Source organism: Lotus japonicus, chromosome 5 (genome assembly GCF_012489685.1).
Source record: "Lotus japonicus ecotype B-129 chromosome 5, LjGifu_v1.2".
Taxonomy (NCBI): domain Eukaryota; kingdom Viridiplantae; phylum Streptophyta; class Magnoliopsida; order Fabales; family Fabaceae; genus Lotus; species Lotus japonicus.
The window spans coordinates 47,496,951-47,554,593 of NC_080045.1; the positions used below are offsets into that span (position 1 = coordinate 47,496,951).

At 37.4% G+C, this 57,643-nt stretch overlaps 6 protein-coding genes across 7 annotated transcripts; 2 read left to right on the forward strand and 4 right to left on the reverse strand.

The window, feature by feature from the left end:
- Window positions 1-1,660: 1,660 nt before the first annotated feature.
- Window positions 1,661-2,285, forward strand: LOC130721432 (transcriptional regulator SUPERMAN-like). Its single transcript, XM_057572232.1, has one exon. It carries the CDS (start codon window positions 1,717-1,719, stop codon window positions 2,263-2,265), a length of 549 nt encoding a protein of 182 aa, XP_057428215.1. The 5' UTR covers window positions 1,661-1,716; the 3' UTR covers window positions 2,266-2,285.
- Window positions 2,286-10,871: 8,586 nt separating this feature from the next.
- On the reverse strand, window positions 10,872-12,434 carry LOC130719669 (uncharacterized). Its single transcript, XM_057570279.1, has one exon. The coding sequence runs from the start codon at window positions 12,432-12,434 to the stop codon at window positions 10,872-10,874; it is 1,563 nt and encodes a 520-aa protein (XP_057426262.1).
- A 237-nt stretch (window positions 12,435-12,671) lies between these two features.
- On the reverse strand, window positions 12,672-17,300 carry LOC130718700 (protein PIN-LIKES 3-like). Of its 2 annotated transcripts, none has more exons than XM_057569330.1 (11): window positions 16,965-17,300; window positions 16,691-16,865; window positions 15,885-15,964; window positions 15,643-15,767; window positions 15,238-15,359; window positions 14,834-15,079; window positions 14,308-14,412; window positions 13,921-14,021; window positions 13,647-13,699; window positions 13,347-13,532; window positions 12,672-13,011 (listed from the first exon to the last, which is right to left on the reverse strand). In XM_057569330.1, the coding sequence occupies exons 2-11, from the start codon at window positions 16,823-16,825 to the stop codon at window positions 12,887-12,889; spliced, it is 1,278 nt and encodes a 425-aa protein (XP_057425313.1). In that variant the 5' UTR covers window positions 16,826-16,865; window positions 16,965-17,300; the 3' UTR covers window positions 12,672-12,886. The 2 variants fall into 2 exon arrangements, with proteins under 2 accessions (XP_057425313.1, XP_057425312.1); XM_057569329.1 differs by having other exon boundaries at window positions 16,691-16,869.
- A 743-nt stretch (window positions 17,301-18,043) lies between these two features.
- Window positions 18,044-28,618, reverse strand: LOC130717859 (protein NRT1/ PTR FAMILY 5.2-like). The gene is made up of 4 exons (XM_057568238.1): window positions 28,365-28,618; window positions 22,963-23,180; window positions 20,019-20,584; window positions 18,044-19,388 (listed from the first exon to the last, which is right to left on the reverse strand). Exons 1-4 carry the CDS (start codon window positions 28,477-28,479, stop codon window positions 18,515-18,517), a joined length of 1,773 nt encoding a protein of 590 aa, XP_057424221.1. The 5' UTR covers window positions 28,480-28,618; the 3' UTR covers window positions 18,044-18,514.
- Window positions 28,619-39,309: 10,691 nt separating this feature from the next.
- On the reverse strand, window positions 39,310-42,565 carry LOC130717930 (protein MAIN-LIKE 2-like). Its single transcript, XM_057568342.1, has 4 exons — window positions 42,250-42,565; window positions 40,692-41,717; window positions 39,846-40,606; window positions 39,310-39,757 (listed from the first exon to the last, which is right to left on the reverse strand). Exons 2-4 carry the CDS (start codon window positions 41,710-41,712, stop codon window positions 39,416-39,418), a joined length of 2,124 nt encoding a protein of 707 aa, XP_057424325.1. The 5' UTR covers window positions 41,713-41,717; window positions 42,250-42,565; the 3' UTR covers window positions 39,310-39,415.
- Window positions 42,566-42,589: 24 nt separating this feature from the next.
- LOC130719670 (multiple organellar RNA editing factor 5, chloroplastic/mitochondrial-like) lies at window positions 42,590-43,412 on the forward strand. Its single transcript, XM_057570281.1, has 3 exons — window positions 42,590-42,885; window positions 43,125-43,222; window positions 43,324-43,412. Exons 1-3 carry the CDS (start codon window positions 42,590-42,592, stop codon window positions 43,410-43,412), a joined length of 483 nt encoding a protein of 160 aa, XP_057426264.1.
- The last annotated feature ends 14,231 nt before the right edge of the window (window positions 43,413-57,643 follow it).

The window sequence follows — 57,643 nt, forward strand, 5'->3', positions numbered from 1 at the left end:
CGTAAAGTACCAATATATTCCGGTATCATAAGTTCAATGTTAAGTTATTTTGATAGAAATACAATATGAAATCATTTTTGTGGATCTTATCCTCTAATTACATAAATTTTTGAGATAACTAATTATTTGATATGATATCAGAGTCTCTATGATCAAAATATTTAGAGTACGATCATTATCGCCTCACATTTCTAATAAAATGTTGAATTTCAATATATGGTAGGTGGACATCTTCATTATTCATATTTCAAGCTCAAGTGAACTCTTGCGTGAGAAGACGTATTCGAAATATAATATAAAACTATTTAAAGAGAACAATGGTGCAACACTTGTGAAAAAAGATGATAAACTCATTTTTATGGTTTGAGCATAATAAAGGAGGGATCCTAGCATACATTAGTGAAACAAAAAATATTGATAAACATACATTCTTTTATAACATTTTTTAGATATATCACTTTGTGGCGAAGTACTTTTAACTACAACAAATTAGTGTTGCGAAGGTTGAAAATCGTTGTAAAATTGTATGTCTAAATTAAAGATCTCTGACAAAGTGTATATTAATGTATCATCACTCAGTTTATTGAAGGAGCTGATAATTAAAGAAAATTACATGTGAAACTATTAAGAATGATTTAGATTTAAATTATTTGATTTTAGAATGATTTTATGCTCAGATATCATCATGATGTCATTTGGTCCATATATCACTAGCTAACTCCACCTAATGAGAAAAATGTTTAGGTATTGTTGATTTTTACTTAAGGATGTGAATTATTGCCATTTGTTAAACAAGGAATATTGAAGTTAAACAACCATATACTATACCGTGTGCCTTCTGTTTGCCATTGTACACTCCAATCAAGCCCCAAATATACTTTCTTTTGACAGCTAGGATACAAGAATGAAAAATGTGAAAGCACTCGAAAACATTAAGCCAGATTAAGAGTTTAGATTTGTTTAACTGCATTTGTTTTTCGATGATTAAAAGTTTGAATTTATTCCCCTCCAGACAGCACCATAAGTTAAAACATTTTTCTTAAATTCTAGGCTACAGTAGAATTACTTATAAATTGTCCATCAAGACAGTTGCTACATTGAGAATTAAACATGCAATCTTTTAAAAAGATATAGTCGATCCTACCAAATGAGGTTAATTATATTTGTAAGTATACGTTAATTATTCTCTTATCGATCATTCACTAACACCACTCTTGCAAAAATTGAAAACACAATTTTCTAAGAAGAATTGGTATGTCGTTCCTGATTAAACATACTTGATTGCATTTGTAAGTACTAGACAAGAATCAGTCACATTGATTAACGCGGTAATCAAAGAAAGAAGTAGATAAACAAAAGAGAAAGACTAAAGAGAAAAAGTTGCACCACGTCATGAAAGGAACATGAGCAAAAATGGTAACAAATCAAATTCAAGAGATACACAGAGCCGGCTAATTGGAAAATCAGAAAACGCCAAAAATGTAACTCTCACTTTGACAGAAAACTGCTTCTGACACCCTACACTGAAACTTCATCATTCTCTTCTCTTCTGCTTGTCCCTATTTCAACACTTTTCTTGCATGTCATGTGCTAGATATAAAGCCTCTGCCATCTTCCACATTCTTCTTTAACAACATCACAGAGAGAAATTCAGAAATTTCATTCAGCTTTTTTACTTTTTCTTTTTCTGCTGTGAATTCTGAGAAACCTGTCATCATGAGCTCTGAGGTTTCAGGTGAAGATCATCATGGTGATCATCAAAATGAAGACACTGCAGGAACAAAACGCTCTTATGATTGTACATTCTGCAAGAGAGGCTTCACAAATGCTCAGGCTTTAGGGGGTCACATGAATATTCATAGGAAGGACAGAGCCAAGGGAAAACAAGAACAAACCCCAAACCCTTTTTCTTCCATTCAAGGAAAATTCACCAACTATGAACAATCCTATTCCTCTATGACCCTTCCTTTTACTTCTGAATTTCAAAACAAACCCTTAAGCCATTACTCCATTCGGGAGCCTCAGAGGAATCGTGACATGTATTTTCATCCTCCACCAACCCAACTTGCACCTCTTCATCTGTGTGAGTTTCAGAACAAAAAGTCTGATCAGCCTGTGCATTTCAACCAAGGGTTTTGGGGTGCTGATTTGAGTCTCCAAACTGGTTCAAATCATGTGGGTCATAATGCTAGTCAAGTTAGGAGAGGAAATCAGAAAGATAGTGAAGTGGACTTGGAGCTCAGGCTTGGCCATGATCCATACTGAAAAAAGCTATGTCATCCTTTAATTAAGGTATATTCACATTTCTTTTCATGATTTAGATGGAAGTTTAATTGAGAAAATTAATTAATTACCCTGAAGCATATATCAATTTCTTGAATTTAGGGCAAGTTTTTTTTCCCTAACCCATGTATAAGAATTATATTTGATTAATACTGAGCTCAAATTGTTCATGTGACAGGATAAGAATGGTGCATATGTAAACATCAGAACTAACACTGAGGTACATAAATTTCATTACTAATGTAAGAAGCTGTATAGTTAGGGCCTCGGGGGAAAAGTCATCTTGAGAATGCTAAAGCATTTGACAGTGAATAGTTATGGAAAAGACTAGGTTTTCTTCTTTTGCTTGTTAATTAGTGTATATACATGTTTCTTCAGATACTCATTATGAGATGCAATTAATAGTACTGGTTATAATGATCCTTCACTTGCCTTCCTTAGTTTCTGAACTTTGCAGTGGGAATGCCTTTTTTATGCCTCCAAATCATGATTCTTCTTACAATACTGATCGATTTTGATACCTGGATATATATGATAGTTTTATCAGCTGATCATTTTGATTGAGTATATGAATCATATTGCACATGCTATATGGCTGTCATTTTTCTAGACTGAGATCACATGCTATCACCTCATTGTACGGTACCTCAAGAATTTTAATTTGTCAATATTTAAGAATTACACATAATTAGAAAGGCTGAGGTCAGAGGTTTTCTTAGCCCAAATATGCATGACAGTACTGCATCCTGCTAACCCTCCAATCATCAATGTCAAGCTAATTTCATATGTAATATTGAGGCACTTTTAAGGTAGAATTTACCTTATGTTTTCTCAAGGATGCTTTTGAAGTCAATATTGCATGTATTTAAATAATCACTGAAATTTACTTTTTGCCAGCAAAAATTGAATTATCACCTTAAATTGCTATTATTTTTAAGAAATTGGTATTATAGCAAATTCTTTAGTAAATGTTATGAAAGTAAATATAGGGTTCATTAACATTTTATTTTGAATGTGTTTGTGTAAACAACTTAATTAAGCGCTTATAACAATAAACGTTTATCACATAATCTTATCCATAGGTTAATTTGAAAAGAAAAAAAACTTACTAAGAAAAGCTCAAAACAAGTTATAAATAAGCATAAACTTGGATTTCAAAAAAAAAAAGCATAAACTTGAATTTCAAAAAAAAGAAGCATAAACTTACTCCTAAGCTAACTAAAAACAGCTTGTAAATTAGCTATAAACTTTCTGAAGAACTTTCAAAAATGTTTATATTATTATAAAATTAGTTCAAATAGTTCTTTCAAAGGGCCTTTCTAGATGAGAGGTATTGCTTATGTAAATTATATTGTACTGTAATAAATTTTTGGCTTAAATACTCTGGAGGTCCCTGAAATTGTACCCCATATGAAAATAAGTCCCTGAAATTTTTTTTTCCGATTCCGGGTCCCTAGAAAAATTTGTTTGATCAAAATAAGTCCCTGAGCATGTATACGCCGGAGAAGACGGTGGTTGCCTCCTCATTGTTTCCACAAACCATGAAATAACATGTTTAAAACACTCCTAGACCTTCATATATCTGATCTGGGCAAAGAAATCGCAAGAAACAAAGCTAAAATGAAGAAACCGAGAAGCTCCATAAATTCCGGCGAGAAGAAATCAACTTGTTACTGGCTTTTTCTCTTCAACTGTGACGACCCAGCCCACGAGACCACCACCACTGAGTTCCTGAGGACGAGACGAAGCCGGCCCAACACCTCGGTCGCAGCGCCGCCATGACCGCCATCGTCAACCACCGTCTTCTCCGGCGTATACACGCTCAGGGACTTATTTTGATCAAACAAATTTTTCTAGGGACCGGGAATCGGGAAAAAAAATTCAGGGACTTATTTTCATACGGGGTACAATTTCAGGGGCCTATGGAGCTATTAAGCCTAAATTTTTTGATAGGCATTTTACTATAATGAAATACTTATTCAGAGTTCTTTTCGCTTTATAAGAGGCACTTTGCTGACCAAAATTTGTTTTTATGCCAAAAGGAAACAAAAGAGGATAGGTAGGACAAAGATTAAAGTCATTAATACAACTCAGTAAATCAAAATGTGATCAGGATCACGTGGGTTTCTTTGTCTTGCTACCAATTCCTGGGGTAAAATTAGAAAGACAAATTAGCAAGCGACTGGGTAAAAAAAGGAAGAATAAAAAAATTTACCCTTTTAAATCGTTGGTACTATCCAAAGATAAGGATCTCTTTCAAAAAAAATAAAAAAAAATAAATCCAAAGATAAGGATCGGATAATGTAATTGGGTGCTTTACAATATTCAAAAATTATCAATATTTTGTTTGCATGTCTCAACCCTAATCGACATTATTTTCGAAAGCGATATTGTGATAGTTAGCAACGACATTACTTTCATATAAAATGAAAATTATTTAGTTTTCTTATTTTCCTTCCATCGGCTATTAATTATATTAAAGACTTGAGTATCAAATGAATATGCTTCTTTCTAGGGTCAGTTGAGAAGTTTGATAATAGACACATAATTCTAACCTTTTGCTGTTGAAAATAATCTAAGTACACTTCTAACCAAGGTTTATTTTTAGGTTTCCAAAGGTGTTACATTGAAGCAGTGGCGGAACTAGGAAAAATAATATGAGGGGGCCAAAATCATATATATAAAAAATTAAACTAATTAATATAATCATTGAAAAATTTATCATAAATAATGTTGGAAATTTGTTTTTTCGAATTTTTTATTCTCAAGTTATTTTTTGCATTTAATTAGCTTTTTTATTTTTGATTCTCAAAGTTGTTTCTCTTGAAAAAAAAAAGACTTTTTTATTATTTTTATTATTAGTTTTTTTGAGAGAAATTTATATATTTAATGTTTTACTCTAAGACTATTAACTTTCCTCTTGTAAAAAACAATTATTCTAAGACTATTATATTTGTAACACTCATTTTTTCTATGAAAGAAAAAAGTCAAGATATCATTGTAATTATTTTTAATTCCTACACTAATTAATAGTATAAAAGATTAAAAGTTATTAAGTAATAATAAGTAAAATAATATACATCAAAATAGGAGAAAATATGAAAATTTGACAGCGTAATGCTTAATGTAATAACTGTGACAAAATTGAAATTGTGTTAAATATAAAATAAGAAATCTTGACAACGAAATGCTTAATGTAAAACCTGACAAAAGTGAAATAATGTAAAAATAAAATATTACTCAAAAACAAGCTGAAGAGGGATCGAACCCTTTACAGGTAGGAAAAAGAAGAGAGCTTCTCCCACTGTGGCAATTCTTTCTGTTTGTTAGACTTTGTACCTTTACATATATATAGAAAGCATGAATACAAAAAATTTATAAGTACTCTTTATTGTTTAAGAATTTTCTAGAAACTTGGGGGGCCATGGCCCTCCCCTGTCTCCATGTAGTTCCGCCCCTGCATTGAAGAGAGAAGCATGAAGCTCTCAAATTTTTATGCTGCAAATCATGTTTTTTTTTTTTTGAACGAGCAATCATGTATCTAAAATAAGGTAAATTGATATAAAAATTTTAAATTAAATAATTAATTATAAAATAGGGTTGTCTATGTTATGAAAGTTATTTAACCTCATTCTTTTTTTGTTTAACCATATTTAACCTCATATTAGTAGACTAATAAGATTATTTTTTTTATTTTTTTGTGTATAAACATTAATTTCACTAGCTAAATATTAATTCGAACGGATAAAAAATATTTGACTTTTTTTATTTTAAAATAAATAAAAGTAGTAAAAGAAGACGATAAAAGAAATTTGCAAAGATAACGCGGGGGGAAACGTATTCAAGAATGTGTTCACCTGATCCATTGATATTTTCAACTCAAACGCTTATGTAAATGTTGATTTATTCATTTAGAATATATAGAGTTATTAACCTAACTAATTTCTCATCAAGTGCATCGATCCATAGGAATTCCTAGTCTTGACTCCTTAAGTTCTAGAAATCCAAAAGGCAAAAGGAACATTAAATCACACACTTTCTCTCAATAAGACATTCCAAATGACCAATCTATCTTTATACGAGGTATCCCAAGTGTATTAAATATCAATCTCCGATTTCACCCGAAACTCTTGTTAGAACTCATAACCTCAATTGCCACATGGAAAACCACTAATGTTCCTTCCTAACATATTCACATCCTGAAGACAACTGATGCATTGAGTGGTTTTTCTTGTGAACCAAACTCACACAAACCTTTCGATTAATGCTCGTCCATAACAATCTAATATGGATCAAATTTATACTTGAAGCGCTGAACGCAATTATTAAAATTGCAGAAATGTCTTTTATTTTTGTTCCGGTTTGAAACAAAAAGCAGTTATTATTGAAAATTATAATTTAAAAGATAAAGGTTATTATAATATTAATATTTTACATTAATATCACTTTTTTTTTTGGTACATAGGAAAATTAAAAACAAGAACTACAAAGCAACTAAATCCTTCTGGAGAAGAGGCACTACTTCCTCAGGAGGAGAATCTAAATCCATTACAGCACACTGAAGCCTGGCACCAATTCCCGCTAGACAGTCTGCTGGAGCATTTCCCTCTCGCTGAACATGACCAATTTTAACATCCCAATTCCTAGAGAGAAGCAAAAGGATATCCATTAACACAGAACTATACCGATGAAACTCCGCGCCACGCTTCTCGATTGCACGAACCATCTCCAAACAATCTGATCCACAAACCACTTTCCGCCAATTCTTCTACCAAACATATCGCAATCCCGTTGCCAGTGCTTGCATTTCTGCATACAGAGAGTCTCCTCCATTCCTCCCAACATAAAAACCTCCTAGCCACAAGCCTGCAGAATCACGCACAAGGCCTCCCACTCCCATACAACCACTAACCGCACTATAGGAGCCATCCACCATGAGCGAAACACACCCCCCTGGCGGCGGTGTCCAAGTCCCCATCCCCGGTTGCAATGACAGGGGTGTCTCCGCACCGTTCAACCATTTCTCATAATCATCCAAATCCCTCCTAATTTCATCACACACGAAGGTAGCTGTCCAGCGCTTATGTCCCAGAGTCATTTCATTCCTCCAACGCCACTGGCGCCATAAAACCGCAAGGAATAACAAAGAGTGCTTACCTCGAAGATTCACCTCCACCCACCGCTGAACTGATGACGCACGAAAGCCCGGCCAACCCAGCGCATTAAAACGGCTCCAAACTTCCCTCGCATGGGGACAATCTCGTAACGCATGGAGATTATCCTCGTGTCCAAAGGAGCAACGCCCACAGGATGGAGAAGCAGACATATGACATCGAAATCGCTGTGCATTTACCGGCGTCGCTTCATGCAGTAAAAGCCAAACGAAAATCTTGATTTTTTCCGGCACACGCAATTTCCAAATTAACTTCCAATCACTCACCTGATGAGGGCCGTAAGATGGCTGCTGGAGCCATTGATACGCCGACGAAGCTGTGTACACCCCTGAAGCACACGACCTCCAAACCCACACATCCCGCATTCGCTCATCTATCGTGGGAGCAATATCACGCAAACAATCTTGGAAGAAGGGAGGGATCGGGGTAAACAAACCCGAGCAATCCCAGTGTCCCACCGTAATCAAATTCTTCAACTGAATAGCAGTATCTGAAATATGAACCACAGGTACTACTTTGCCCAGCATGCCATACCCTGACCAATCCGCAAACCATAGAGACGTCTCGCCATTACCCAATTTATAAGAGAATCCTTCCTTGAGCTGGTCACTGGCTTTTAAAATTCCTTTCCAGAGAGGTGATGCAGTAGTAGTTGCAGGTACAGAGAGAATATTCTGCTGTTTGAGATACTTGTGGTGCAACACGTTCACCCATAATTTATTTGGCTGCTGCAGCAGTGTCCATACCAACTTCCCTAGCATCGCCGTATTTGCCACCCCTGCGTCTTTCACACCAAGACCTCCCTCCTGCTTCTCTTTAACCACAGTTTCCCAATTTACCATGTGCCATCCCCGCTCAGAATTTGATGAAGACCAAATAAATCTTCTGGTAGTGCGATTTATCAACTGAGTTGTCTTCCGCGGGAGCCAAACTGCTTGTGTAACATAAGTCGGAATAGACGTAACCACAGCCTTGGCCAAACAAATTCTTCCAGCCCTATTAAGAACGCGAGATTTCCAAGCTGATAATCGCCGATGAATCTGATCAAGAATACATTGAAACCTATCATGTGTAACTCTCCCTGCGTTTAGAGGAAAGCCCAGATACCTCCCCAAGTTGCTCACAAGCGGAATTGGACTTGCAGTGCGCAAACGTTGACGATCTCCCCAAGATACCCCTTTCGAGCACATTGCCTTAGATTTCTGGACATTAACCATCAAACCTGAGCTACGCCCGAAGCCTTGGAGAATTTGAGCAATACACTGGAGCTGGCTATCCTTGGCCTTACAGAAAAGAAGAACGTCATCCGCAAAAAGGATATGAGAAAGTGGAGGACCTCCCCGTGAAATTGAGATAGGGCTCCAAACTTTCTCCTCCACCGCTCTCTGGATCCGAATTGACAACTTCTCCATACATAACACAAAAAGGTATGGGGACATTGGGTCCCCTTGGCGAAGTCCTCTATCAGTTTTGAAACTAGGGAGACGATCACCATTCCAAGGAATAGAAACAGTAGAAGATCTCACACAACACAGAACAAGATTAATAATCACCTCGGGAAAATCAAAGTCTCTAAGAGTATCCTCCAAGAAATCCCACTCTAATTTATCGTAAGCCTTCTCCAAGTCAATCTTCATTGCCAAAGACCCATTCTTAGCCTTAGATTTCTCCATAAAATGTACTACCTCCTGTGCCAATATTGCATTATCTGTTGTCCCTCTGCCAGGAATAAAACTAGATTGCAAGGGACCTATAATATGCTCCAGAAAAGGTCGTAGCCGACCCACAAAGACTTTGGTAATGAGTTTATAAATAACATTACATAAACCTATGGGACGGTACTCCTTCATTTGCGTTGGTATGTCCACCTTGGGAATAATCACCAGCAAAGCTTCTGCAAGGGAAGGATCAATTGTTCCAGACAAAAAAGCATCCTGCACAATACGCCACACATCATCTCCCACTATGTCCCAGTAAGTTTTAAAGAACACTGGTTGAAATCCATCTGGACCCGGCGCTTTAAAGGACTTCATAGACATTAGCGCAGCACGAACCTCCGCTTTCGTCACTGGAGCTACAAGCGCCCTCCTACACTCAGCAGGAATTTTAGGAACATTCCCAGCATAGAAGGATTCATACTGGGCATGCCCAGACCTGCAAAACAAAGAACGGTAAAAATCAATTGCCTCTTGCCGGAGCTGCACATCGTCCGTGCACCAGTTGCCATTAATCATAAGCCGATGTATTTTATTCCGCTTCCTACGAATGATAGTCTGAGTATGGAAGAAAGTTGTATTTCGGTCACCAAACTTCACCCATTGCTCTCTAGATTTCTGATACCAAAGTAATTCCTCTTGTCTCAGCACTTCACCATATTCTTCCTGCAACCTACGTTCTAGTTGAACCAGGCTGGAAGTGGTAAATGAATCCTGCTCGCGTTGAACTCCCTTCAAACGACCCTCCACAAGTCTTTTGCGGCGAAAAATATTCCCAAAAACCTGCTCATTAAATGATAAAGAATCAACCTGCACTCGGTAAAGCTTTGCCTGGATATTGCCCCCTGGAGACCTCCAAGCATTCGACACAACTTCCTTGTACTGGTCATGAGCTGTCCACGCTGCGAGAAACCGAAATGGACGCTCATGGGGTATTGACGAACATGCATCACAGTGAACAAGAATCGGATTGTGATCTGAGTACATCCGAGTGAGTACCTCAACATAACCCTCCGGGAAAGCATGTCGCCACTCAATGTCACCCACAGCTCTATCCAAACGCTTGGAGATTTTTAGATACCCATGCTCTTTTCTATGCCAAGTAAAGAATCCTCCTTTTGCTTCCAAATCCACTAAATTACAAGCTTCCAGAACAGCAGCGAATTGCATGGCTCGATTATGATGAAACGCTCCTCCTCTAACTTCTGACGGAAGTAGTATCTCATTAAAATCGCCCACCACCATCCATGGATCAGTGATGCTAGTTCTCAACTGCTGTAAATGATCCCAAAGTTCTATGCGCCTCCCCGGTATTGGACTCGCATACACAGCTGTGCAAGTCCAAGAATACGCTCCTATCGTGCACCTGAAAGTAATAGCCTGAGAATGTGAACATACACACTGTAGAGATACTTTGCTGCCCTGGTTTACCATAACCCATATTCCTCCACTTTGCCCACGAGCCTCCTCAAGACAAGCCAAAGAATAGCCATTCGTCCTTCAAAACAATTCTGAATGGCGAAACTGACAATGCGTCTCCACAAGGATCAAGACATCCGGTTTGGATCGACGAATAAATTCCTTCAATGCTAATTTAGAGTTAGCATTCATCGCTCCTCTTATGTTCCACATGAACACTGTAAAATCCTCAAAACCTAACATGGGAAACAATTTGAGGAGAAGTGCCAGAGCATGGCTATCATGCTCCACCATGATCTTTAAAGATAACATCCTTTGGCAAGACTATGTTGTCAAAGGTTCTGCGTTCCATAGAAGCATTGCCCAAAAGCTGAGCTCCAGGAGCTTCCCCATTATCGGGTCTGGTCTTACCCACCGGCGGCAACCCTCCATGCCCACTACTGGTTGCACCACTCAACGGGGTCCCTTGTGGAAAAATTAATTTCCTCGTCTGGCCTTGCTGCTGACTCATCTGCTTGGCTTGAATTCCACCATCATTCATCAAACCTACATGCATGTTATTCTCTCCATGCCCAGTTCCATTGTTTCCTAATGTCTGCGGCTTTGCATTCCGAGGACGTTTACGGTATTGTACTGAACCACTAGAATAGGAATACTCCTTATTACTAGCAGTTGGCAAATCATTGGAGATATTATTGCCACCTTTTTTGCTAACCCCCAATGTATTCCCTGCAGCTTTGGATTTGTTTCCTTTCCCAGTGAACTGGAAATATTCCTCCTTACTTGGTGCCACTTTCTTAGGTTTGTTTCTTTTTCTTTCCACTTTCAGCCACTCTCCATGTGCTGAGTCCGGGCATTTCTCAGGAACATTATTATTCCCTTGAATCTCGGCTGATTGCAAATTAGGGGTTTCACACCCCTGTGACTGCCCCGCTGGCGTGTCAACCTGCGCCGTCATCACCTCAGTAACTGTTACAGCCACCGCCGCGTTAGGAACCCCTTCAGCCTGTTGCTTAGGCTGAGTTTGCACCGGCGACGCCGAGCAGTTGCGAGTTAAGTGGCCATAACAGCCACAAGCTCCACACAACAAATGCAGGCCTTCGTATTCCACTTTATACCAAGTACCACGCAATCGAATCATTCCCACCACCGGTTCACTCAAGTCAATCTCTACGCACACGCGAGCAAAGCGACCCTTATGCATATCGACAGTGTTCATATCAACCTTGATTGGCTTCCCCACACCCTTGGCCAGCGTCATCAATATCTTCCTATGATAGAACTGTAGTCCGAGCCCAGGTATACGAATCCATACAGCCGTCGTATTAATCTTAGAGTCCGCCGCCACAAAGTCCGACGTCCACGGTTTCACTGATAAGTAATGATCAAAGATCATCCATGGCGCTCCAGTGAGAACCTTCACCTTATCCTCTTGTGAATCAAATTTCACAAAGAAATACCCATTATGAACCTCAATGACTTCAAAACTACCATGCAGTTTCCATAGGGACTTCAATCTCTCACACAGAGTTCGGTAGCCAATCTTCTTTCCCAAGAGCTTAATCACCAAACAATCTTCAAACGGATGGAAAATAGACTTATACGCAGTGTCATCCATGTCAAAAGACGGGAATAGCCGATTGCCTTCCACGAGATCCATCTTCATCACCCCAGTCTCCAGCAAATCCACTTCCTCCGGAATCAAAACTGGCTTGACTCCCAACACTTTCTCCTTAAACGTGGGCTTACGTATCGGTGGCGCCTCTGTCTGTTTCATAGGCTCCTGCGCAAGCTCTGAGTCCTCCATCTGAATCTCATTCCGGCCATCACTCGCGTCCCCCATGATGGAGAGCAAAGTAGCAAAAAAAAAAAAACCGTCTAGATGGTTATGCTTCGTTAAAAAAACAATATATGTTAATTTACTATGTACTTGTTTCAAAAAAAAATTACTATGTACGAAAAAAGAGATATATGAATTATTTGAATAATTATATATTGCACTTATTTTCATTACTCTTAGTTTTCCTTTTATTGTTTTTTTTATTATACTCTCAATCCAAACAACTTAAAAATCGCCAAATTTTTCACTTATATTCTTTTCTCCCATTTTAACCTCTCATTTTCACTTTTATGTTGATACAGAGCATAAATGCTTTTCTCTACTTGTACATATAGCAAATCCTTGGAATCTACATACCTTCTCTCTGTCCTATATTTTTTTTTTCTAACTAAGGTGCAGCCATAAGTTGCTCTAACAAGATAGATTTGAGACATCACAAAAGGATAGCAAGACAACTATAGTACTAGCCACATGAAGAATGAGCACCATAGAGTGAGCGAAACTGAGGCGCAGCCATAAGTTGCAAGCAGAATGACTGAGCATTCACTCTTACCAACTCCAAATAATTGAGTAATTGTACCTGGATCATACATAAAAACTAGTATAATTTTGAGAAGAGTTTGTAAAACAAGAGGTAGCTCAATTCTTATTAGCAGCTAAAAAGGGAGTAATAACATCGATTGTTCATGTTAAAAAAACTATTGTGATTCCCTTCAAATGTTTTCAGCTTAATATATTCTGTTCAAGCATGGAAGATCATAAATATGGAGCCAAAAATTGCAGAGGATATCAAATCTTCCAGAAATCAAAACTTTTAGGATGACAGAATCTATCAGTTTTTCATGCCGTTTCTTTAAAATCCCACAATAGATAGTACTAAAGATTAGAACTCTTCTGGAACTAGTATATACTAACCTATGTTTATTGCAGGTGGGAGTGCAAATTGAAGAAGTAACACAAACTGATATAACGGATCATGGTGGACAAAGCCAAAATGCACTGAAGCTTTAACAATCACAACACCTAACATTGGCAATGCTACATATCTGACCACAAGGATCCCAACAATGAGTCTAAGCGGCATGCTTGACTTCTTCAAACCTGAAAATTTTCGCCTATCTGTCATTAAACTCATTATAGACACAACTACTTACCATATCAAATTTACTCAAGTTAATGAAACAAATGAAATTTTTTTATTCGAGTCATTACTACCATTAAGAAGATTTGCCCCAACAATCAAGGTGATAGATGGAATTGCTGCATCACTGCAAACCAGGAAAAAAAATATTAAACATATAAAGTTGACTGAAAATTCAGGCGGTCAGGCCTAAATGTGCTAACAAGTCTTTTTGGTGTCAATAATATCAACCAGATTAATATCATTGTTAATCATCATTAGAAGTAACCTCTATGTCTTAGTCTAGTTGTGAATACAAGAAAAATAGATTTAGCCATCATCATCATCAAGATGCCAAAGTCTAGTTACCCGAGCATGGATGCAGAGTCTTGCACAACGCGAAGAGGAGCATTATCACCAATTAGTGCCCTTCGGAGTTCAGGGACAGTTCCAATAATTAAACCAACAACCTGGCATGTGTAGCAGGAAAAGAGAAGCTAAGCTAGTCATGAGATTGCAAATAATCTAGTTTTGCAAATCATTAATGAAGAGAAAACTCCTCAATTAACCAAAATTTTCCTCTGTTAGATTAGAAATGCTTTTAAACATTATTGATTAGAATTGAAGAAATGAGCTCCTTTCTGTGCACCATTCATTTGTTTATGTAACTTGTTTCCTTCATTATAAATATTATACCCTCTCTTTTACTGTTTTGAGGATCAATTAAAACTATAACGAAGAGAAGGGATGGGATACCGATCCGATGGTTGATGGTGCTAAGAATGCCTTCAGTTGGACCTTTTCTGACGATGCTTTTATTCGTTTCATAATCTTCTCTGCCCAATTTTCACCTGTAAAACTCTGGAAAAATGTAAGATTATAACTATGATAAAATATTCTAGTAGTTCACTAAGGAGAAGTGCTCACACTCTCTAAAGATAGTGTAAATGAGCTAGGAGTATATACAGTAATCTCATTGCAGTTTGAACATATTATCCCTGATATCATTTTTTCTCCAGATGCAAATAGCTTGCAAATATCACAGTGCATGAATCATCTCGCACTTATTTTCATGTTTATCACAAATATTTTACACAACTTAATACCAATTACAAAACCTCAATCTTCCAATTCAATAGAATTTTTTTTATTGTAACCTTGAATTAGGAAGAGGAAACAATTGGTGACTCCACTGATGACAGATCCTTAAGGGTTAAAAATACACATAATGCAGAAAGATGCACATAATGTTAATTATCTTAGAATATATATATAGAACAACCTTTGCTTCCCCTTCAGGCACTGTGCACTCAATTTCAAGTTGATTCACATTAGCATTGGTCTTGGAGCTACCCACAGCTGTGACTAAGGTTCCTTGGGAACATTTTGAAGGGTTTTCAGGTTTCATTTCTGGTTGAGAAACAGGATATCCTACAGTACAATTGTTATTGACTTCCACTACATCATAACTGCATGAGTATACTCGGACGATGTTGTACACATATGACCATAAGAAAATGGCTCCTATCTGTAAAAGGAAAAAAAAAGTGAGAGATGAGAAATATGGTTAAGAATTTCTCCATTTCCTCTATGATGAGCATATTACTGTCTGTTTTTGGTTACAATATAACTGTCTAAATAGCCATATAATGTCGAAATTTCCAAAATATAAATAATAGGTCATACTGCCATTGAGAGAGAAGCATATGCTAGGCCATTCTTGTAACAAACATCACCAGCTCCAAAAGGACTGTTTCTTTCTTTACAGACAGCAAGAACTATAATGAAAACCAAACTCCCCAGATTCCCTGTGAATATCAAATGCAAATTATAAATAGAAAAACATTTTCAGTCTCAGATTTTTAGCATAGCTGCATAGGTCATTAAAGGGGAGCCTTGGCGCAATTGTAAGAAGCTACTGTTATGTGACTGCGGTCACAGGTTTAAGTCCTGGAAATAACCTCTGGAGTTAAAAGCAAGGTAATGCTGTTTACAATAGATCACATGGTCAGACTCTTCCTCGGACCCTGCACATAGCAGAAGCTTTAATGCACCAGACTGCCCTTTTTCAGACTCGGTAAGTAAACCTACCTGCAGAGCAGCACCCCAACACAAGGCCTTGCATATCATGAGGAGCTCTAGTTATTTTTACCAGCAACCATCCAAGTGCTGTCCCAATGACAAATGTGAGAAGAATATTTAACGGCATGAACCACCTATATGATTTATGAAAACTTTCACCAAACTAACTTGTAGGAAAAGATAATAAATGTCAAAAATGAAAAGGGAAATTAAAAATTTAGAAAATGCAGAGTGGAGAGAACCAAACATACAGTGAAAGCATGCTTTTAAATGTTATGCTTTTGGCCAAGTTGCTGCAAACAAGAGCTGGACTGAAGACAAAATATACAATCTGTTGAAAAGGGGAGCCTCAAGTTAGTTTCAAAGTCACCAAATGAAAATACATCAAGGGGCAAAAGAGGTGAGAACAAAGGCAAGAATGATTATTTGTTCACACCATAATATTGGCTTGATGTACATCATGGAAAAATTAGCTTCATTTATCACAATAGATATGCTTTTGACTCCAACCTTTTTTAGGATCATGAATTCATGATAGATATGTTATGGCGCAAATACTACATGACTCATGACAATTTTTTGTGTGTTTGTGACATTTCACTGCTGGACAAGTATCTTATTGTATCTGAATATCTATATCTATACAGCATAACATGACTATTATCCTTCTCTTAATTCTTATTACAGGAAATATAAAGCAGACAACTAAACACAGATTAGGGTTACACTATATTATTTAATCATTAAAGGTAACAAACTATCTAATATTGCTAACAACTAACATTTGCCTATAAAAAAAACAAACCTTCTAATATTGTTGTACTTAATTGCTCTCTTAAGTCAACTCAGGTGCGGTGAAGGCCAAAGTTCTCTACAAGAATCCAACTCCTAATGATCGAATTCTTGATCTAGGGTTTCAAACAATCACTTTTAACCACTACGACCACCGACTGGCACTCGTCGGGTATACTATCTATTGAATAATGATTGTACAACATCATAAAAGTTAGTTTAACTATTAAAGAGAGAAGGGGGGGGGGGGTGAATTGAAACATACTGTATTCAAGTGCCTCCTTTCTTTCTCCCCTAGTACTTCAAAGCGATCCAATGCAAGAAATGCCCCAACAGCCGTAACCAAGAGCACCTTAAGAATAGGCATCAATGCAGTAACAAAGAGCTCCCAGAAATCCATATATAGCTTCTTTCTTGTTTATGATTTAAAATGGAAACACCTGTCTATTACATTTTCAAATTAACGTTCACTGTACTTTATATAAACAAAATCATAGAGTAAAAATATCAAATCATCACAGATAAAATAATTTGAGTACCAGCAGGTTCTATAAGAAGTTGGTATTCCTGGCAGCACACATATCAGTGACCCATTGATAATGATAAATGTTGTAGAATTCGGTGTGACTATCCAAATTTGGAGCAGATATCCTAACTTCAAATCAAGTGAGTCATAGATTTATTTACAAATGTATGAGAATGAATTAGGTGATGGCGAGGGCTTAATTAGAATGTTTGCAAAGGGTGTTTTTGGTGAAAATGAACAAAAGTGACATGCACACTGTGACAAGTGCTAAAGCAGTAATTAATGAATGTGTTGTTGTTGGTTGAATGGAAATCACAAGTGAGAAAAAAATGGAGAACGAAGCGAAATCCCAGATGCAGTTAGGTGCTGGTAATTTGGAACTGTTCTGTCAGTTTTAAGTTTTCTGGGCCTGGGCCTGGGCTGGAGCCTAGAGAGACCATATTTTTGTACAGATAGTTTCACAAAAACAAAAGGTCAAAAGAATGTGAACACAAAAAAACACTTTTTTTAGCAAAAATAAAGTTTAAAAAAGTCTTAATATTTTTTTTCCTATGCATAAAAGATTAGGTGAGTTTGGTTGCGGTCACCACCACGGGCAGGACATGCCTCCGAGAGCACATGTCGCTTACAGAGGTACTTACAGATCGTCAACCAACACAACCTAAATATCGGTAGTGAAAATTGAACACACAACCTTCTGAAGTGAAGTGGTATGTTCTTACCAAATAATGGAGCTTAAAAAGTCTTAATCTAATTTAAGCAAATAGATTTGGTTTTTGTATGATATAGACCATAAACCCCTAATATGTAGCCACCCATATTCGTAGTCACAAACTTTAGGAATTGATTTAATTAAAACAAAACTTTATTTATTAAAATGATAAAAGAATAGTTTATCCATCCAACAGGTGTCGGTCGCAGTAGTAAAGTGATTGTTTGAACCCTTAGATTAAGAGTTCAATTTCTAGGAGTCGCACTCTTAAGAGATCTTTGACCTTCACCACACCCAGGTCAAAATTGCAACATCAATTTAACAATTAAAAAAAAAAGAATAGTTTTTTTCTAGTTTTAGTTTTTCCTAAAATTCTATCGTTTACATCTAAAATTTCACTTGAATTTCATTTAAGTAACATGTCATCTAAATGAAGGTTGGGTCAAGTACATCTCTAGAAGTCTTTTCAAAAAGAAAAAAAAAAGTACATCTCTAGAAGTTTTACTTTCTATAGCAAATCTAATCAGAACACACTATACAGTTCATAATTTAACTCACTCTAAATACAAGGATACTTATAACAAAATAGATTTAAGAGAAGATGTTATTTTGTGGTGCTGGTGACTTTTCTCAAAGGTTGCACAGGATAAGGAAAAATGATCCTCCCGATAACTCTATCTTGATTAGATTCTCTTCTGAAGTGACCTCCAATTAACAAAACCATCCCAAGGTTGCACTTGCACACACATTTTCACACATCTAGCTCTTTGGCTATCCAAAGTGTACCTATAGCAGTAGTGGAATTTTTGGATCTTAATCTTCTTCAAATATAGATATATCTACCTAGTCCACTAATCCCTTGGTATTACATAGTTTGACACTGTCTTTTCCTTCAGTTCTTTAGCAAGCACTTCTATGGAATCAGAAACTTCAGCCTTATACACATAGAACCTCGAAACAACCAAGAAGAAGATGAAGTTCAGGAAGTTGAGCACCGCAAAAAACGCGTAGTAGTAATCAAGGTGAGACTCATTCAGATTGTTCAAAATCCACCCTCTGCTGCCATGTTCCCGAGTGACGCGCGAAACTGTTGAGAGAAGAAATGAACTGATGAAATTGCCAAGGGCTATGGTAGTTGTGGAATATGAAGTCCCAATACTCTTCATGGTCTCTGGTGCCTGATCATAGAAAAACTCGATTTTCGCAACCTCTAAGAAAGCATCAGCAGTTCCCATAAGTATGAACTGAGGAAGCAAAATGAAAATGCTTATAGGAACTTGTCCTCCGCTCTCAACTACCCCATGATCTTTCGCGACTCGAAGTCGATAACTTTCAGTCACAGATGCAGTGATCATAACCACTATGTGGATTACCATGCCAATTCCCATTCTTTGAAGAAGGGTAATCCCTCTAGGATTCTTGGTGAACTTTTTCATAATATTGACAAAGAAACGGTCATAGAGCACAACACAGACAAGCAAGGACACAGTAACAAATGCACCTAAACTTGCTGGGGGGATTTTGAAGCTTCCTATGTGTCTGTCAAGAGTAGTTCCTTGCTTTACAAAGAGAGTGTTTATCTGAGCTATCATTGTACTAGGAACAAATGTAGCAACCAAGATTGGGACCATTCTCAGCATTTGCTTTGTTTCCTCTACTTGTGTAACACTGCATAACATCCAAGGACTAGTAGAACCTGTTTTCACACATGCCTTGTCAAGGAACCTACATACATATGTTTCAATTTGTCAGCACATTACAATTGTGGATGAAAATCTTCTGTACCATTTTCATGCCTCACGTCCCACCAATAAAATTTTGACATGTCACTTAAAACAACCAACGTGGATCCGCTGCAACTATTTTCTATACAGCTCCCTGATCCAAATTCTTGATCCTTGATTCTTACATTAAATGGATATAATTGATTAGTGAAAAGTTGAATTCGACAAAAAATTGAAACACTTGTCATTTTCCCGCTGCAAGGAGCAGCAGAGGATCCAAATTCACAACCAACATGAATGGGTCGGTTACAAACTAAGATGACAAAATCTCATTTGTACGATAAGAAATTGGGACAAAAAACTTTGATCCGGCAATTGCATTGTAAAACTGGATCAAGATTTTCTGTTCCCAAATAGTGCTTAATTTTTTGTTCCACTAATAAAATTTTAACATGCCAATAAAAAAAGACATGAGTAGGGCGGTCACAAATTTATAGTGATTTTTAATCATCATGAAAATATTTTATCAATGACACAAAGAATATGAAACACAATTTGGTGAGAAAAGATTTCAATTCAGGCGAACTATGTTCATCAAATGGAGGAGGAAGTAAGATAGATGTTTTTATACCTCAATGTTGGAGTGGACTCAATTCTGTAACTCCCTTTCTTTGCATACTCATCCACATCAAGCTCATACAGTTCTTTAGGATCACGAGGGACATCCACTTTCCATTTCTTGAAAGCAGCCACTATGACCATAGCCATTCTAGTGAAGGTGCTCCCAGCACGCAACTTGTGCCTATAGAAAGGTGTCCCTGCCAAGAATATCAAGATTGACACAGCAAGGCCTAGAGTTGGAAGAGCATAGCCAAGAGTCCAACCCACATTATCTTGGATATACACCAAAACAGTGTTTGCAAAGAGGGTCCCAAAGAAGATGCTGAACATCCACCAATTGAAGAAGGAGAGCTTGTGTGACTTCTCTTTAGGGTGGAAGTCATCAAACTGGTCTGCTCCAATGGTGGAGATGTTGGGCTTGGTTCCACCTGTTCCAACTGCTAGTGTGTATAGTGCGCCATAGAACACTGCTAGCTGAAGTGTTGAGGCTGGTTTGCATTTTGTGACGTCTGTTTCTAAGCATTGAGGTGGTTTTAGGCTTGGAAGGGACACTGCTAGAGTAAGCAGAGACATGCCCTGCCAATGCCACCATAGATGAAATTAAACAATCGAACAATGCCAAAGAATTAACATGACAATTCTTACCAAACAGTAAACACTAAATTTCCTGTCCAAAAGTCTATCACACATGATACATGATAAAATTCCAGTGATAAAATCAACTTTACACGGTTCAAGATAACTAGATCTACATTATGAAGAGAATTTACAATTTCTTTTATATACATATAGAAAAGAAGGTATATAGATGCCAAAAGAACAAAAATTACAGAGGAAACTCAATAACTCCAATATAAGACATTGTATAAATCACGCTAGGAAAAGTTCGGGTTAAATCACCATAATGCTAGGTAGAGTAATAACATTTAAGATAAGTGAACTGAAAAATTTATATTTTTTTATTTATCTTAAATATCATTGAAGTATCTTGAATTAAAGTGATTAAACTCAAACTTTACCTAGAGTCATTTAAAGAACCCTAAATATTAAGCTTTATTTAGAATATTTCTACTAAATAGAGCATAGGAGTGGATTCCAATTCTTGACTTGCCAAATTATCTCTTCCCTAAGGCTTTGTTTGCAGAGTTTGATTTTGGAGTGGAGGAAAGGAAAATGGGAGGCTTATGAGAAGCTCTTATCTTGTTTGAGAGTTTTTAAGAAAGAGGTAATAGTTTGGATAAATTTCAAAACCCTTCAAACACTACAAGAATGGGTTGACTTAATGTCCAAATTTAGTGTCGGCCATGACACTGATGTTAAATTTGATTCCCAAACAATAGAAAAGGAAAAAAAAAAGAACCCTCACTAAAAGTTGTGTCGGCTTGATCGAAACTAATTAGTGTCGCCATTGCATCATTTAGCGTCAGTTGTAACATACGCTAAAGTCACGACCAACGTAACATCTACCCGACAACAACTTGCGGCGGTTATAGACCGATGCTACATTCACTGGTTTGATCCACATGTGTACGACCCACTTTGTGGGTGGGAAAGTTAGCCCCGACACTAATAGTCGTAGACTTCTCCTTCGAGGCTTCCTTATAAGCCTCTCTCTACCCCATCTTACCGAAACCCTATTTTCACTCTTTCACCTTCCTTCGCCCCTCTCCTTGGTCTGCCACCTTTCACCTTGCTTGTCGCCCCTTTCCTGCTCTGCCTCTCTCCTCATCACCCTCCTTTGAAGGGATTTGCAGGGTGAAGGGCTAGGGTTCGAATCCTGGTGAAGGAACTAATTTACTACCAAGTGTGCAAGAGTGAAAATAGGAGCATCTAACTAAAAACTATCCAAATATATTTAGATATGCAAACACTAGCTAGGTGTGAGAAATGAAAATAAGAGATAATTAACATTATGTAAAAAGAGAAACATAAAATATAAGTTAAATGTCTGCACACTATTTGTATATTTATGTATCATGTTCTTGAAATTAGATCTTCCCTACAACTTGTTATTCTTCCTCATCCTACTGGCCCCGCAATCACACCATGTCCTTATCTTGAACTTGATAATCATGGACTTTGGGTGGTGTTTATACCTTCAAACTTACACAAACATGCTAGCTAGCCTGTATGTTGACCTTGACAAATGAAAACCATAGCCAGCAAAATCCAACCACGAAAACAGGGGCCCAATAGCAAATCATATGTATGAAAAGAATCCCACGCTATTGGGACCGGAACTAGCTAGACTAGGACACTTTCCTACTACCTTCATAGAGACACTGTCACGGGGTCAACACTCCACACTTTGACTAATCTTTATATCAACATTAGTCAAAGTTAGTGTGTAACAAAACCTCAATTGAGCTTATCCTTATAAATTATAATGTTTATATTATTAGATTTAATCAATAATTTAACTACAGCAACATCTACATATACGATATCAAAAACATTTTATATTGTACATAAACACAAGCTACTTATCTGTCTTCAAAGTGAATATTCTCATCTATCTTTTAATCTATTAAGTATTAATATTTAATATTATTAAATGTCACAACTTCGATTATTGATTCATCCTGAAAGCTAAGGAAAAGTTCCACACGATGATGTAGTGCTTCAAGATTTCTTTTGTCTTGTATCACTAATATTCAAATGCGTGGATTAGTGTATTATTGGTCCACAGATAGCTACTACTGTCAGTAGCAATCGTCGTAGAGAACTCTTCATTCAAAAAGTTGAAAGAATCATCCACTTACTGTGGTTTTTGTACGTATGTGAGTTGCAATGTTTGCAAACGGAAATAATTCAGCTCAAGCAATATTTTAATCAAGTTCAGTTAACATAGTCGTTCATCACTTCATCTCTTATATTTTCAGTTAATTACTTGAACACTTTGGAAAAGACTTAGTAAAATTAAGTAATGCTAAAATATGGAAAGACTAGCTTACAGAGAGATAGATGGTGGAGGCAATGACAAAAGTCCAATAGCGGCCAAGGTAAGCGTCGGCAACGTAGGCGCCTAATATGGGAGTGATCCAAATTGTCCCAACCCAGTTGGTCACATTGTTTGCAGAAGCCACAGTGCCTTGGTGAAGCTTCTTTGTCAGATAAAGGATCAAATTTGATGATATTCCATAATATGCCATTCTTTCAAATACCTCATACACTGCAATGTATTCATAAACCGCAATTCAATTTTGAGTAAGATTTCTATACATATCAAAAGAGGGTTGTTCATGTGGTAAGAAATATGTATCAATTTCTAGAGGGTGTAATTTATCTTTTCAATGTAAAAAAAAAAGATTGAAGTTGTTCAAGTGTTTATTTAGGCAATTGCATGAGTTATCCATTTTCATATGTGTTCATCAATCCAAAAAATTGAAATCCAATTAAGCTAAAAGCATAACAAATTGATGAAAACTGAAATCTTCAAGAATTTCAGATTTAATTTTCAAAACCGAATAAATTCAATCCAAATTAAATATTATTTATTTGTAAATAGATAATTTTATTTATACATGTATCATATCATGAATACATATATATTTATATCTTTATGTGTTTATATTTATTATATGACACGTGCTTATTTATTAAAATATTTTTGAATAAATAAAGTTCGAAATAATTATTTAATATGCATTAAAATAAACAAATATTATCATAGTTTTTAAATATATTGCTATGATATAACTTATGAATGTTATATTGATGTTATAAATTATTTATCGTTGTATTTATTATTATATAATTTTAAGATTTATATACTATCATCTTAAAGAAAAAAAGTTAAATTAAAACAATAAAATGTAATTCAATCCAAACCCACTATAAATTGGATCAAATCAGATCAGATTTGAATCTAGAGAAAAATCCATTAGATGATATAATAACAAAACTGATGAGATTAAATCGTATGATTTTTCCCTTTAAAATTGGTCCAATTATAAAATACACGAGCACACCTGATTTCCCTTTTTTTTTTGGTACATAGTAAAGGCCATGTTATGTGATGCAATTCATTGTCTTTATTTTGGAAAATTCAAATTACAATTTATTGTGTCATGAAGGGCATGGACATATCTTCATACATACACAAAGAGCAAACTAAACTAGTGAAGGACACCACATTGAGTGGATATGATATATGAGTTTGTTTTACTAATATATTGTTCAAATCCTTTTATTTTGAAACGTGAGACTTTTGTTTACTGACACTTGAATTCTCAAAAATGTTACCCCTTCTAATGATACAATGGTGCCTAATATCAAAGTTGATGCTCAAACCCAGATTGATAGATAACTTCCATTGAGGAAATCGTGGTAACGTAGAGATGATTCACACTTGATGGGAAGAATATTGCGAATTCAAGTATGAAAAAATAATATGAAACCCAAAGGCTAGCAAAGTCTCCTTCAAGAAACGCTAGTCAACCCGATCATAAGCCTTCTCAAGGTCAAGTTTGAACACCAAATTTCCACTTTTCCTGCGAGCCTTCTGCTGATGGTACACAATCTCCTAGAGGGCTTGCCACTATCAACGATTTTCCAGTGAGGTTAAATTCCCAGGTTCCGGATGGAGTTCGATGGATTGGCCATATTACCGGTGCGTACTCGACGGCGACGAGGTACACATCGCTTATCAATCAGCGCATGTCAAATGACCCTGTTGGTACTGGTATTCCTTCATATTGGCTCTGGATTTGGCGCTAGAAAGCTCCCCCGAACTGTGTGCTCTTAGTTTGGCTGGCTGTGCGCGCAAGGTGCACTTCCGACGAATGGTTGTCGTTTTCGAAGGGGAATGGCGGCGTTGGTTGTATGCATTTTGTGTAACAATGGAGATGAAACCGCTTTGCACTACCTTCGAGACTGTGCCATGGCTTCGAGGATCTGAAATCGCATGGGTTTCGCTATAATAGGTCCTCTCTTTCGTCTCCAGGATTGTCGTGCTTGGCTTCGTGGTTTACTTGTGAATTCTAACCTATTATCAGCAGCTATTATGTGGTGGGTTTGGCGTGCAAGGTGCACTTTCTATATGGAAAACAACCATGTAAATCTCCATACAGTAGCTTCCAATATTGTTGTCAAGGCTCGCGATGCCCCTAGTGGCCTTCCGTCATCCCCAAGGTTGGTCAAGTGGCTTCCTCGTGATGCTAATAGCTTTGTTATCAATGTTAATGGCAGTGTGAGGGAGAATCCCAGAAGAGGTGGGTATGGAGGATATTTTTGTAGCGGTGAGGGAAATTGGTTTGGTGGCTTTTATGGGTTTTGGGATGATCCAAACATCTTGCATCAAGAATTGCTTGCAATCTATCATGGTTTGCGGTTGGCTTGGGACCGTGGAGCTTGTGTAGTGGAATGTCAGTTCGATTCTCTTGCTGTTGTGAATCTTGTGAGCTCGGATCCCTATCTGAGGCGCTTGTATGCTTCCCTCATTTGGGATATCAAAGATCTTTTGGGTCGTGCTTGGCAGGTTAATCTGTATCACACTCGATCTCCAGGAGAAGAATGCTTGTGCTGATTTCTTGGCTAAATATGGTGCGCAATAGGATCATGCGCTTGTTACTATTGTGCAGTTGTTGGCGAGGATGAGTTTGTTGTTGTTGGTTGATGTCATTGGTGTCTCCTAGTGAAACTTAGCTCGGGTTTCCTGTTTCTTCTTTTCTTTTTACGAAGAGTACCAAACAAAGATGTACTCATCTGCTAAAAAAATTGTAGTTGTCTCTCTCATCAAATGTATTTCTCGGAAATGGAACTTGTATCATCACCCTTAAGAATTAGTGATAACTTGCTTGCCACTAGCCGAACCCCTTGTAAAAGACCAATCCTAATTTGGTGTAAAATATATCCTATAAATAATTGGGGTAATAGCTAGACAGTACTTGTTTTTTAAACAATATTTTAAAAAAATTACCAAATAAATAAATAAATAAATATAATAAAAAAAAATTATTTCATAAAAGTAAGGTTGTTTTTGTCAATGTGTTTATGACATTATATGGGAGATCTTTATTGTAGTTTTGACATTGCAGCGAGCCACATTATGCATAAACGCCGCTAATTACTATCTCCGTTCCTTATTAACTGTACACTTTGAAGAAAAAAAATTGTTTGTTCCTATATATCTGTCAACTTAGAGTTTCAAGAGGGCTTCAATTGATGTTTTTCCAAGAAATGCTCTTATAGAAACAATAAATGAAGAAAGATAAAATACATTCTAAAGGGTGAAATAGGAAAACAAATAATATTTTTATGAAAATCAACACAATTAATTGTTTTTCTTAATTTGTGTGAATTTTCTCTTCCTAGACAGATGTATAAGAACAGAGGTAGTAATGATGTAGATAAAGAGAGAAAGTGCGATTAATTATGATAAATGAAATTGAAAAGGCCAATTTAACTACTAGACCACTTTAAATTTTTATCATATCAAAGTGATTTTAATATTTCATATCATTATTAACTTTTTACTAACCGGAATCTAGTTGTTTAGATTATAACTTATGTGGTAAGAGTTAGATGACATATGAGTTGGGTAAGGGAGGTCCAGGGTTTAATCCTTAAATGGTGCAATTTATATTTCTGATGTACCAACAAATCATGTCATTTGTAACAAAAAAAAAATTAAATCATGTCATATAAAATAAATTTACAAATATATTCATAAAACTAGTTTCGCGTCAATATTAATGACGCTTTCTCTAAGAGCATCTCCAATGCAAGGTTCTTAGTTCTTATTTTTTAATTAAGAACTGAGTTCTTAACCGCGGGAGGGGATGACGTAAAGTTCTTAGTTCTTAAAAATAAGAACTAGGTCCTTCTATAAGAAGTTTTACTTTTTGAGTTCTTAGCATAAAAAATTAACTTTTCTCTCTCTCATTCATTTAATTTAAGTATTGAATTAGCATTTAAATTTAAATCAAAATAATATGGAAAACAATATACATATAATAGTACTGTGGGACTGAATGAATAGTGCTAAGAACTAAGAACTCATGGTTGGAGCAAAATCTGCAAAAATTTGCTTAAGCACATGTGGCAATACGGACCCACATGAATAGTTCCAAGAACTAGCATTCGAGATGCTCTAAGAACCTAGTTCTTATTTTTAAGAATTAAGAACTTCACGTCATCCCCTTCAGCGGTTAAGAACTGTTTTTAACTCAAAAATAAGAACTTAGAACCTTGCGTTGGACATGCTCTTATATAAGAAGTTTTACTTTTTTTAGTTCTTAGCATAAAAAATTAATTTTGTTCTCTCTCATTCATTTAATTTAAGCATTGAATTAGCATTTAAATTTAAATCAAAATTATATGAAAATAAAAATATTAATATAATGATATTGTGGGACCAGATGAATAATGCTAAGAACTAAAAACTCATTATTGAAGCAAAATTTACATAGAGGTTCTTGAGCACATGTGACAATACGGACCCACATGAATAGTGCTAAAAACTAAGAACTAACATTGGACATGGTTGTCATTAGTGTTCAACGATACTCTAACTCGGTGTTAGAGGTACAATAATGATGCTCTATAATGTTGTAATGTCATAAACACACTTGGTAGCATTCGCGAGTCGAACATCAAACAAAATCTCTTTCTTTCTCACCATTCACATTGCAAAAACAACCTTGCTTTTACAAAATGTTGTTTATTGTTTTTTTAAATATATATATATTATTTTGGGTATAATTATTTTGGGTTGAAGTACCCCTTGTACTTCATTCAATATATACTATCCAGCTTATCAAAAAAAAAAAAAAACTCCCTCCATGGCTCCATTCACAATCTTTTTGTCGGACTCTTAATTATATGACAAGTTTTTTAAGAAAGGTTTTGACAGCTATATGGTATGATGGGTATATATGTAATGTTTTTTATTTTCAGAAATGGTTATTTATGTATTTCTTTTGTTCTAGAGATTAAGACCAAAGTTTTGTCTTGACTTAGGTGTAGAAGTTTTAATTTCTTTAATTTGTTGATTGGTGTCAACGCAACCTATATTATGTTTGACAGGTTAGTCTTGTAGATGAATTACGGTACCCTTTTTACTTTTTTAATGAATTTTTCTTGATTTGTAAAAAAATCTAAATATTTTGTTATTTAAAACATTTTTAAAGTTCATTAATTAATATATAATTTAACTGAATCACTCTTATTTAAAATTGAATTATATTAATAGTGAATGAATATATATGTGCTAAGTGCGGACGAAGGTGATGAAAAATGGAGCAAGCAATAAAATCTTTGAAGAGAACAAAACTCAAAGAGAAGAACCTCCAACATTTCAGAGCAAATTAAACTCTTTGAGAAAGAGAGAGAGATGGGTTATATATATACATACCAACAACAAAGGAGCAAGCTTTCCAACCACCAGTTTTGGATCTAAGAACAGGTTTTCCTTTTAGATTCACAGTTCCATCTTCTGTGTACTCCTCATCCACCCTGCCATCTTCCATAGCTCTCTCTCTATCTGATTCTCTCGTGCTTTTTTTGTTTCTCTCTGAAATGTGCGAACTCAATGCTACACATACACAGCATTTATATATAGTCGGCGTAGGCCCATGATTATTATACTACTATTCAATCTTTTCCTTTCACTTGTCCTCCTCTTTGTCCTGTTTTTTCCAATAAATGTGTCAAATTAGTCAATTCAACATATGGAGTCCATTTAGTGTTGTTTATTTTTGACAGACCATTTACTGTTGTTAAATAATCTAGTATGTCTTAGGTTGATGAATGTCATTTAAAATAAATCGATTAAATTTTATTATTTTATTTATAGTTGTAAATAATTTTATTGATCAATTAGGGTGGAGGTAACTGTCATACCTTATTTGACAATCCCATTTTTTAAAAATAATGAAATTCCGTTTGAATTATTTAAATAGATATTTTATAATAAAGCTTATTTAATAAATATTCTTTGAATGATATGCATCACGGATTTCCAAAAGTTGCGGGACATGGTGACCACATATGGACCAAAGCAATGAATATATCCAATTTTTTTCATCAACAAAAATAAATGAAATTTCTAAATAATTTTTTTGAATGTAAAATTTCTAAATATAATTCTAATATTTTATTTCTGCATGTGTACTATTAATTTTTTCTTTTTACATCGGAAAACAAACAACAAAACAAAAGAAACTAAGGCACAACTAGCTTGTCCTTCAACAGGAACAGATCAAGCTCTGGGGAGGGATTCTCCACTACTCGAAATCCAGGCTCTGGAGCAGAGCTTCCTTGTCTTGCTAGATAATCAGCTGGAAAATTGGCTTCACGACTGATCCAAGCTAGCTTGATAGTCCAATCCCTGGCGAACAAACTTTTGATTTCGAGCAAAATAGTAGCATGTGAATGCAGCCTCACACGGTCCTCATCCTGTAACACCTCCTCAAGCATTCAACAGTCTGTTTCACATAGGACCAATCTGTAGCCACGATCCCAGGCGAACATCAACCCATCCCGCAATGCTAAAGCTTCCGCGAGCAAAGCACTCCCCATCTGTGTTTGAGAAATAAATCCACCAGCCCAGGTTTCGTCGCTATCCCGCAACAAACCACCACCTCCCAAATGATTACTATTCTGGCAGTATCTTCCATCCACATTCAGCTTCATAAACCCTTGCGATGGTGCTTCCCAAACTGCTAAAAGTAGCGTTCCATCACTCTTAATTATTTTAACATAATTATAAAAAAAAGAGTTCAATTATTATTTACTTATAATGTACAAGAAATTTACACATTCTTCAAATTAGAATCTACATACCAATCCCCAAATGATAGCTCATCAAATAGTTAGAGCTGGGTGACGTATGAGTTGGGGAGAGGAAGGTCTAAAGATAAATCGCAGATGAGTATAACTTATTTTTCCGATGTAAAAAAATTAAAATCTATCAATTTATCATATCATAACTAATTTTGAGTTTAAAAATATTTAATTTAACTCGTTGACATCGTAACTTTTCCATTGCAACATGATTTAAGGTTGAACTTTTTGATAGACAACACCAAATGTTCTCCTAAATGTGAATTGAATATGTAGTTCTTTCGGTCTCTCATGGTTTCTATCTTACTGAGTTGAGTATCAGAGTGTTTTTTGTGGGTATACTTTTGTCGTGTCAATGCAGCTTTGTCGTGCAAACAAGGCAATCAAGGTCGTGTATTACCACTAAAAGCAAGGAAATATGCTTTCTCTTACGGATGTTCTCCATCTTTCAGAAAGGGTAATTAGTTTTGTCTTCATTTTTTTTGAAATTAGTTTTGTATTCTTTTGCTATTTTTCTTGTTGTATTTTAATTTCGAAACTCCCAAAAAAACAAAATCATGTAATTTTTTGTCTTTGACATATGTCATTACTCATTTGAGAAATAGTTGCATGTTCCCCCAACAAATATTATGACTTGCTAACTATTAAGAATAAATTTGGAAAAATAAATGAAACGTATCATATATATTTTAAATAATTTAGGTAAAAGTATAAGAAAAGCTTCTAAAATATACGAATTACAAATAAGATACGAAGAAATTATGAATGAAGCATCGTTACAGAAAAGAAATCACGCGGAGAATTTGTGAGTTAAAGTTGGGGCGGCAAGTAGTGACCGTCCTTATCTTACATTGCATCTGTGTTATTGGATAATGGATATATACCTAAAATTAACAAGTTAAAGAATAAGTGACTACGGGTGTGTTTGGATGCACGTTGGATCAGGCCTGATCCACGTTTAAAGACCTCAAACGTGATTTTCCAATCTCCATTGATGTTTGGATGCTAAATGCTGATCCAATTCTGACCCCAGAATTGGATCCATCCTAACACAACAATTTGTTGCTTCAGCATCAATGCTGATCCAATTGTCCCCTCACCCTTTTACAGATCCAATTCAAGTCTATCAGATCCAATTCCTGATAAATGTATCCAAACATAAATCACGTCACTCAAACTCACGTTTACCAGATCCAATTCTTCCAGATTCAATTCTGGCCAGATCCAATTCTGCTAACGCTAATCCAAACACACAATGGCTATGTTGCATCTTTCACATATATACCACATACCTGTATGCCACACGTGCTTTAGACATTACAAACTAGAAAGAACCAATTCAAGAGCAAGTGCATGACTAAAAGGATATATACCATTACCAAAGTTGGTATATATCAGGCGAAACTTCAACTCAAGTAAGGACACATTTAAATCATGCTAGCTTCTTCATCACAAATACTTTTCTACAGGAGACAATTTTGATAGAGTTAGAAACTGTAAAAGTTTTTCTTTTCTTACAGACAGTACGCTTATGTATATCACTGGAATCAATTACTTGTTGGTAAACTATTTCTATTTATTTATTTATTAAACATAACAAAATCATAGTCAAATTATGAGAAGATGTTAATTTACAATGGTGTACGACTTTAGTAATGTTTAGGTCAACCCAAATGACCACAAAACCCAATAGTGTCTTAATCAGTCAAAGATCTCACAATTGAGTGAACATCATGTTAGTTTACTGAACAAGGACCATCAAGTCCATAAGTTAGTCGAGCGGAATGCAACCGGCATGATCAATAAATAAGAAAATTACTCAAAAGTAACTATTATCTCATAAGCTCTTTACTGAAACTTCATAAATTAAGGCCCAGTTCCTCAAATACAACACTATCCCCATATATCTAGGTACATGTTTAGTTGTTTATTTACATAAACATTATTCACTTTGTTAACCCATTGTTCTTCTAAGACTTTGAGTTTCTATCTAACTTGAGCGTTAAAGTGTCTTTGTAAGTACCGCCCCCATCTTGTCAAAACCAACTACAATTCTAGAAGATCTATATCTAGGATCGGGCCCAATTAAAAGAGAGAATCTCAATCAGAGAAGAATTCTACGTTTGCATATAATGAGTAATGCCTAGGTTAATGAATGATTGAACCTTAATTTATAGGCTCTGTAGGTCTTTAGGAAGCTCAGTGGAAGGTCTTCAAAATCGTGGTTGCTCTTGAGCAACCTCATGTAATTGTTAGTAAAGAGTCAATGTCTGACATATCGGTCTTAATTAGGACAAGGTGCTATTTCACTAAGTCATCTCATTTTTACTTTATGGTAGTCACTCGGTCGCAAGACCTATAGGCAAGCTGCAATTTTATTGTGTCTTTCGACCTTTAGGCAAGCTGCAATTTTAATGTGTCTTTTGGGTCGATCAGAATATTTTCTTAATTCACAATATGTAGATTCATATTAAATTAGGCGAAGCATATCTAGAGTATTTTTTTGGTACATCGAAAAGTAAAATTCCTCCCACCATGAATTGATCCCTAGACCTTCCCAACCCATATGCATGTATCTATTAATATGCATGTATTTTAAGACTTCCATCGTATCCTAATATCCCTCTGTTAAGTCAAATCCATCATATCTTCTTTTTTTTTTTTGGTCAATGAAAGAAGATATATTGAAAAACGGGCCTGGCCCGAGTACATACAAGCTGATCCCACAAAGCCTAAAAATAAAGCAAATTGTACATGGCAATGCCAGCAAGTAGTCGAACGCTGAACTAAAGGACAAGTTTGGAGAGGAGAAAAGAAACCATAATGGTGGTCCCCTAGCGGGAAAAGAGTGGTTGGGGTAAAAGAATCTAACAGCCTTCCCCATAACTGCTTGTCCTATACCAACAAGGGAGCAAGCCAAAACAAAAAGAAGGAAGGCCTCTAGATTCAACCTGGAAGCACCACAGAACACAAAAACCTCTCCAAACGTCTCACAAGCTGTCTAAGGCGGTTGAAAGGCAAAGGAGTTCCCATTCCAACTGTTGCTCAAGTTCCCAGGAGGGTCGTGCCTAGTCAAATAACCCTGTGAATCTTGTTTGTCTTTGACTAAAGCTCTTCTTAGATCTGGGGGAGGATTCCAAAGCCATTGAGAAGGAAGATTTCCATGAAGGGCAAGGTGAGCAATTGTGTGAGCACTAAAATTTCCATCTCTTCCTGTCCAAGTGAAACCCTAGTTGAGGAAAGATTCTTTCCAAGCTAGAATGTCCTGGACAATATTCTTGATTAAGCCCACTTGTTTCCTTCTCAGACAGGCTTCGATCAATTGCTGATTGTCAGACTCAAAAAGGATATTTGTCCAATTCATGTTTGCAGCAGAGAGGGCAGCTTCTCTTAGTGCAAGGGCCTCAGCCAAGAGTGGCTTAGATGTGTAGTAGAGCTTGGTAGATCCGAAGGTAACATCCCATTTTTCATCTCTGATCAAACAGCTTCCCATGGCTCTGTTATTTTGCAAATTCATAGCTGCATCAGTGTTGCACTTGACATATCCTCTTGGGGGTTTCCTCCATGTGTGCTTTCTCTTAATCCTCAAGCCATTCCCCTTAGCAACATGTGTGGCATTCCCTGACTTTGTTGTTTCTGCATGTGCCAGATTGATTTTCTTTATGCACGTGAAGGGATTAGGTTTGTGTCCCCTAAAACATTGCTCATTCCTCATCTTCCAGATCTCCCAAAGGGTGTAACCCACATAAGCAATGGCAGCCTCCGTACGCTCCCCCAAGTGAGAAAGCTCCTGGATCCTGTTTTCAAACCAGCGTGTGAAGAAGTTTGTAGCCGATCCTGAAATGTTTATTTGCAGCAACCCCCCAAACCATACTGGTCTTGTCCAGTGGCACTTGAAGAAACAGTGCTCCAGATCCTCATCATCCCCTTCACAAACAGGACAACGGCTATCAATGGAGCACCTTCTTCTTCTTAGATTTCTCTTAAGCGGGATGGCATTGTGGCACAACTTCCAGAGAAAATTTTTGACTTTGTGGGGAAGACATGCCCCCCAAATTGTCTTCCACAAAAGGCTCGAGGGGCCTTCAGAGTTAGAGGCTCTTCTCTCAAACGGGTTCTTGGCATCAAAAGAGCATCTGTAGCCTGATTTGACTTCATAGCTCCCAGATGGTCTGTAGGGCCAAATCAATTCATCAAGTCCTTCTGTGAGCCGGAAGGGGGTTTGGATAACCTTACCCACCTCTGTGCTTGGAAACAAAGCTCTCACTTTCTGAATGTCCCAATTACCACTGTCCCTGTTAATGATTTCTTTCACCTTCACTCCAGTGGGACCTCCCTGAATAAAAGTGTTAGAAGTTACCCATTTGTGGCCCGTGATCTCCACTGTATTACCATCTCCTAGAACCCACTGACCATGCTCCAGGATTAAATCTCTCCCATTAAGAATGCTGGCCCACACCCAGGACGACTGCCTTTTCTTTCTCACTTCTACAAAGCTCTTGGTCGGGAAATACAAACCTTTTAAAATCTGGACCCATAATGCCTCAGGCTCCTGTATAATCCTCCACGCTTGTTTCCCTAGCAGGGCTTGATTCATGCTCTCAAAGTCTTTGAACCCCATTCCCCCCTCGACCTTCCTATACGTAAGGACCTCCCACTTCCTCCAGTGAAATCCCTCTCACCTTTTTGCCTCTCCACCAAAATTGAGCAATCTTAGCACAGATTTGGCTGCAAAAGGTCTTAGGGAATTTAAGAATAGACATAGCATAAGCGGGGATAGCTTGAAGAACCGCTTTAATCAACACTTCCTTACCGGCTTGATTAAGAAGGTTGCCCCTCCAGCCTTGGACTTTGTTCAGAACCCTATCCTTGATCCATTGAAGAGAGTTAATTTTTGATCGTCCCCAATCTGCTGGGAGCCCAAGATACATATCAGGCTTGTCCCAAACTTGGATGCCCAGAATACTTGCAAGATGATCCTTCTTGTTTCTCGGCATGAACCTGCTCCCCATTAGCCCTGATTTCTGGATGTTTATACGCTGTCCCGAAGCTTTTGAAAATACATTGAGGATCCTCTTCATCTCATAAAGATCAGCGTCCTTAGCCTGTGCAAACAGAATCGCATCATCTGCAAAGAGCAGATGGGTTAAAGTAGGGCATTGTGGGGCCATTTGGAATCCTTGCAACACTCCGGATTGTACACTGTTAGTGAAGAGATGGGATAGGACCTCCATAGCCATGATGAACAGATAGGGGGATAGGGGATCCCCCTGTCTCAGCCCCCTCTCCGGTTTCAGTTTGTCCCCAATTACACCATTAACTTTATACCTGTATGTTACACTCTTAACCAAAGCCATTACCAGTTTGATCCATTCTGAGCAAAAACCCATTATCCCAAGGACTTTCTCAAGAAAGCCCCACTCAAGTCTATCATAGGCTTTATTCATGTCAAGCTTGATGATAACTTGATCCTTGCTTCTTGGGGAATTTTTCTTGATGTGATGGAAAGCTTCCTGAACAATGATGATGTTATCCTGAATTTGCCTTCCTTTGATAAAAGCGCTTTGATAAGGGGAAATGAGGTTAGACATAAACGGTTTGAGCCTTGTGACCATTAGCTGTTGTAATTTTATTTACAAAGTCATATCTTCTATTCTGGTCCAAAGATCATAAACAAGAACAGGCCTATGCTAAGGCCCAGGCCCACAAAACCAGGCCAAGGCCCAACACATGAATATTTATTTTATTCATGAAACACTCCCAATAATTTGACAAACAAAAAAAGAAATTCTCCCAATAAATTAAGTATAAATATCAAGAAACTTGAATTAGGTTTCAATCACACTCTGAAAAACCCTAATCTCCAAAAACCTCACCTTTCATTCCCATTTCCAACAATGGCGAGAGCTCTGGCTTCTTCCTGCACACGCCACTCCACCCTGGGAGTTGGGTTTGGGGCCTCCCCTATGGGGCTGCGCGCCCCACCCTTTTTTTTTAAACCCAAAAGTGCCCTACGGAAAGGTACTTTCCGTATTCAATTTAACTGAATACGGAAAGGTACTTTCCGTATTATATTTTGATGACTACGGAAAGGTATTTTCCGTATTTAACTCTGACAGGATTCCCCCTTTTTCCACCATTACTCCTCCCTTACCAACCTTCACCAACCCCTCACCAGCCCCCCTGAACCTCCTTAATGCCTCCAGACCACCCTCTCTCTCACCCTCTCCTACCTCACTTTCATTCCCAAGCTTTTTTAAACCCAAAAGTGCCCTACGGAAAGGTACTTTCCGTATTCAATTTAACTGAATACGGAAAGGTACTTTCTGTATTATATTTTGATGACTACGGAAAGGTATTTTCCGTATTTAACTCTGACAGGATTCCCCCTTTTTCCACCATTACTCCTCCCTCACCAACCTTCACCAACCCCTCACCAGCCCCCCTGAACCTCCTCAATGCCTCCAGACCACCCTCTCTCTCACCCTCTCCTACCTCACTTTCATTCCCAAGCTCTCCACCACCATCCACTCCTTCATTTCCCAAGCTCTCCACCACTACAACAAGTGTTGTAGTAGAGGTAAGTCTATGTGTTTATTTGTTGTTATTTTGTAGGATTACGTAGTGGAAGTAGTTAGATTAAGTAGTTTAAGTAGTTAGATTAAGTAGTTTAAGTAGTTAGAAGGATGGGTTTTTGAATTCTGAGTCGTGATATAATACGGATTGTTATCTTCCGTATTGAATATGGAAAGGTACTTTCCGTATTCAGTATGGAAAGTAACAATCCGTATTCGGTATAGAAAGTATATTTCCGTATTGAGTATGAAATGTAACTTTCCGTATTCTCTTCCAGGGATGACAGATTCATTTTTCTTTGGTGAGTCACAATTGATTGAAGCTGGATTTCACAATGGTCAACCTGAAGAGGCCACTACAGAGGTGCCACCACCAGCATTTGTGCCCCCGTGTATAAGTATAGATGTCTCGCATTTATTTGCAACTGATCAGGTATTCTTTGAACATATTTTTGCATTGTTTTGAGAGTGTAATATATCAATTCTTATTATGTCTTGATCACCCTTGTAATCAATTCTTATTATTATAACAGATTTTCCCTACCCGTGATGATCTTATCAATTGGGTTCATGGAATTGCGATTGAAAATGGATATGTTACGTTGATCACAAAGTCAGATTATGGTGGGAATGGAAGCAGAAAAGCTTATGTCATGTTGGGGTGCGAGAAGCATGGTAAATATGTTCCTTATAGAGACCCTGACCTTGTTGAAGGGACGAGATCACAAAAGACAGGTTGTCCTTTTAGACTAAAAGGACGACCTAGGAAAAATGGCATAGATAGAGATTGGCGGCTAAAGGTGATGGAAGGTATACACAACCATGAACCAGCTAGGTCACTACTTGGGCACAATTTTGTTGGTCGTCTAAAACCCGGAGAGAAGGAGCAAGTGGGAAAAATGACAAGGAGTTGGGTTCCACCGAGAAAGATGTTGTTGACTTTGAAGGAAAACAATCCTTCAAACTTGACTACCATATCTCAGATTTATGGTGTTTGCAAGAGGTTAAGAAAATCCCTCCGCGGGGGATTGACAGAAATGCAACACTTGTTGAAGAAGTTGGACGGTGACAAGTATGTCCACTTTGAAAGACATGAGCCTGGATCGGAAGTCATTAGGGATGTATTTTGGGCTCATCCAAATGCTATCAAACTGTTCAACACATTTCCATATGTAGTGATTATGGATTGCACATACAAGACAAACAAATATGCAATTCCCTTGCTTGAGATTGTTGGACTGACTTCCACAGATAAGACATACTCCATAGCCTTTTGCTACATTGTTAATGAGGGCACAGATGACTACGTTTGGGCACTGGAGTGTATGAAGTCTCCATGATTGAGTACACTAATATCCAATTGGTGAATTGATTTGTTGTATTTGCAAGTTATCTAATTTTATTGTTATTCTCTATAATGTAGCTCCATCTAACTCCTGGACATTCTATGCCGCCAATTGCTCTCCAGTGGGAACGGTATGTTGATCCTACATCAGTAAGCTGGTGCGCCCCATATGGTACACGTTTAGGAAGATTCACATCAGAATACGAAGCTTGGCTTGTTACTTTTGGTGTTCCTCTTATTCACCAAAGCTATGTAGACATCACCTCAGATTGACACCACACTTTTGTGTGATATTCATTTGTAAACGCTCTGTAATATTAATCTGATGGGCCTTGCCTTTATGATGTTCATTTGTTGCTTTTAATAATATTAATTTGATGGTCATTGTTATATTGATGGGCCTTATTATTTTGAATCAGCATCAGGGATAATTAACATAGACAACCACTCTGTCATCAGAGTCCTGTCATTTTCATCCACCTCATCATCAGAGTCCTGTCATTTCCAACCACCCCATCATCAGAGTCTTGTCATTTTCATCCACTAAATGACGAACTTGAAACCTGACATTACTATCTACCACCAACCAACCCCAACCACACTTGTATTATCCACCAAACACCATAAATCTTTTGACCATTCTGCTATAAATCTCTCTGGGTTCTTTATTCTTCTTCATCCTTTTCTTCATGTCTTGCTTTCGAAGATAAAAAAAAAACAATGGAACAAGACTGGGATGCATTAGTCCGCCGTTGCAAACGTCAAGGCAGCACTTCTAGCAGCTCTCGTCCTCTCATTCATGGGCCAGCTGGCGCCGTCCAGGCTGCCATGTATGGGCGTAGATCCAACCCTAACACACTACTCATTCCGACCCAAGAATTTGTGAGGCGTGCGCTCGAAGACAGATCAACCGAAACCGATCCTGATTTCAATTCAAATGCTTGGCTTACAGCCCTGCAATTGGTGGAATCTGCCACCGCTGGGCACAATCACAACGAATGTTGAGAGAGTAGAGAGTGTTGTTGCTGTTATTAAATCATGCACTCCCAATGGTTTCGGAGATGCCAAAGTTACCCTCAAGGTATTTGCTCGCTTTTGTCCAGCTTCTTTAACCGTCAATTTGTTGTCTCATTTTCTCTCACGATTGCATTGATTTAGGACCCTACGGGCACCGTTGACGCTAGCGTCCATCGCAAGGCCTTCACTGACGGGGAATTTAGGAATGTCATAACTGTTGGATCTGTTCTTGTTCTCCAAAAGGTCTATTACCTTAAACATTAATCTTGCTTCCTTTGAACAAGTACGCATTAATCTTTTAAATTTGCAATTTACTTGCAGGTTGCTGTGTTTGCACCGAGTAAATCTGTTCGTTATCTGAATATAACGTTGCCCAACATAGTCAAAGTATTTCCACAGGATAGCGGACCCCACGACTTCATCGATATCACTGAGGATTAATTTTGTTTTCGTGTTGCTTCTGAATAATTTCGTGTACCCTTTAAACTGTTTGCCATGAATTATTTATGTTACTTATCCTGCCTTTGATTATTTACGGTGTAGTTATACGGGTTTTTTTCAATACAAGAGTCGGCATATAATGAGTGAAAATAGAAAGCATGATTAATATAAAGAGAGTCCTAATACAAAGAGTCACATGTCATAATATAAAAATACAAAAAAAATATACAAATATACAGTCAATCACTCGCCCCGACCCCTACCGGCCCCTCTACGACCTCTAGGTCCACGGGCTCTGCCTCCACGGCCTCTGCCTCCACGCGCACCCTCTGCAGGAGCACCCTCTCCACGGGCTCTGCCTCCACGGCCTCTGCCTCCACGCGCTCTGTCTCCACGACCTCTGCCTCCTGCAGCTCTAGCTCCTCGGACAGCAGCAAAGGCTACCCCCTGGGTACCAATGAAGGCATTGGATCTAATAAGATCCAGCGCCCTCTCAGTGAGGGATCGGGAATGCGTGCCCTCTGCAGGAGCATCTGGCACCTCGAGTGACTGCTCCAACAAGTCCACGGCCCGACGCATAACAGTCTGCAAAAATAATGTAGATACATTAGATACAAATAAAATATCATGAACAAAAAATCACAATTGAATGGAAAATAAAATTCAAACTTACCACTGCACTGAACTCCTCCCTCCTATCATCAGGGATGATGAACCGATGGGACACAGCGCTGTACCACCTCATGTAATCCTCCACAGCCTCTCCCGGATATGTAGCGGGGATCCCCTGAGGGCGGAGGTGCGGCGCAAACTCAGCAAAGGCAGCATCTGCGGTCTCAGCAAGGGACCCAGACGTCTGGATCTCAGAGGGGTGTCGAGGGACATCCTGTATGAAGCCAAACTGGCGCAGAACCCTCTCTGGTAGATGCCGTCGAACAACACGGCCAAATGGCGACCGGATGTAGCTAGAATACATGGCCCTCGGATCCCGTGGTCGATGAGCCCGATGGTCCTCAAATGGGGTCCATATAACGTCATCCACCGTCAGCTCATCGAGCATGACTCGCCTCTCATCAAGGCCTGCATGCCCGACCCGGGACATAGCCCACCGCCGCGTCCTAGGCTGGTCCTGCGAGTACTCCGGATCCGCCCTACGGATAATGACGTGGTCAGAAAGGTACTCGTAGACCCATCCTAGCAGGAGCGAGCTAAAACCTCCCATCTGGGCCGTCCCCCTCCTGGACGCTCGACTAAGCTGGTCGTATAGCGTAGCGAGCGCAATCGCGCCCCACGCGTACTCGCACACTCGACCAAGATCCTCCAACATCCCTATCCAGTAGACGGTCGTATGGTAGCCTCCGCTCTTGCTAGCAAAGAGCGTGGCGCCTAGCTGGTTCACCAGCCAAATCCGTGCAGCGTCCTCATATCGGTGCTCTACAATGAAGTGAATTAAGTTAATAGTTTATAACAATACAATAATAATAGATACAAAGACAATACAATAATAATTAAGACATACCCGCCAACGCAGCCTCATACCGGGTCTGCAAGACCCCAAAGCGAATAGTCTGGGACCTATTCGTATCAAACTCAGCCTCATAAATACCAACAGATCCTCCCATCAACTGAGCACAGAGCGCTGCACACTCGTCCCTCTCCCCCCTCCCAGGCGTATAGAACCTCGACCCCATGGGGAGATGGAGAAGAGCCGACACGTCGTCCAAGGTGATAGTCATCTCCCCGAACGGCATGTGGAAGCTACTAGTCTCCTCATGCCATCGCTCCACAAGGGCCAAAATAAGGCCTGCATCTGTCACCGGGTAGCTGCAATAGGGTAGCTGATGAAGACCCGTCTGCTCAATCAACTCTCGAACCCGCCTGTGACTGTCTGAATCACCATCACAAGCAAGGTTCCAAACCTTCCCCCCAGCTGTGGCCACCTTCAACTGTCGACGGTCCACATACCGCTCGTCTGTGCGTAGGAGTGCATGCCACGCCCAGGGAGCCTTGTGATCAGCATAATGGGTGAGGAGCGATAGCTCAACAGGCCCCCCCGGAAACGGCGGCAACCTCTGGATCAGGTCCTCCTCGCCACCCTGTGCCCCCTGCTCCCCCTGCTCTGGCGGCAGGACATCAGCATCAACAGTAGGCGGAGGAATACTATCCTCGTCAGATCCTCCCATGCCGGATGAGGCCTCGCCTGATGACTCCTCGCCGGAAGACTCCTCGCCTGAGGACTCCTCGCCTGAGGACTCCTCGCCTGAGGACTCCTCGCCTGAGGACTCCTCGCCTGATGACTCAACCATGGGAGAGGGCGGAGAAACAACTGTAGGTATCTCAACCGTGGGAGACGGCGGATAATCAACCAGAGGAACCTCAATCATGGGAGACGGCGGAGAAACAACTGGAGCTGAAGCCTCCACCGCCTGAGAGGTTGCAGCATGATCGCCGCGCCGGCTAGAAGCATGTAACCGCCGGTGTCTATCCTCAGTAGCCCCGACATCCTCACTAGAAGCATGAGACCTCTTTCTGTTCTTCATTCTCACTATATATTCAGAGCAAACATTCACTATATATACCATTTCAGCCATAGACAGAAACATGATGCAAGCAAATGGAAAATTCCTAGAATTTTATAAGTACATAGATGATAATCGGATCTTCTGTGGATTATGCATGCTTGGATCAACTTTTATTTTCCTAATAATCAATTATGGCATCTAGAAACTACTCACAAATTCTTTGGAAACCTTCTATAATTGATTCTGAACCCAGAATCAATTATAAGTGTTGGGTTTGGTTCTGAGATGAATACGGAAAACGTTTTTCCGTATTCAATACGGAAAACCATGTTCCATACTGAATACGGAAAACCATTTTCCATATTCAATACGGAAACCTGTGATCCGTATTTACCCAGAAACGCCATTAACGACAATGAGCTATCGGCCCTAAACCCAAACCACATTCAAGACATTTCAGCCAACAATACCTCTACACAAGCAACAATCGACTACCCTAGGGTTCAATGATTAACATAATTTCAAGTTAAATGGGGAAAATCCAAAAATCCTTACCTCTAGGTTTCAATTCTGAGAATGGGGTTGTGAAGAGCTTTGATGGAGATGATGGAACCTTTCAAGTACACGGTTCAAGCAAGGGGAGCGACAGAGATCGAAGGTTGAAGAGGGGAGAAGAGCTTGGCAAAATACGGAATGAAGTTTGAAATGGGTTTGAATAAACCCTTGCCGGTTTACATACTAATATAATACGGATATAAGACTTCCGTATTGAATACGGAAATGTTGCTTCCGTATTCTATTAAAGGGGGGCGTTCCAGTAATTTCCCCACTTTAAGTGGGGCGGGGAGCCCCATAGGGGGGGCCCCAAACCCAACTCCCCTCCACCCTCCTCACAATGCGGCTCTTCTCCACCACCACCACCGCTATTTCCCTCCGCAAATCTCCAATCCTCTCACAATCCCCTCGTCGATCCGTCTACGCTCTCTCCCAAGTCTTCTTCACTCCGACCACCCGCTTCGGCGGCATCCTCTCATTCAGCGACCGCCCAACCACCGAGATGGCGCATCTGTTTCCGGGCTGCGACTACAAGCACTGGCTCATCGTCATGGATCATAAGCCTGGTGGTGAGGGTGCCACCAAACAGCAGATGATTGATTGTTACGTTCAAACCCTCGCCAAACTCCTTGGCAGGTTGTGCTTTTATCCTCAAAATGGAACCTGTTTTTGTTACCAATTTATGTATTTTTGATTGTTGGGTTATCTCGATTGTGGTAGAAATTGATTTTATCCTCACAATGGACCTTTGTTTATACTAATTTGTGTTTTTTGGTTGATGGGTTCTCTCGGTTGTGTTAGAAATTGATGTTTTTAGATATGCATTCTGTGAGTGATTTTGGCATTTTTGTCCTTTTTTTCTGTGTTGGCTTTAGTGAGGAGGAAGCTAAGAAGAAGATTTACAGTGTGTCTTGTGAGAGGTACTTTGGATTTGGATGTGAGATTGATGAGGAGACGTCTAATAAGTTTGAAGGTATGTGTTTTGTAATGGAATACTTTAATTGAATTGTTTTAATGATGTTCTTGTTCTTACATTATGTTCTAACTCCTTTTCCTTTGTTGCTATTTTTGCAGGGATGAATGGTGTGTTGTTTGTCCTACCGGATTCGTATGTTGATTCTGAGAACAAGGACTATGGGGGTGAGGTTTTTGCCCCTTGTTAGATTTATTCTTGAACTGTTATTTTTGAGTTTAAAAAAATTTAATCTAACTCGTTGACATCGTAACTTTTCCATTTAAGGACGAATTTTTTGATAGACTACATCAAATGTTCTCCTGAATCTGAATTGAATATGTAGTTCTTTCGGTCTCTGATGGTTGGGCACGATCCTTGATAGATCTTCTACAATTGTGGTTAGTTTTGACAAGATGGGGGGCGGTACTTACAAAGATACTTTGACGCTGAAGTTAGATAAAAACTCAAAGTCTTAGAAGAAATAGAGTTAACAAAGTGAATAATGTTTGTAAATAAACAACTAAACATGTACTTAGAGATATGGTGATAGTGTTGTATTTGAGGAACAGGGCCTTAATTTATGAAGTCTCTCTAAAGAGCTTATGGGATAATAGTTACTTTTGAGTAACTTTCTTATTTATTGATCATGCCTGTTGCATTCCGCTCGACTGACTTCTGGATTTGATGATCTTTGCTCAGTCAACTAACATGATGTTCACTCAGTTATGAGACCTTTTGACTGATTAAGACATTATTGGGCTTTGTGGTCATTTGAGTTGACCTAAACATTACTAAAGTCGTACACCATTGTAAATTTACATCTTCTCATAATTTGACTATGATTTAGTTATGTTTAATGAATAAATAGAAATAATTTACCAACAAATGATTGATTCAAGTGATACACATGTTTGATTTCTGTATGGAAAAAAAAAACTTTGACAAATTCTAACTCCTATCAAAATTGTTTCCTGTAAAAAAATACTTGTGATGAAGAAGCTAGCATGATTTAAATGTGTCCTTACTTGAGTTGAAGTTTCGCCTGATTTGGTATATATTCTTTTGGTCAAGCACTTACTCTTGAATTGGCTTGTGGAATAATTGGTTCTTTCAAGTTTCTAATGTCCAAAGCACGTGTGGCATACTGGTATGTGGTATATATGTGAAAGATGCAACACAGCCCTTGTAGTCACTTATTCTTTTACTTGTTAATTTTAGGTAAATATCCATCATCCAATGGATCTGGATCCTCTCCGGCAGGTTGTCTCCCCAGCAGGTTGTCTCTACCGCCTCCCTCCAGCAATTGCTCAAAAAAAAAGAAGCCTCCCTCCAGCAGTTATATCAGCCGTTGATTTCCAAAAAGTTGATCCAACTGTCCAAATAAAATCTCATCACGGCCTTGCCTTCTTCTTCCTTCTTTTCATCAAACTAATTTACCAACAAATGATTGATTCAAGTGATACACATGTTTGATTTCTGTATGGAAAAAAAAAACTTTGACAAATTCTAACTCCTATCAAAATTGTTTCCTGTAAAAAAATACTTGTGATGAAGAAGCTAGCATGATTTAAATGTGTCCTTACTTCGGTGTATATTCTTTTGGTCAAGCACTTACTCTTGAATTGGCTTGTGGAATACTTGGTTCTTTCAAGTTTCTAATGTCCAAAGCACGTGTGGCATACTGGTACGTGGTATATATGTGAAAGATTCAACACAGCCCTTGTAGTCACTTATTCTTTCACTTGTTAATTTTAGGTATACTAGTAAGTATATGACCCGTGCATGGGAGAATTTAAAATTATATGTAATTTTCATTGTTACTATAAAAAAAATGTAAAGTCTATTCTTTAATCCTTTTGTAACTTTTCTGATGTACCAAAAAAATATCCTTTTGTAAAATTTTGATGTATTTTGTTAAAGCTGTGCTTATTAAGTCTTGATTGCGGTGAATAGTCTTAGTATGTTGAAAAATGAGAGGTCACTCTTTACGAAGTTTATGTTGAAAAGTACAACTTTTTAAGTACAATTTGTTGGTTGTGTGATTTTAAGATCTATTGTAAACTATAGAATGTGTTAGGTAGATTGAATAAATGAAGCAAGATGAATTATAATAGATACTAGTGTTTTTTTTCTCGTGCGTTGCACGGGGAATATGTCTATTGTATTTGATACATCAATTAATCATGAATGTGATTATGCGTGTTCGTTTGAATTTATTATGTTGCGGGACGAAGAGGTTGATGGTGGGGAGAAGGATTCTGAAACAAAACATATCATTGGGATACCTTAAAGATGCTCACCATGTCTCATAAATCAAAAGTAACCCCAACAATTAAAACATGAATCTTTCACTTCAATCCACAACACCAATTTTGTTTTAAAAAAAGATGGACCTTGTCAAGGGAAAAAGTACAATAAAAACATTTCAAACAGTTCTACTTATGTTTAAATAATCTGACTTGATTAATTAACATAGTAAAAGAAGCTTAATACAGAGATTAATCCACATGAAACAGAAAAAGACAAAAGAATGAGATAGAAGAGGAAATGCACCAAAATCACAGTAATATAGTAGTGTTACATCAAAAATCTTTGGTTGTAACACTACTATATGTCGTCAAGGGGTTTGTGAGAAGGACACAAAATTTATATATAACAAATGAAATCATATGGTGATTATATGTATATTTACATAGAATTTTATGAATTGATTACCTGAAGCATTCTTCCAACGTTACTGTCACCATAGATTTTGTGAACTGTCAAATATCTTTGAGGATCATTGGGAGTGAAGTAAGGAGAGAATTGCAATCTGAAAGGCACTTCCTTCTCTGGTTCTTGCAAGCTGCACAGCGACCTGATATCATGGTCCAAATAAATAATCCTTAAAAAATTGAAAACAGATCCAATAAGTGAATATTTTGCACCCCAGAAGATTTTCTTTTCCTCAATCCTTTTGCTTTTGAATATGAAGAGAAAAGCAGGAATCCTTGAAGCATATGACGTCTTACAATTAGTTGAAGAACAAAATCAATTCATGAAGAAGATTGAAACAGAAACCCAAAATGAAGTCTTGAAGAACAAAAAACCCTCCTTCACCAATTTGAAAGGACTGTGGTGAATGAATTGTATCTAGTGTATTTGTGAATTTTGGGGTGGAACCCTTGTAAAACAAAAAATCAAAGGCACATTTCAGTCAAGAGAAACAAAAAATGGTGTAATGCCCCACATGTGCACACCCCAATAAATTATCAATATATGTGAGAAAAAACAAAATAATTCTCTCACCCAAAATAATTATGGTTACTTCACCAATGAACTTATACTAACAATCAATTTAAATTGAACTTAAGCAAATATATAGTGCAAAGTAAGATAAGTCACTCAATTGGCATACTAAAACATAATTATATGCAAAACTGATGAGTTTGAGGAAGACATGAACCAACCTTAAGAATGGGCTAAACATACTCATGAAGATTAAATATGAGCTCTTCATATGCTTTCATCAATTTGACTGACCTGTGCATCATAAAAAAAATAAAATTAGTAAGTTGTGCATCATTCACATACAGTGCAAATAGTATGCTTATACACACAGCTCAAACATGATGAATAAAAAAGAGAAAATTTTGAGAAATGAATATAAATTCAGGCTATCCTAAGTTTCGTGAATTTCTATTAATTATACAAAAATCTGGTTTAGAATGGCTTCACATGCAATGATTTCTACAAACTATACCAAAATCTGGTTTAAAAAAATACGAAAGCAGAAGGAGAACAATAGAAAAAACATTACTTCAGAATCAAAACATTACGTCTTCAATAATAATTCGTTAAAGGGTCCCTTGCATATGCAAAAATTTGTAAACTTTTGGATCGAAACACACAAAATATGTGAAATTTAAGAATCCAGGATTAAATTACGAACAAAGGATAAACTGAAATGACACAAACCATCAATCACAACATGATCAACTCTACTTCACGTAACATCATCTTATGACATACCTCTGTCATGATCGCGACATGTGGCAGAGGTAGAAATAGCAGCTATCAAATCTCTGCGTGTCCATGGTAACTTTGTGGACCCTCAGCACCAAATCAACTCTCTTTTCTTAGAATCAACTCCATTTTCTTAGAATTAACATTAAATAAATAATAAGATAAATTAAGATAAAATCAAGAAATAAACAACCTAAATCCTAATCAAATCTAAACTTTAAAAATGTACTAAATAAAGATAGATAAAAACTACCAAAATCTAGCAAATCACAATAAAAACTCATAAAATCCTGAATTAAATAAAAATACCATAAAAATTCATTTATACTCTAAAAATAACTCTAACATAAAATAAATAAAATATTTCATGAAATTAAAATTAAATAAATAATAAATAAAGATAGATAAAAACTATCAAAATCTAGCAAATCACAATAAAAACTCATAAAATCCTGCATTAATTAAAAATCCGAAAATTCAATAAAAATTAATTATAATACTCTATAAATAAATGTAAAATAAAATAAAATATTTCCCGGAAGTAAAATTAAATAAATAATAAGATAAAATTAAGAAATAAACAACCTAAATCCTAATCAAATCTAAAATTTAAAAAGGTACTAAATAAAGATAGACAAAAACTACCAAATCTAGCAAATCACAATAAAAACTCATAAAATCCTGAATTAATTAAAAATCCGAAAAATCAAGAAAAATTAATTAATATACTCTAAAAATAAATCTAAAATAAAATAAAATAAAATATTTCCTGGAATTAAAATTAAATAAACAATAAGATAAATTAAGAAATAAACAACCTAAATCTCAATCAAATCTAATATTAAAAAAGGTACTAAATAAAGATAGATAAAAACTAACAAAATCTAGCAAATCACAATAAAAACTCATAAAATCCCGAATTAATAAAAAATTCGAAAATTCAATAAAAATTAATTAATATATTCTAAAAATAAATTAAAAGACCAAATCTTATCTTTTAAAATAATATCAATCAATTATTTTAGAATATATAAAATTAAAACATATCAATTGAAAATTATATCTTCTAAAATAATATCAATCAATTAGTTTAGAATATATAAAATTAAAACATATATCAATTGAAAATTATACCCTCTAACAAATTGACACGTGGAATAATTTTTATGAGAATTAATCTGGTGCTGACACGTCACTATGGAAGTTCTTCTTTTCTAATATATATTGATATTGATATTGATATTGATATTGATTGATTGATATTGATATTGATATTGATTCATTTGAAATAATGAATCTCAAAAAGTTTCATGCTATGCTAAATTATTTAAAATTCAAAGGTAGCTAGAAAACCAAAAAAATAATTAGATTAAATGTGTAAACAACTATTGAAAATTTTCCTTTTTGCTTTGTGTAGCGGCAGTGAACCTTGATAAACGTCCTATAGCAAAGTGGTACCAGAGATCATGAGGCGTTATGATGGACCCATCAGAGATCACTTAAGCATGTAATCCCATTTTATCTGCCAATTTCTCCCTCTCTCTCTGTCTCTCTCTCCCTCTTCGTTCTTTCCTTATTTTCACTCTTCACCCACTACCAGATCCAATTTCCCCCTTTCCCACAAACCCTAACCCGCTCAAGTTCTTCGCTTTTCCCCTCTCTTCCGCTGTCAATTGATCGATCGAATGTTCCCCTCTGTCTTGTTTGGTTGGTTTGTTTCTTCTCTGTGACCCACTTATCTTCTTGGCCGAGACTCTTCATCTTCATCCAGAAACAGGGCATTGGAGGGTTGGGTTGTTAAAAGAGGAGGATGATGAAGATGTTTTGAAATTATATTTGAGTTTGGGTTGTTTTTTTAACTGGGAAGAAGATGAATTAGATGCTTGATTTTGTTGTTTCATATTCTCGAGATGTTTCTGGAATTGATTTTGAGGTGGGGATGTTTCTGGAATTGATTTTGGATTAAGAGTTTTTTAATTTAATTATTTATTATATACGTGGAAATAATAAAAATTCATGTGTAATTTTTATTTTATTTTTAAAATTCCACGTAGGCCTCACTAACACAGTCAGCGGGCTATATCATCACTCGCCGGAGCTCCGGACTCCGGCAAGGACCTGCTCCAAACGTTCTACAAAGAAGATGAGCTTTTTCAATAATTTTTCCGGTAAGGGACCTAGTTTAGACGGCGGCACAAAGACAGGGACCCATCTGAGGGTTATCCTTGATTAAATGATTAATTTGAATGAAAATAATTAGGAATATATTACCTTTCAATCATAACAAATTTCATTTTTTATTTGGAAAGAAATTAAATGTTAATCAAATAATTTTAAACGAATTAATTAGGTATTTAATTGAATTCATTTTATATATTAGGTATTTAACTCCTTTAATTTCATTTAATCCATAGTATAAACATATCATATGTTTTCAATCGAATAAAATAAAAAAACAAAATATGTGCAACTGATTTTATGTTTAAAATAACAAATTATTTTTTAATCGGCAAAAATTAATGTATCATGTAATTTAAATTTAATTCGTTTTAAATTCCTAGAACTCCTCTACTTTTTGAAAATCTTTACTAAGTTTTAGCTTTTAAGATAAATTGCTGGTTTTTTTTTTTATTTTGATCTAATATAATTCGTTTTAATTTCCTAGAAGTTATCTACTGTTTGAAAATATTTTAAGTTTTAAGATAAGTTGTTGCTTTTTATCTTGGTCTAAAATTGAATAGTAATTGATTATAAATTTAAGATAAGTTGTTGCTTTAAATTTAATTTTTTAAATGTTCATTTGTTAAGTTGTAAGGATGGCAATGGGTAGGGTACTATAGTACCCATCCCCATACCCGTGTTTTTAAAAACTACCCATACTCGTCCTCATACCCGCATGGGTAGCAAACTGAATGCCCGTCCCCATACCCTGTGTGTACTTATATGCCCGTACTCGTTACCCGCAATTTAGCTAGTGAAAATTTAACTTTCTTCATTAAAAAATCAAAATATAAATGTTATTATAAAATAAAAAGCATAAATTAAAAATATAAACGATCATTCGAATATTTAAGAAGTAAAATCATTAAATAGGTATAAGTTTTATAAAAAAATAAGCGAGAATTGAAACTTTAAATTTATATTATTAATAGGCAGGAATATGGTCTAGACTATGAGCAGACTTTTGCACCAGTAGCCAAGATGACTATTGTACGTACTATTCTTGCCATTGCTGCATCTCAATGTTGGTGTAAGACCCCGAATTAAATAATTAGATTATTTATTTACTTTCGTCGTGTTGATTAATTAAGTAATTATATTTTATTGTTTTATGTTATTTTCATGACTCGAATCCTATTACGAGTCACAAAAACTATTTATATAATAATTATGTTCAAATTATGTTTAAGGTTGACACTGTAGTCAGCTTAAGTAATAGCACGAGCCATATTCGCACCTGACTACGGTTGAGAGTGTCCGAAAAAGGCTATATCCACTCCTAGAGCACTGTTTAAGAGAATTTTAGAATTGAAGGGAGAATAAGAACCTCTAGGTATTTTTCCCATGACCAGTGTTTCGATACGAAACCCTGGACTGTACGCTTGTTAGGTTTTGCTTCCCGGAAGTCCGTCGAAGCTAGACTTTAACGTCTCGGGGACTTTAATTAAGACCCTGAATGAAGAGTTTTTCTATTCGGAGCTTCTAACGAAGTTTCCATCCGCGTAGTCACAATTCTTTCAGCAATTGCGACATTTCTTCAGAAGGAAGTTTCTCCATCCGATGTCGACTGCAAAAAGTAGTTTTTCGGTGTAAATCGACTCACACCGTCTTTGAGACGTTTTCCTCAATTAAAAGAACCTTGATTTGAGTTTCGACATTCTGTCACCGAATACTCAATTTTTATCAGCAGATGAAAGTACCAAAACGACCGGAACCGCGAAATATCGATTTTTTCGGATTTTCCCCTCTCCTATAAAAAGGGAAAAAATGAGAAAATATCTCATTTTCTCCCAAAGTGGCCGAAGCTTAGAGAGAGAGAGAGAGAGAGAGTGGAGCAGAGCTTTTTCAATTCTTGCCTGATCGTCATGATTTCGGAAGCTACGCGTAGGCACAGAGGTAAGGATGCTTAATCTTACTTCTATTTCTGATTTCCGTCGGCTTATTCTATCTATTTCTGTGCTCAGAGTTTTGATCTTTTTGTAAAAATGTCTGATTACCTCGATTTTTCTTTCCAACTATCTTCTACTGCAACCTAACATGCTATAATCACTGTCGGATCGTTCGGATTTTCACCGAGTCGCCGTATTTCTGAAAAACTGACTAAAACCCCATTTTCTTCACATGTGCTTACTTTATTATCAAAAAGTCGCAACCAAGCTTAGTACCCTTGAGATTAAGTGCTATAAACGTCGTTGTGAACAACCCCATCAATTTTGTTTTTCAGAACTTCAACTTTGAGTTTTTGGTTATTAATTCTGGACCAAAATACCCCTAAGTCGTATTTTCAGTCGTTAAATATTTCTGAGAGTTTCCCTGGCCTAGATATCACCTACGAATACCTAGGAATTAAATTAGATCGAAGAAAAAGTTCGGAAACCCTATTTTCTAAAGTGGCCGAAACTTTTTGTAGCTGTACCGTGTCCAAATAAAATTTTTAGGTTAGTATGACTTGAGCCATAGCGTAGCCCTTTCCGTTGTCAAAATTTTGGCTGTGGTTTCGTGTCATTCCGAGTTCTGTAGCTCGAGTTTCGTGCATTTTAGCGAAAACATGTCTTATTGTCCATTCGTGCCTAAATGTCGAACTCTAAAGCTTCGAAAACTTCTTTTTGGGTTTTGTTAGTGTTATTAGTTGTATTTTTTCTTAGCGACTAAGCAATGATACTTTGCTTAAGGTTTGGAACGAGTTGAGCTGAGGAAAGAGGCTTTAGAGCAAGCGGTGATGTTTCACAACTGAGGAGGACGCCCGAGGAACTTGCTGAGTTCGAGAGCTCTATTTTGAATTGGACTGAGATGTTGAGCTTGGATGGAGAAATTGGCTAAGGTAAGGGTAACTCGGTTTTAACGCGTCTTTGAGTCTTGCATGCTTTTATCGCACTGCATGCGTTTGAGATGAATGTGTTTAATTTGATTGACAATTGATTGAAATATTGACATGTTTTGCGATGTTGTATGCTTGCTTATTTTGAATGTTTTCTAAGGCTTGTGCCAAATGTTTTCTGGAGGCTTCGGCTGAGTGAACTTATTGAGACGTGTGTCTCCGTTTTCTGAGAGGCTTCGGCCGTTTACTGGTTTCTGTCATTACTGCTTTCTAGTAGATAAGACATGGTTATTGTTAATACTTGACTTAGCTTGAAATTGTTGATTGAGTGATTACTGAGGTTGAGGATTGTTGTTGACTAACTTGACATATAAGGGTTGAACTTGAAGTGGCAATGTGGTGGCGATGGTTCCACGTGATTGTCCCGTCTTTCAAGGCGTTATAAAGTGGCGATGTGGTGGATATTGTCCCACGTGATCGTCTCATCTTTCGAGATGTCCTAAAGTGGCAATGTAGTGATGATGGTCCCACGTGAATTGTCCCGTCCATAGTGGCGTTAAGTGGCAATGTAGTGGCGATGGTTCCACGAGATTGTCCCGTCTTGCGAGACGTTGCTGATCGATCCATATTGGTAGAAGCATATAGTCGCATTATAGGACACTAACATTTGTTTATGTTTATACCTGATTTTATTATATATTGTTGATTATGTTTATATCTGCTTTAATTATATATTGTTGACTATGTTTATATCTGCTTTAATTTTATGTTGTTAGCTTAATTATCGGAATGTTTTGGAGCTTTTGAAGTGACGATGTGGTGGATATTGTCCCACGTGATCGTCCCGTCTTTCGAGACGTTATCAAGTGGTAGTGGAGTGGATATTTTCACATGACTATCCCGTCTTTCGAGGTGTTACTTAGTAGCAGTGGAGTGAATGTTTTCACATGACTGTCCCGTCTTGCGAGACGTTATTGTTTGATTGATATTGTTGATGATTATTGATATCTGATTTATTGATATATTGTTGAGGATTATTGATATCTGATTTGTTGTTATATTGTTGAGGTTGTTGATATCCGAATTGATTATATTGTTGGCTTGACGATATCTGATTTGATTTACATTTTGGGTTTTGTTGATATATAAGTTGATTTGTATTGTTGGTTTTGTGAAATTTGATCTACATCTCTACTGTTGAAGTTATCGTTATCTGAATTTATCTATTTTGTTAAGTTATTGATTCACGAGTTAGTTTATGTTGTTAAGTTTTGTTAATATCTGTTTTAAAACCATATCGTTTAATTCTGTTAAATATATGATTTGATTTCATGATCGATAGGATGAGTTGTCATCTAATTTGAGTTAAATTGCTAGTTTATTTACCATGCTAAGTAATCAAATTTGAATATCATGATTTTCTCTTTTATATGTGGTAGTTGTATGGAGTTAACCCTTTCTGTTTGCTATTTGTTGTTTGAGCGCTTAACGCTATTAGACGATGGAAAATCTTCGATGGAGCTTGACCTTCGTACGATTCGGAGAAGAGAACTTGAAGAACTGTGGAAGACTTGAAGAATTGAGTCGGGTGTAGAGTTAGAGCCTTGAATTAGAGAGCTAACCATTATTGGTTTAAGCTTGCATAACGATTTTGGAAATTTATATTTGGGGTTTCGGGTACTCGCCTTGTTCAAGGCTTGATGTAAATCCATTTGTAGTTGGGAGTATGCATGACATGTTTTGGAAATACATTTGAAAAGAAAAAATATACTCGTGTTTATACATTCTTTTGGAAAATATTGCATATTTACTTTAATAGGTTACTAAAGTGACACCTGAAATTCGGGGTGTTACAGTTGGCAACTACATCAAATGGATGTCAAGAACGCATTCCTCCATGGTGACCTCAAGGAGGAAGTGTACATCACACTTCCGAAAGGTATGCCTACCCAATCCCCTAATGATGTTTACAAACTGAAGCGTTATTTATATGGTTTGAAACAGGCACCAAGGGTATGGTTTGAAAAGTTTCGAACAACACTACTTGGTTTTTCCTTCACACAGTCAATATGATTCGTCCCTTTTTGTGCAAATGACATCTAAGGGAATTGTGGTATTACTTGTTTATGTGAACTACATTGGGGAAGTAACAATATCATTTGATAAAGTATATTGATAAGAGAGATCGAGCTCTTCGCAAATAGTGTTTCATTCTCGGTTCCAATCAACGAAATAATGTCATGTCAAGTCAAAACAATGTATTATTATGACATTTATAACCTAATTACATGAGTTTTTTAATTAACACGGCACAATATAATTATATTTGTGGGACAAAGAATAACACACCGTTTGAGAACATAACATCTTGAAAATGCTTCAAGCAATCTATTTGAATCCAATAATGGCCACAACTACCATGCAAATTTTGGGACAAGTTCCATTATTGAACTTGGGGAGTTTTAACTATGTTCAGACTCAAAATAGTAGGGGTGTCCACCAGACGGTTTCGGTCGGGTTCGGGCCGAAATCGTCGGTTTCATTTGGTGAAAGTCACCAAATCTTTAGAACGGCCGCCGTCCGTTCACCGGCGACGGGTGGTTCGGGTTCGGTCTTATCAGACGGCGGTTTAGTCGGCCGGTTATCTCTAACCGAAAGTTTAAGCAGCAAAAAAAAAATTGCAGAGGAAAGGGAGGAGAGAAGGAAAAAGATGCAATTTTTCCACTAAAATTCCATATTGCAATACAAAAAATGTACAATAACTCAAATCAGAACCAGATCCAAGAGGAAAAATGAGAAATTTAAACATCTATCAAAACTCAAAAAATAGGGTTTTGAAATTTGGAGAAGTGGTGGTGGCTTTGCATGGAGAGATCGAGCAGATCCAAGTCGCGGTGGAGCTCACTGGCGTCTGATGCTTCATCATCACCAACTTCTCTTGTGCATGCGACGATGTTGTGGAGGACTGGAGATGCCGATGATGAAGTTGATCATGCAAGAAAAGTCCATCTTCTTCGGCGATGAGGCTTGGTTCTGTGACCAGTGGGACTTGGAGGCTGTGCGACGATGAAGATGAAGGAGAAGAGAGAAGGACAGTTGTAGCTAGGGTAAGATGTTGAGAAGAAGGAGGTTGTGGTGCTACTAGGTGGACTGGGCGAATTACATGATTTATTTTCTTGGTAGTATGGAAATTAAAAAACAACAAGAAGAATAACAAAAGAAACAAAACTAACCATTTTCCAAAAGATGAAGAACATCAGTAAAAGGAACCAAATTTACTTGCTTTTAGTGGTAGTACACGACCTTGATTGGCTTTGTTTGCATAGCGGAGCTGCGTTGACCTGACAAAGGTCTACCTACCTACAAAAAATACTCCAACACTCAAGTCAGAAAGATAGAAAAGAGGTTCTGTGGAAGGTCTTCCAAAATCATGGTTGTCTTTGAGCAACCTCATATAATTTTTAGTAAAGAGTTAGTGTCTATCATATTAGTTTTAAGTAGGACGTCATATTTTTTCACTAAGTCATCTCATTCTCCTTTATAATAGTCACTCGGTTGCGAGCCCTTTAGGTAAACTGCAATTCTATTGTGTCTTTCAACCCTTAGGTGTAACACCCCGATTTCGGTGGCGTCACTTTAGTAACCAAAAGTAAACTTAATGCGGAAAACGTGAATAATTTTTTTTGATAATAACTAAGACAAAACTGAATTAAATAAAACCCAACAGTAACGATAAACAGAACTAATATACAATATATAAAACAGCCCCAGCTGTAAGTAGCTAGCCACGTCACGAGTAAACCTCCAGTGACGGGTAATAGAAGAGTGGCGCCCGTAGGCAATATGTACAAACCAAATGAAAAGGTTAAGTGTCCGCAACACTATCCCTCAAAATGAGAATAAGCTGGCCCATCGGCCTGAAACAAGACTTCCTAAGTCCAACTAACTCTCTGTGATTCCCGTAAAGAAACCACACAAAAAGCTATAGGTGGGAAACTACCCTGTCCCAAATGAAACAAATGATGTTCAGAGCTAAGACTCTACTCCTACACTAATCCCATCTCGAGGAGCTCACACTAACACTCAATCCTACATGCTAGCGTGATCGTCGTCCGAATCTGAATCCAGTACGACCAAGTCTAGGTACATCCTCCGTCCTCCGCTCGCTATCGCGATGCGCTCCTGTTCCAGCATCCCAACTCTAGCTCTCCCCGAAGGGTGAACCGTCGTGAACCAGCCCGCGAAAGACATCTGACAAAGAGCGTTTGTCCGCCAAAGCACACACAGAAGACGCGAGGGTCAACTCCAAAGAATTATGTAAATAATACCACCAATAGATATAGATAAGAGAATAGCCGCTTAGGCTTATAGCTAAAGATAACATTCCTAGGGTTGCACATTCCACAATAACATAAACAACAACGATAACATTTAGCATGTTCCAAATAGGATTAACAAATAACAATCATATTCGCCAACTAAATTAGTATGCATGTTGCATGATATGCAAATGACGGTTAACCCAGTTAACCAAATGCATTCCGGAAACGGATGGACATCAAACGGATCAATCCTAGCACCAGCAACGGTGGGACCATTTCTGCCCGCGTGCCTCTTACACCAAACAAAGGTATGGACAACAACGAGTCAATCCTAGCACCAGCAACGGTGGGACCATTTCCGCTCGCGTACCTCTGGGATGGACATCAACGGGTCAATCCTAGCACCAGCAACAGTGGGACCATTTCTGCCCGCGTGTCTCTTACACCAAACCAAGGTAGCCAGATCAGCAGTAAACCCGTAGGTCTGCCATTTCGGACTGCTACAAGAGTCGTCTACAAACGCTCTTACACGGCATTCCGGGTCTTATGACCATTTTGGAAACCGACGAGGTCCAGAGTACGTCCTGTGTTAATACCTCATTAATGTTGCATGAATGCAGGATGATTAGTCAAACAACGTCTCCGAATCTCACTCGACACGTCGCCACGTGTTTTAGCTAAATTAATGTCTCTAAAAGCTTACCCTAAGGTAAAGTCGATTCTGCGACAAAAGACACTTCTTCACAACAAAACACATGTAACTCATGATGATCTCCAAATCATCCAACTCATCTCAATCCGATGGTCAAAACTGTTCAACGAGCACAGAGTATCACACTCTCGGAAACTAACGGTTTCCCGGACTTATCCCCAGGATAGCCCAACAACATAGCTGCTCCAACAGCACGACAACAAACGCTGCTCCAACAGCACAACAACAACAGCCGCTCCAACAGCACAACAACATCAACATACTCAACACTTGGATCCGACGACACTTCTCGTTTTCCGAAACTAAGATTTGCATCCGAAGCTTCCTTTCGAGTTTATTATCCTTATTTGAAGATTTAGAGG

Bases quoted from the DNA above. Each gene is read 5' to 3' on its own strand.
- LOC130721432 (XM_057572232.1), top strand. From the start codon at position 1,717: ATGAGCTCTGAGGTTTCAGGTGAAGATCATCATGGTGATCATCAAAAT.
- LOC130719669 (XM_057570279.1), bottom strand. From the start codon at position 12,434: ATGGGGGACGCGAGTGATGGCCGGAATGAGATTCAGATGGAGGACTCA.
- LOC130718700 (XM_057569330.1), bottom strand. From the start codon at position 16,825: ATGGATTTCTGGGAGCTCTTTGTTACTGCATTGATGCCTATTCTTAAG. The intron at 14,413-14,833 runs GTTGTTCTATAT...ACATTTTTCCAG, and splicing joins TGCCTGAAGGGGAAGCAAAG to AGTTTTACAGGTGAAAATTG. The intron at 14,022-14,307 runs GTATCCCATCCC...TACACATGCCAG, and splicing joins CACCATCAACCATCGGATCG to GTTGTTGGTTTAATTATTGG.
- LOC130717859 (XM_057568238.1), bottom strand. From the start codon at position 28,479: ATGGAAGATGGCAGGGTGGATGAGGAGTACACAGAAGATGGAACTGTG. The intron at 20,585-22,962 runs GTAAGCTAGTCT...TGGCATTGGCAG, and splicing joins CCTCCACCATCTATCTCTCT to GGCATGTCTCTGCTTACTCT. The intron at 19,389-20,018 runs GTATAAAAACAT...ATATGTATGTAG, and splicing joins GAGTCCACTCCAACATTGAG to GTTCCTTGACAAGGCATGTG.
- LOC130717930 (XM_057568342.1), bottom strand. From the start codon at position 41,712: ATGAAGAACAGAAAGAGGTCTCATGCTTCTAGTGAGGATGTCGGGGCT. The intron at 40,607-40,691 runs GTATGTCTTAAT...ACTTCATTGTAG, and splicing joins GTATGAGGCTGCGTTGGCGG to AGCACCGATATGAGGACGCT. The intron at 39,758-39,845 runs GTAAGTTTGAAT...TTATTTTTGCAG, and splicing joins GGGAGGAGTTCAGTGCAGTG to ACTGTTATGCGTCGGGCCGT.
- LOC130719670 (XM_057570281.1), top strand. From the start codon at position 42,590: ATGCGGCTCTTCTCCACCACCACCACCGCTATTTCCCTCCGCAAATCT. The intron at 42,886-43,124 runs GTTGTGCTTTTA...TGTTGGCTTTAG, and splicing joins CTCGCCAAACTCCTTGGCAG to TGAGGAGGAAGCTAAGAAGA. The intron at 43,223-43,323 runs GTATGTGTTTTG...CTATTTTTGCAG, and splicing joins GACGTCTAATAAGTTTGAAG to GGATGAATGGTGTGTTGTTT.